General features: G+C 38.7%; 1 long non-coding RNA gene and 1 pseudogene across 1 annotated transcript; one reads left to right on the top strand and one right to left on the bottom strand.

Annotated features, from left to right (window-relative positions):
• Window positions 1–3,455: 3,455 nt before the first annotated feature.
• On the top strand, window positions 3,456–4,386 carry LOC113342220. Its single transcript, XR_003356518.1, has 4 exons — window positions 3,456–3,481; window positions 3,980–4,040; window positions 4,201–4,237; window positions 4,360–4,386. It is a non-coding gene; the product is annotated as an uncharacterized LOC113342220 (long non-coding RNA).
• Window positions 4,387–20,569: 16,183 nt separating this feature from the next.
• Window positions 20,570–60,810, bottom strand: LOC113342180 (annotated as a pseudogene).
• Between the last annotated feature and the right edge of the window lie 11,279 nt (window positions 60,811–72,089).

Genomic DNA, 72,089 nt, shown 5'->3' with positions numbered 1-72,089 from the left:
GAAGTCAGAAGTAGCGTTTAAACATTTAATAGTGTTGGTGGTAACATTCTAGTTACATACACAACTGGGAGAAATAGGCAGGTAGCATATTAGATGTGGGAAAGGCTTCTTTGGTTTACCCTGTGTTATATCTCTTTCTATTCGTTTAGTCTGCTCTGTTTGGGAGCTATTTGTAGTTCTGATTGTTTTTTATCTTCTTGGGTGTTGTCTCGTTCTTTGTTTACGGAATAAATTTGACCTATTGCACAAATGAAAAACAAACAAATACATACGGATAAATTCGTACACCGTGGCATTAATTTAGTATATTGTTCCTTACTTTAGATCTTCGGTAACGGTATCTTCTGTCTTCGTTTTATAGATTCTAATTTCCGTATTCTGGTGTTAATCGTATTTCTATCTTCGGTGTGTTTATTTCAGGAGTTTGAAGAAGCTGCTGCTGCTGCAAGGTAACATCCTTTCCGTTCTTGGATATGAACCTTCTAAGAAATTTTTGACATTCAGCGATAAACAAAAGAAAGTAAATGTTTGTCTTAGTTTGAGGTTTCTTTGTCACCTTTCCCAACCAATCTTGAACTTATACAATCTAACTATGTTTTTCCTTAGGGGTTTGATCCACAATTGAATGTTACGGCTATCAATTGAACCATTGTGCCTTTCAGGAGTATGTTCAATTTATAAAAGATCTTGCATACCTGTAATGACTTGATACTTGAGGTTAGTTTGATACATTGAATTTCTGTAACGCCGAATAACATTGATTTCTTGACTAGTACACGAGCAGTATTTAGTGTATGCAATCCACATAGTTTTGTTATGTTGAATCAACTGAGGAAATTACAGAAGGAAAACTTGCAGACCAGTATTTACTTTATGCTGATGATGGTTTAATAACCGCAGTGTTGTTCCAAGTGACTTTATAGAGCAACAAAACAGAATGTGTTCATTGTTCAAGATTCTAACTAGCTGCCATTTGCAGGAAGTTAATAGGAAAGATCAAGCTACTAGTAATGATGATTGGGAGTCCATGCCAATTGGCGTATTTTGGATAAAGTTTTATGTTGACATCTCGTAGGTTTTACGGGTAACTGGTCAAATTTGTCGCAGTTGGAGATGAGATGCTCCGATAAAGAAGATGAAATTTGTACTGGAAATGAAAGGCACATAGTTTTTTGAAATAAATTTTATTAACAAATTTGCAGATGCCAAAGAAAAGATTGTACCTTTATCAATATATTGTTAAGCTACTTATTGTTGGTTAAATTGGTTGTTCATTTTCTATTATTTAGAGCCGATTTGCGTTGCTTTTAGAGCCGATTTCCGTTGCTTTATCCATCCTTGGTTATTAACTACAATTATCCTTAGTTCGTTGTAGGTCAGAAAAAAAAAACATCTTCGGCCGCTCGCTAATGTAAGAATCGTTTTGAAGTCATAGTTGAAATTACAATCTTCAGACGAGTGTTCCATCTTTAATGTCATAATGTCGTTATTTTTCTCGCAAATTCATCCTTTATTATTTACCGATATAATCATCAGTTCGTTGTAAGTAAAAATTGCTATCTTTATACGAGTGTTCACTTTAATGTCAGTCTTTGTTCGTTATAAATTCATTTTCAGATACTCGATTTTTGTTCGTCAGATTTCACAAGTACAAAATCTTAACTTCCAATTAGAATTTAAAATCGACTCCCTGATCACATTCTTCGGAATTTAATTTCACAAGTACAAAATCTAAACTTCCAAATAGAATTTAAATCGACTCGCTGATCACATTCTTCGGAATTTCTACCAAGTCAAATGTCGATAATTATATGATCAACAAAAATTTTGGTTTGGATGGGAAAAACATTTACTAAGTTGAGGAAGAGGATTTTCCGGGACTATCTTCAGTTCATCCTGGTTAAAAAAACATCTTATACCGAGTGTCCAATTTTTAATGTTAGAATCTAGTTTATTATGAATTATTTTTTGGAAAATCGTCCTTTAGATTATTTTCGAGCAATCGACTCCCTGATCATATTCTTCGGAATTTCTACCAAGTCAAATGTCGATAATTATATCAGCAACAACAATTTTGGTTTAGAAGGAAAAAAAACATTTACTAAGTTGAGGAAGAGGATTTTTCGGGACTATATTCAGTTCATCGTGGGTTAAAAAACATCTTATACCGAGTGTCCAATTCATTTCGGACGTTAGTTCGATATAGGTCAAGAATATTGTTCATATTATCATTTCATAACCTCTTCTACTAAGTCGAAATCTTCATCTGGCTCTAAACCTACAAATATTTCTCAGATTACCCTTAATGACCTCTTCCACTAAGTCTAGAATCTTCACTGGAGCTATAAACTGACAAGTGTTTTTCATATTATCCTTAATGACCTCATCTACTAAATCAAAATCTTCATCGGAATCCTAAATATACGGATGTTGTTCATATTATCCTTAATGATTTCTTCTACTAAATCGGAATCTTCACTGAAGCTCTAAATCTACTAATGTATGTTATATTATCCTAAATAATCTCTTCTTCCACTAACTCAGAATCTTCATCGGAATCATAGACCTACCAACATTGTTCATATTATCCTCAATGTCATCTCCTCTATGTCGGAATATATACTTGAGCACTAAACCTACCAATGTTTGTCAGATTTTTTTATTGACCTCTTCCACCTATAAGTCTGAATCTTTAACGAAACCCTTAATCTATCGTCATTAAGTTTTGAAATTTTGTTTAATCGAAAGAGAATAACAGTTCTTTATTTCATTTATGATTCTTCTGATTCATTCTTATATATTTTTCGGATTTATATATAGGTAGAAGGTCGATATCAATATCCCCGTTGACATGGTTATAATGACATAATCTTGACATGGTGGCACCTTTTTCTTTAAAACATCTAAACGACGACTAATTTGAAGCTAAGATTTTGGTGACATGTTCCTCGTATGAAACTCTACATTCCTACCAAAAATGAGAGTATTCCGAAATACGAAACTTTGGATTTTGGTCTTACGAAGGTTCAAAAGAAACACACTTGTGTTCTAAAGAAACACACTTATCTCAATCCGTATGAGGATCCATAACCAATTGTCCACCATTCAAATATCTCCGCAATCCGTATGAGGATCACTGTCATCAATCTCCACCGTCCAAATTTTTTTATACAAAAACCTAAACTATTTCTCTTCTCACTTTCCTATTTCTCTTTTTTTTACTTTCTCTTTCTTCTGTTCTCCTCTCTAACTCCGCCTCAACCAAAATCCTTTCTCGTAACAGATTCTCCAAATCAAGTTTTAACACAAATCCTTGAATCCTTGTTAATCCATGAATCAAAAACCAATCAGTAATAGAAAAAAAGCCTCGAATTGAAACATTCATAACCCTAAAAATTTGATATTCTCCCTGAAATTAAAAAAAAAAAAATCCTTGTTCTGTGATAACAATTTTTCTTCAATCTACTGTCCAACGATTGAGGTCTAATCCCGATCTTAATTTGTTTTTGTTTTTGTTTTTGTTTTTGTTTTTGTTTTTGATGATATTGTTTGATTTTGATCTGAAATGGTTTCTTCTTTACTCTTTCTTAGGCAAAAGAAGAATTAATGAACAAGAAGAAGTCTTTTCATGAACCCCTAACGCTGTCTATCTTCTTTGTTGCAATAGATGTTCAATTTATTTATTTTTACTCGATCTGAAACTAGGGTTTTTCAATTTGGGGATTTTCTGACTCCGTTAGTGAAGATGATATATATAATTTATTTTAAACATGTCTCTATTTATAAATATGGTTGGTTGTTTTGAACAAAGGAAGAGTTTGTTATTATTGGGTTGGTTTATTTGTGTTCGAATTTTTTCTGGTTTTGACATGGGTTTTCAGTATTGAAATCATTAAGGTATTTAGACTGCTCAGTTTAGTGGGATGAAGAAGTTTGTTGTTTATTGTTCATCTGATTTGTTGTTGTTTTTATGTTGCAGATGAATAGAAGTGAAAACCCTAACAATGAAGTTTGGCAGGGTAGAAATGGTGCTCGACAAGGTGGTTTTTTTTTAGTTACTAGGAATATTTTTTGATGACAGATTCATTAAATTAATGATAGAATTACACAAGTAGTACACTTTCAATGTATGTATGATTTGTATAAAGTGATATGTTCTTCTATGACCGAAGTCTGTTCTAATTCGTTTGTTGGCAGCAGATGAAGCGACGTGTTGAGTATGCATGGAAGCATATTAGTGAGTTTGTGTTGCAATGTTGGTGTATATTCTTATACTTCTTAATATTTTCTTTAAGAAACTTGACATTTGTGTAATGAATGTCATCTCTGTTGATCTACTTTTGTGTAAATGACTAACAGGTTAGTAAACTGTTGCCTATCTACAATGCTGCCAAGGAAAAAAGAAAGACTAAGAAGAGCTGCAGGTAATATCACAATCAACAAAATGAAACATCATTGGCTTCCTAGACTTGATAATGTTTTGCCTATTTTAATGATTTGGTCTCGTTTTATATAGAAGAATGGAGAAGACTTTATTTTGTTTGTGTTTGGATGGGAAACCTGGAATAAAGATGTGGAAGTCCCAATTATAGGTCGGTATATCAACCATTATTAGTGCATTCGATAAAATTGAACGTATTTCTTTTGTTGATTTATGAACAATTGATCGATTTAATAGTAAAATGGTAAATTCTGCTGAACCTATTGTTCTACTGTGGAAAGTCTTGGAGCAAGTTGATGAAGAGCTAATGAAAAGAGATGTAAGGGCAGCATTAAGTCTCGTGAAGGAGTTAGTGGGAAAACCGGTGGTCTTTGTTGCTTTGGCACAACAAGGAAGGTAACTATTTTGATTTGTTCTTGTTTTCCATCAGTTGGTGCATTCTATCAATTCTTGGAACCATAGATGATTGTTCTTGAGTTGGTTCCTTATTAGCCCTTCTATTGTATGAATGATGGAGGATGGATCAATTTTGTTGTTGATGTTCTTATGTAGTTGCATGCTTTTGATGTTAGTCTTATTTGTGTAAGTCTGTAAGATGTACCATTGAATTCTGATTTCCAATGGGCACTTGTTTGATTTTTACCATTGGATAGTAAGATGTAGCATTTGGAATGGTTGTCTTATTTTTCTTTAATTGCGCTGCAGATACTCCCAAACCTATACACTTTGGATGAATTGAAGCTGAATGACATTGATCCTTCAGCAATTCTTTCACCTGTGGATGTGACTTTGAGTTCATTTTGAAAGGTAACTTCAACTTGCTGTTTTAAAATCAAAGATCCCACTAGTAGAATACAACATTCACAAAACACGCCATGTGATATGCATCATATCAATTGGACCCTTCTCTGGAAGCAGGCACCAATATATTTCATTAGCACTATATTATATAGTCGCAAATCTTTCTTTCAACAATTCGGAATGACAAATTGTCTCTCTATTTAACTGACCAGAAAAATAAATTCATGTTGCAAATTTTGATAGTTATTTGTTGTCAATCAAATCTTAATTTGTACATTTTCTGTCATACTTTGCAGGTTGATTCTCGAAAGCTTACATCGAAGGTCAGATTCCAATAAGCTTTTTGAGTGGGTTACCCTGTACCGGTCCAGTTTTCTTTGGTTGCTGCTGAAGCTGGGGAAATAGTTATGATCATGGTCAGTTCTTATTAAAAGTAGGCTCTTTGTTGTATTTTCCCAAGTGTTTCAGCTTTCTTATTTGAAAGATTGCAATGTAAATTGATACTTTTGGGCTCATATACTGAATATGAACATGAATTTGTAGTTTCACCAACATTCTTGTTCTAAATTTGCACTTGAGAAGAATTTGATTCTGGCATGATATGAACTGCAGCGATATTTTCAGGTCAGCGGAACCTTAAATTTTCAGGTAGGCTTTCAGATGAATCAATTTTTGTAGATAAAGCCATTAATTGGTGTTGGAAAATATCTATTTAAACTCATAAAAGTTGTGTTTGTTGAGATTTGTATGTGTTTTAATAATCAATGTCACATGGATTTGCTGTTGTTTCTTGTTTATTTTTCAGATTATTGATGAAACACATACCGATGGAATACCTAACCAATGCTGACTGGTGATTCCTTGTATTACTATCAAGTGCAGGACATTACTTTTTTCCATCTTCCTGGATATTGTAATTGCATTTGCCTATGGAACTCTATTCAAGTGTATTCCCATGAAACATATGGTTGTAGGTCTGCATATAATGCTCTCTTTCCTGTTTTAAAGTTGATTATATGTTTTGTTTATTCACTAACTAAGTATTTGTTTGATTTTTACAGGAAAATATGGAGTGGCTTTAGAAGTTTTAGAACTTAAATTGGTAAATACCCTGCCATTGAAAAATGCCTTGACTCACTAGATTAATTATCGATTGTTTATACTTATGCATAATGTATATACAAGCTAAAAAGGAAGATTTGGTAGCCGAGGCTGCTCGAGGGCTTGCTTGGGATGGATGGAAATGTAGAAAAGATGGAAAAGTAAACCCTTTAGCAGTTGAGAAATATGTGAGTATGCTTGACAACTTTGAATGAAACTCGTAGTTTACCTGTTTTATTTTGAAATTAACACTTGTTGTACAATGTATGTTAAAGGAGCAAATAAAAGTCGCTAGATCTAAGAGAAAGGGTTTAATCAATGCATGATTGGTATCTGCTTAAAATTTTGAGAATGATGAAATTGCTGGAGTCTTTGGCCCTGACAAATGCAGAACTAGTTTATTGGGTTATTCCCCACTCATATCGAAAAAGCAAGCCTTATATGCAAGTATTGCAACCGCAGTCATGGCAGCAAGCATGAACTCAGTGAATAGTGCACCTAGGAATGACAATATGGACGAGACTGTCCTGCAAAAGCTTACTGCACTACTTACCAATGTGAGCTTTCAGTTACAGGCTCTGTTTTCATTGATATATTAATGCACATAATATAGCTCATTTATACCTCAAATTTAATCTAAGACATTTATACCTTATGTGCATTAGTAATGCATCTATAGCTGCTTAATTGCTTCATCTGTTTGTCTTATCTCCTACACCAAAATTAGCTCAGTTTAACTTGTTTTCAGTAGTATTCTTATTGTTCCTCTTCTTTTGTCTGTGTGCAGATAATTTTTGAAGGGGTTAATTCCACGATGTGGATAACAGCAGCAATACAAACAACCTACCACAAGCAATTTAGTCACGGATGTTGAAAGTCCTAATTGCAGCAAAAACTCAGGTCTTGTTGGTGTTCGAGAGAATATATTGCAAATGAATGGGCATGTGACTCACATGGAGTTTATGGAGTTTGAGCAGGAATGAGAAGTTCTTGACTAGCTACTTTTTGTGCAGTGGAAATATATACTGCTTTTAATTCAAGGATCAGACACTTTTTTGTGCTGTGAAAACTTCTTGAGTTACTACTTTCTCATGTGAAGTCTGTAATTTGTGGAATTTTGCACAACTATATTTATGTAAAGATTGTGCTCCTTGAATATATAATGATTCTGATTTCACAATATATTATATATTTCCTGTGTTCAATCCTGCATGAACTGTAGATTAAATAGTAATTTTATGGTTGCCGGTAACTATCACACACGGTGACCATAAAATGTCATTTCCGGTTTCCGGTAACTGTCAATTCCGGCGAACAGAAACCGTCTGTTCCGGCGACCAGAAACCGTCAGATGCCGATCGGAAAAGCAGATACGGCGACCGGGAAAGGGACACATGTCATTTGCTTAGTGGTCACTTTAATAGTAATAGAAAGAGTTAGCAATGTTTATAACATAATATTTACATTACAAAGTAAATATGAAGTGTAAAATGCCAATAGTTAGGATAAATATTGTTATGAAATTGAAGTGTTAGCCTATTTAATTTCCCCTAATGGACTAAAAGGGTTAGGTAAATTACTAACACGTTATATAACTGCATTCCAGTAACTATTTTTCTTAGTTAGGGAAGTTAACTTGTATTTTTTAGTACGCTTATTTTGTATAAGGAAAACCTAGATATGGTGTAGTGCCTATTAATCGGCCGGGTACCCAACGGTGTCGGGTAATTAATGGGTATTTACTAAATATTTTGAAATCAAGTTCTCACAAATTTAAATCAGCTTTATCAGACTAGGTTAACATTCTCCAACACCCAAATTAATTGTATGGAGCTCAGTGGCTTTATAAGCTTTGGAATCTTATATCATCAATTGAGGATTTAATGAATAATAACAATAGCACGGTAATACAACGGTTAGTGGTATTAATAATAAAATCCACAGTTTTGAATTTTTGAAACACTTCAATTAATTATTTAATAGTAACCAATGCAGTGCGGTTTATAATTGTTAGAACTGTGGTATATTCGGTCCACAGTAGGCACCAACATCTTATTGTTCTTGAATAAAACTAAAAGATTGAAAAAATAAGTGTTGGAATGGCAAATAAAAATGATATATTGGCAGCACTGGGAAATTTGCGAGGTAAGGAAGCATTTTTTGTGAACGCATGTCTACTGTTAGTGAATTGTACAAAATTTAACCGGGTACTCAATACCCGCGGGTACCCGTCAGGTATACCCGATTAGGACCCGATATTAATCGGTTCATAAACGGGTCTACCCGCCAGGTACTAAATCTACTAAGGGGTCCAATATTACTACCGGGAACCGGACCCATTATATGCGGGTCTGGTTCGGTTCCGGGTAATTCGGTACCCGTTGACAACCCTACTTGGGTACTCCTAGGTGATCTGAATTTTAGATTACATGATTCTGAAACCACTAGACGCCATGTAGATACATACCATGTATTCGTCAGAGATTGCATACATCGAATGGGTTTATTAGATCTTGGTGCCTCGGGTATTCCATTTACTTGGTCAAATCACCGTCAAGGGGTTGCACAAACTCACGTTCGGCTTGGCAGAGCCCTATGTAGTGCACGACGGCTAGCCTTATTTAGTTCAACTCAAGTGAAAAATTTGTTAGCTCATACTTCTGACCACTCTCCTATTTTACTTCTTACAAATGTTGTTGAGCTTATAATCTCCCCTAATTATAAATTTTATAAGTGATGGTTAGTTCACCCAATATGCAAAGTTGTTATTGAATCTTAATGGCAGCAAGAATACAATGGCTCGCCTCCATATCAGCTGGTTCAGAAACTCAAGAACACCAAAAATAACCTGATATACTGGAAGAAGCATAACTTTGGTCATATAGAAACCAATATTCAAAGGGTCAAGCAACAAATTCAGGCCTACGAACAACAAAACAGCTCAACAAGCAGTTCAATACTCACACGACTACATCAACAACTTCAGCATTGGCTTCATATAAAGCGAGAATTTTGGCTGCAGAAATCAGGGAAATATCATCTTCAGTATGCAGACATGAATACATGTTATTCTCATTCATATGCCAATTACCGTAAACGGAGAAATCATATCGATACCTTACAAGACAATCTAGGACTATGGCACAATGATAAAGATAGTATTGCTCGGCTGATTCGATCTTACTTCAGCTCAATTAATTGTACAACGCATCCTCCACGCAACCAACAATTACTAAATCTTATCACCCCTTGTGTAACAGATCAAGAAAACAAGCAGCTATTTTCCATTCCATCAATGGAGGAAGTGAATGAAGTATTACTCATGATGAAACCATGGACTTCTCCTGGTAGTGGCGGATTTCAAGCTGGTTTTCATCAAGAAACATGGTCAACATTGGGAGAAAGTATAGTTTTGATGGTGCAACACTTCTTCAAGTCGAAGCACATTCTTACAGAGATTAACGAGACATACCAAGTTTTGATTCCCAAAATATCTACCCCAACACAACCTGCAGATTTACGACCAATCAGCTTATGCAACATATCATATAAAATTATATCCAAGCTACTGGAAAATCGTCTCAAACCTTTGCTAGACAATATCATCTCACCCTCTTAAGCCGCGTATGTTCCAGGCAGGCATATTCAAGATAATCTCATAATCTCTCATGAGTTAGTTCACTCTATGAAGAAAACAAAAGACTGGAGAGGATGGGTTGGGATCAAACTAGACATCTCTGAAGCATTTGATCGAGTTGAATGGAGTTTGATGAAGCATATCTTATCGCAACTTGGACTCCATGAAGACTGGATTCAGCTAATTGATCAATGCATATCTATACCTAAAATCTCTATCTTATTAAATGGATTAATGGGTGAGGCTTTTACACCAACCAGAGGACTTCGACAAGGCAATCCTCTCTCGCTTTATTTATTCATTTTGTGTATTGAAGCTTTCTCCTATATTCTATATAATGCAGAATCAAAGGGAAAGATTCATGGTATTAAAGCAAACAGATCCAGTCCAAGAATTAACCACCTCTATTTTGCGGATGACATACTTCTCTTTCTTAAAAGCTAAGCCAGCTGAACTCAGGTATCTTCAGTCTTTATCAGAACAATTTAACACCGCTTCTGGGCAAGTAGTGAACTAACAATAATCTACAATCTTCTTTAACAAAAAACTTCCAAGGCCAATGTGCAATCAATATGCTGAGATACTTCAGATGAAAACTATAGGCTTAGGGGAAAAATATTTGGTCCTGCCTTTACTCATGTCTCGCTCTAGAACACAAAATTGTTCATTTCTTCTTAATAAAATGCAAGTTAAGTTACAAGGTTGGGAAGGGAAAATGCTTTCTCAAGCAGCTAGAAGTACGCAACTGCAGAGTGTGCTATGGACCATGCCTCTTTATCCAATGCACTATCTAAAGCTTCCCCAACAAACTATCAGTGCTTTGGATAAAGTTCAACGAAATTACTGGTGGAATCATAATGCTTATACACAAACCAGGCATTCCAAGAATTGGCCAAGTTTACATCTTCCGAAAAGATATGGAGGTTCGGGTTTAAAAAAATTATCAGTCTACAATTCTGCACTATTAACTAAAATGGCATGGAAATTATTACATAATCAAGATTCTCTTTATGCTAAAATACTGCGGAGTAAATATTTTATGTATGAAGACCTGTTAACATATACTCTCAATCCAGGAACGTCGTGGGTCTGGAAAAGCATCTGTCACGGATTGCAACAAGTAAGACGACTTTCTATCTGGAAAGTGGGTGATGGTAAAAGCATAAATATATGGATACATATATGGATTCCCAACTCAGATAGGCCAATCTTACAACCAGATGAGCTGAATCTCAGTGATTATCAATTTTTGGCTGAACTTATAGATGAAGATAATCAATCTTGGAAAATGGATATTCTTCAGCAATTGTTTACTCCGAATCAGGTACAACAAATTCTTACCATCCCTTTGGATATGACGAGGAAATACAAGCTAGTTTGGCCTCTCACCTCCATTGGACACTTTACTACAAAGTCATCTTACAGTTTTCTGGCTACGGAGTCCCATCCTAATCAACTGCAACGAATGAAAATTTCATCCACAGTGTGGTTGCAACTCTGTAAATTAAAGATTCCGTATAAACTGATACATTTCCTTTGGAAGATTCTCCATGAAATTCTACCAGTCCGAACAAGAACTTTCAGGCTTCGCTCTCAGCAAGATCAAATTTGTTCATTGTGCAAGCAGGCTCCAGAGATGACAACTCACATACTTATGCAGTGTTCGGTAGCTCATCTGTCTGGACTAAATTTGCTCCTCACCTGACTAACAGAATTAGTGGGTACAACACAGTTAGAGACTAGATTATCAAATGGGCAGATAAAGCAAATTGCATCCAGTGTCAGAATCATAACACCATACATTATATTTCATACATCATGTGGGCTTTATGTAAACATAGATGTGATAATATCTTCCAGCATAATAAACCAAATCCGCTTTGCATCATTAAGAATATAGAGCAATATAGTCATTGGCAACATCTTCATTTAGATAGTCCTTTTACTCGTACTGTTTTGCAGAGAAGGACAACTACCTTACCTCATTGGAAACCACCACCAGAGGGTTACTTTAAAATTAATATTGATGTTTATATGTTGCCTAATCATACTATTGATGGAATTGCCATTCTAATTCGAGATCATGCAGGGAGATTCGTGGCAGCCATGGGACTCCTACTACATGCCAGAAACATAACTCAAGATGAAGCGTGGGGAATTTTACATGCTATGCAATGGAAAATCAACTTCAATACGAGAGAGTTTTATTTGAGAATGATAACCGTCAGGTAGTGAATCTCCTTCAGAAGCAACAAATTTCTACTCCACAACAAGATGATTGTATAATTAATCTATGTGTCAATTTGTCGAGTCAAAATCCTTAATGGTCTTGTTCATATGTACCTAGAGCTTGTAATAGAGTTTCAGATAAAATGGCTAAGCATGTAAGGAAAAATAACTTAGCCAGAGTTTGGTGGGTAGTTCTTCCTTTGGAGTTCCGAGCAGCTTTAGCTGCTAACTATGTATGCACCAGCGTACAGTAATCAATAAAACTTGTATTTTGTCAAAAATAATAATAATAGAGACAGATATCCTTTCACGGCACCTACTTTTATTTTTAAATTACAGACAGAGAGGGATTTTGTTACCTGTATGTTTAAATACCTAATAAAATGAACCATCATCATAGAAATCTAAAGGTCTATACTTTTGGTGGTAGACGGACAAGGTTTGCTATTTGCTAAGCAGACGGATAGAGGCAACTCGATGGAATTGGTTGGTAAAGAATCATTAGAAAATGAATTAATAGTCCCTTAAGCTGTTAACCTAACCAAACCAGCTGCGGTGGAAATTTAATAATCCATACTCATAAACTGAGCATATACTGAGTGATGCTAGAAACAAAATGCATGTATGATTCTCTCTATGAAATTAAATTTTTTTCCAGGAGAGATCTAATAATTCTTAATAACTTGTTGATTTTAAGTATGAACTTGATAAGTGCATAATTCATATGATTTTGGTGTCCATTCCATACTTGTTTTATTATTCTTGCATGTATTCGTATTATTACTCCTGTTTTCTCTTATTTGCCTCTATTAGGTGAATCATTCAAAAAAGAGTTACAAAGTGCTGAAAAGAGATAGGAAGATAAGTGTTCCAAGTATCCAAGTGCCCAAGTCCAATAGATGTGGAAGAAGTGCGACGAAAAGGAGCAAAACGCTCAAAATCAAGAGACGGGCCAAAGACCGAGATTAACTCATTCAAATTAAGGATTTCTTATCACCATCTTGAAGATAATTTAAAGATAAAAAGGATTCAAAAATAATGAGTTCATTCCGAGTTCGGACGAAGAAGTTGTGACCAAAACAAGCTTTTATCGAATACCGAAGACAGTAAAGTATGCAAACGGGTACGCATACTTTAATTCCGAAAATTTCTGTTGGAATTTGAGTTACGCATACTTAACAAGTATAAAAACGGGTATGCATACTTGTGAAGGCCTAAGGTCACGGTTAGGGTCTTTATTTCATAGTTTCGGATCGGGTTCTTGAACCGAATTAAATACTTGATGGGCAAGTAATGTAAACCTATAAAAATAGGTGTTAGGCCTTCCAAAGAAGGTAATATCATCTCATATCACAAGTTCTATATCAAAACCTAGGGTTTACCCCTTTAGGGGGAAACCACCATTATTCATCTTCTTTGCAATATGAGTAGCTAAATCCTTTGTTGATTAAGGATGAATTCAATGTTCTAAGCGTGAAGCTTTATTAATAATACAAGTATATTTGAGGTTTTTATCATCATTGTTTGTCTTTACCATATCTAGGGTTTATGAATGATTCTTAGATTGATTTGGGATACATACTAGATTAGTCTATTGATCGTTCTATTGCTAGTAAAAGTTATGAGATAAGTAATCGTCGAATAACTCTCTACACAATTAGAAATCGCGAGACCTTACAGAGGGATTCTGTGGAGCAATCGTGTGTGAAGACAACACCCGCAAGTAAACCTTGATATAAGAGTTTAACTACTGGGATCAACCTAAATTCACAAAGCTTAAATCATTCGATTGGATTGCACCTTGAGTGATCTACTACTTGGTGGTTCGTCGGATAGAATCTGGTAGTCGAGAACTTCCGTATCCAGTGATAAAAGGAGTTTTGGGGATAACACTGAACTAGATGTTATTCTACGATTGGTGATGAATGGTTCTTACGAATGATAGATAAGTATACTAATCCAACCATCGCTTGGTAACGGCGAAGGATTCCTTGATCATCTCTTTTATTCGTTATTGTCTTTATATTTATCTTACAACCAAACCTCCCCCTTTGTTATTTACTTTATCTTGCTGATCAAATAACCTATCAATTACACAGCTCTCTATGGGAACGATCTCTTACTGCCGGTATATTACTAGTTAATTAGTGAGAAATATCTTTATTAATTTGTTGCATTAACGACACGCATTAGAACTTCACATCCCAAAGTTCCAATACATCAGAGAAATTTTTGAAGATCACAAGCACAAGATAAGGATGAACTAATTTAGAGCTTGAAAAAGCGATACATCCAAGATCAAAAGCAAGGTATTTTGTAGATTTTCTCTTCGCCTACTCTTTCTCCCTTTCTAATTTTCGGTTTCTAGCGTTTTTGCAGAGCATAATTTATTTATTTTTGCTCAATGTAAATTAACCGTTGGGTTATAAAAAATTATGCATGATAAAAATGTTTAAGGTTTTTTGTTGTGCAATTTAGATGAACTTTAGGGATTCTTAGATAATTTTTTTCTTCCAAATTCCGAAGTTTGGTGTATGTTGTAACTGAAATTCATATTGATTAGATCTAATCACCTAACTAAGTACCCGTTTTAATATATACGACTGTCTAATCACTTACCCATTTTAATTTATACGCCCATGAATACATTAGTAGTTCAAAATTATTCAGATAATGGAATCGACCAATTAACCATCCATATCCATTCAAAATATAAAAAACATTCCAGGCTTAATTTTCTACAAAACCCCCGTATTCACATGTAATTACAACATTATGTCAAATAGATTTATACTGAACGGTTGTTAAAAAAATCTCAGTTGCTTGATTCGGGATGTAACTTCTGCCAAATCAAAGAAAAACGTTTTTTAATCAAAACATAGTATTTTCCTGTAGAAAAATGTGTTTCACTTGATTGCTCATCCATTGTTTGATGAAATTCTTTAAAGAAGGGAGTTGAGATTGGTTGCAGTTTAATAATTCGATACAGAGTTTGATTACCAGGTTTTGTTCATATGCGGAAATTGAGTAATGGTAATTGAATGTCTACTTTATATTACAGGCCAATAGTTTGATATTAGAAGTTGAAATGTGATTGTAGTGAGAAGCTGAAGTAAGATTGTCGCAATTCATGGATATTGTTAAGGTGTTATCTAAATTGGTGTGAATTTAGGATTTGTAGATGATTTTATGACATAATGTGTTGAATGGGGTACAAGTGCATATTGTCTTCTCTTTTCCTCATCTTCTGTTTCCCCTCACTTACCTATTTTAATTTATACGCTTGCGGACCAGAAAACACAACTTATTTTATACAACGATCTAGTGCCATACCTAATTTATTTTATAGGGTCATGTTAGGGTGATAAACTTAAGTACAGCTATATATGTTTTAGATGAGTACAATTATGTTATTCATGAAGTGGTTATTGAAATCTCAGAATTTCTTTGTGTTTCAGAATGGATACATCCTGGACGAGTACTGATTGTACGAAAAAGCCTTATACAGACAGAGTCGTGGCATTTATACGGTATATTGTCCACCATCCGAAGAAAGAGGACGATGAATTCTTATGTTGTATCCATTTATGCATTCTTTAAATCACCGTGCATGGTCAGTTGGTAAAGTAGATGAACATTTATTCTTATATGGAATCGACCAAACCTATCCTACATTGCTATGATGAAGGTTCAACTTGTTAGAGCACTGCTCGGTCGAACTCGCAAGCGTTGCTATCTCAAGCTTGTTTATCAAGTTTAGTTGACAAAACTATAAGTCTTGATTTCTAGTCTACTTATATCTAAGTCTCAGACTAGGATAATAAGTGTAGTTGAGCTCTGGACTCCACGGCGTTCATCATGCAAAGACGAAGAACTACTCAAGGAACTAGTGGAACTTCATCGACAAAAAGGTATGTGGAGACTTGAACTTATCTATCACTCAAAAGTCAATCTATTCTATCTCCTATCTTGAGATAAAAGTCGTATTGCTATATAGACTTCGATTATACATATTTAGTATTTTGAGCCGAGTTTATCTCGCTTATCTATTTCTCGAAATATGTGTTGGTAAGCTTTCGCTTCGGCGAAGTTCATCTTTACTCGTGACGAAAGTCATGTTTATCATTTCAATAACTTGAAAATCGCTTTGATGAAATATAGTTTTTGAATAACAACTATATAACATCCTCTAAGAATGTTTCAATGATTGAAATGAGAGTTTAGAATATATAACCATGAATGGATATAAACATTGTATGTGAACTCATACTTGTGTAAGTTCAAAATACTTGAACCAAAGTATGTGTACCTTACTGGTTTAGGATGTCCGAAGCTAAGTCAGCGTTCCTGTACGCGTACTGTCGGAAGTTCACATCCCGTGAATTTCTGCTGGAGTTTGTGAACCAAAAACAAGCTCAATCCGGGTACTTAAGTATGCGTACTGGTATGCGTACTTAATTAAGTGGGTTATTTTCTAAAAACGGTTTATTCCTGAACTAACACATTTATAAATCAAGGAATGCAATCTTTGCAAACCGTGGCTATAATGTTCATGAATCGATCCGAGTGAATCAAAATCGTTTTTGCTTTGATTGTGTCTTGTATACTTCTATGATATCTAAGCAATTGAACAACTCTCTAACTAGTTCTTTTGAGTTATTTGAACTAGTTATGGTGAAGATGAATAAGGTTGATATGAAAGTACTCATATGGCTAACCAATGGTTAACTATTGTTGAACCAACTAAGTGAATACGTTTAAGTACGGTTACTCAAACCTAAATGAAGTTACATTTCATTTGTGTATAACAAGATAAGTTCGATCCAACGGTTGAAATATATTTAATCAGGTTTTCATCTAACGGTGAATACTGGATGCTTTGTTACCAAGGTAACTTAGATTGCAAACCTTGGTTTGGAGACTATATAAAGGAGAACTCTAGCAACTGGGAAACCTAATCCCCACATCTCCTGTGTGATACTAGTTGTATAATCTAGAGTAGATTCTCCTTTAACCTTAGGTTTTTCACGAAACCCTGTAGGTTAACTACTTGAAGACTTCATTGGGATTGTGAAGCCATACCCAACTATTTTCTCTGTAGTTGCGTGATCTGATCTTGCTGTTTCTATCGTATTTGAGTACAATCGTAAGATTGGCTTGAGATTAATTTCTCCGATAGGCAAGATAGAAAAGTAGTCACAAACACCTTCGTCTCATCGTTTGTGATTCCACAATATCTTGTTTCGCTAGTCGATTAAGATTATTGTGAGGTGATTGATATTTCTAGGCTATTCTTCGGGAATATAAGTCTGGTAGATCAATTGGTTCCTGTTCACATTGATTTATCAAAAGACGGAACAAAACTCGTAGGTATTTATGTGGGAGACAGATTTATCTATTCCTGTAGACTTTTCTGTGTGATACAGATTTGTTTATTAAAGTCTTCGACTTTGGGTCGTAGCAACTCTTAGTTGTGGGTGAGATCAGCTAAGGGAATCAAGTGTATAATATCATACTGGGATCAGAGACGTAAGGAGCGCAACTGTACCTTGGATAAGTGTGAGATTTATTTAGGTTCAACTACAATACAGACCGAAGTTATTCTGTAGTAGGCTAGTGTCGGTAGCGTCTTAATACAGTGTGTGTTCAATCAGGACTAGGTCCCGGGGTTTTTCTGCATTTGCGGTTTCCTCGTTAACAAAATTTCTAGTGTCTGTGTTATTTCTTTTCCGCACTATATTTTGTTATATAATTGAAATATCACAGGTTGTGCGTTGAATCGATCAATTGGTAAATCCAACCTTTGGTTGTTGATTGAAATTGATTGATCCTTGAACATTGGTCTTTGGTATCGTTCAAGTTATTTCTCTTGTATTCAATCAGGCTCGCAGATTTCTATTTGTTTGAGTGAAGATTGAATCGAGAAATTGAGATATAACTCTTTGATATACTTTTTGTTAAGATTGAGTCTAACTGTCTAGTTGATTCTCTTAAAAGTATATTGGAGTTAGTCCATACAGATTGCTAAGCGAAATATTGGGTGAGGTTGTTGTACCCCCACTTTTTCACAACTTCATCCCCTTTGGTATGCAAACAAATAAAGCTTTCTTTCTGCTTACTGTAACTCAAATTTTTTGTTTAGAATGAATTATCAATCTGTGATATTTGCTTACAAAATAACACAAATGTCAACTCCTACATATTAAGACGTATGACTGACTTTTTTGGCCTAAGAATGCTATATAATCTTCATATTATTGATATGTATACTTATTCTTTCTGTTTATTTTTTGTCATTAAGTCTAATGCATCTATGTAGTAAATTGTATTGTTCTTGATGAACTAGTTTGTGTGTTGAGTTACTGCCTCTTTCAACATTTTGAGTGGTTGATGATACATAATGTTAGGTATTATGTATGTGCCTTTTGACATACTGGATGATTAAGCTATAAAAAAAATATTTTGCTGAGGTGTTTGTTTTGGGATCGAAAATCATAAAAATCATTGCAAATAGGTTTTCAGAGTGTAGTGTATTTTTAAGTTGGCAAATCAATGTGTGAGATTTGCAGGTTTTGTGTGGTTATTTCCGTTGTCGACTGCTCCACCGTAAAGATTAAGCCATGTAGTTGGGTTGGTTGTGTTGATTTCGGTAAATCAATTATCTGTTCTCCATGGTTTTTTTTGTTATTTAAAAATATTGTCACGTATGAGAAGAAATTTCTGGGTTTCATTTTATGTTTCTCGTGGTTTCCCGTGGAATGTGATATTTCTGAAAATAATGTCTTGTTCTATATCGTTCTGCTTTCTTATTTCGACTTCCGATGGATTTTTTTACGCGGGTTTTTTGTGAGGCTTTTTTGTGCTGCCTTTCGATAGATTTTCATTATCTGGATACTATATCAAACGCACATAATGCATTTGTACGTTGTTTTCGTCCATACAAGATTGCGGTATAAAAGATTTAAATTAGGGTTCCTCCATCACTTGCTAACGATACTCAACTTTGGAGTCCTATGAATTTCGGTGATTCGCTCTATAGGAAAAAAAATACGTAGGGGAAGTATGCTTTTCTATCGGAAAGAACGAAATTCATTAATCTGTCACATATGTAATACCCTCGTAAGATTCAGGTCTCCAAACTGTCCATATTCCAAACCGAATTAAGAGTAATTGTGGTTAGCTTATTAACTTTGGTTGAGGGGTAAAATTATAAGTAAAAAGCGAAACTTAAGAAACATAAAAGGACAACCGATTTTGTCCGTCAACCATAATTGACTGAAACATGGTCCTTCTGTAAAGTTTGACCAAATCCTTGGATTTCCATGAGGATTCCTCTAATAAAATGGGATGTACATTATCTAACACACATTATAAGTTAATAACAGCAATAGCAATCACAAATCAACCTACAATTGAAACACTACATAAGTTATTTCAATTATCCATAAATCATGTTTGTTTGTCTTTTCTTCCATTGAACATCATACAAAACCCAAGGAACTGCTATTAAATTCAAAACCCCAATGACATTATCCAGAATCAAGAAGAAGTAATATGGAGTAACAACCAACAAAGGAAAAATAATACTCCCTCCGTCCCAAATTAATTGAGCTATTTGCAGTTTGTACAATTATTAAGGCAAGGAGAAAAAGTTTGCACAATTATTAAGGTAAAGAGAAAAGGGAGTATGTTTAAGTATTTTTTACAATTATACCCTTATGGATAATAATTAGTAAAACTTGATTTATCTCTTAAACTATACCACGATTTTTCGTAAACTTTATACCATTGAAAAGCATTTTAAAACACCTACGTAATGAATATAAACATAACTATCAAATTATACATATTTCTTATAATAACAATAATCAATTAAAATGGTAGTTTTTGAAATATCCCCTTGATTAGTGAGATAACTCATTTATATTTGTGGGACAAAATTTAAAACTAATTAGCTTAATTAATTTGGGACGGAGGGAGTAAAACACTAGTCATTAACCAAACAAGCTATAATTAAAATCACTGATGGTAGTATAATTTCTGTAATGTCAGAAGAATAAAACACGACAGAAAACAGAAGAAGAGAACTGCACACCTCAATAGGGAAATTTATGGAAACAAGCAGGAGCACTGCAACCACCAAACTCTACTAAAATGTCACTGTTATTTACTAAAAGAGACAAAAAAAAAAAAGAGGACGCCAAGATAGAATATTATCTTTACTAAGGTTCGGATTCAGTCTGACAGAAACTGTATTTCTTTTTCGTCCCATATGTGGTGGGATGCCTTCACTTGCGCCTTGCGGAATGATAACCCAATCAAAATATAGCTAACTGTAAGACTTCAAAATGACCCCTTTCTTACTTCCTTTGGCTATACGAGATCCACACTTTGACACCTAAGATTCCGTAACGAGTAGAAACCTCTGATAAAGCATAATCGATTTTCTGGTTAAATACATTACAAGATGTCTTTCCGTACTTCCCACACTCACTTCTAGCTATTTCTGCACCTCTTAATCGACCCGAAACACAAACACGAATCCCATCTACCCCTTTTGGCATGACTAAGGGAATTTCCTTCACTATTTGACCAAAGATGGAGCGAAATGTTCTTTTTCTGTTCATCATTTGAAAAGATATGTCTTGGGAAATCAGAGAAGCACTTTGATAAACGAATTTGATCTTTACCGACTCAATCAAGGTATGAGCCCTAATTCTATCAGACACAAAAGATCGCATCTTCTCCACTTCATTCAAATTAGAGTTGAACCCGTGAGGAATTCTTCTGTTTCTCAGGACGATCTCTGCCATCATCTCTATTCCCTTGAGCAATTCTCCCACCTCACCCTGTTCTACAAATTTGTCTACCAATTCCACCTCTTTACCCAAGAGTGTTGATGGTGATTTTTAGATTAGGGTTAAAATCGTAAAACCTTGCATCAGACGTCACTCTGCAAGGAAACGGTGTCGTGAGTGCTAACCTCTCCACCGGCGTATTTATTGAGCCGCTCAATATATTTACATGAAATTTATCCAGACTGGCGAATGTAGCAACCATCCCAAATACTCTGTAAATTTCGGCACCTCGCCGATGCAAGACTCGCTGGGTACCCTCCTGTGCTGTGTTTCCCGGTAGAACCCTTAATATCGGTATGGCATGACGGATTTATGTTCACTCGTAGCGGAGTGGCATGAACCTCCAAGTACCAAAGTTAAGGCCATCGCATGAAATGCTCAGACGGAAAGCACACTGCATTCTATAGATAAGGATTTTTGTGGCAGCATACAAAATCCAAAAGATTATTGTGATAACTCACAAAAAACTCATAAACCTGACTAATTTGCAAAATTAGGGTTTCGCGCCTCGCGCAGTACAGTAGACCCCGTTGGTCGAAAAACTATGCTTAGCCAAAATAAGGCGATTAAATCCGCCACAACGCACTGGAAGTGTGACTACGCCCTAGCTTGCTGGCCCTACTTCCCATCGACCAATCAGGTCGCTTTAAATCCGCCACACTCACACATAAGTGTAGCCACGCCCATGCCTGGCCGGCCCTCTTACATTAACCAATCAGGTTACCTTAAACTCGCCACAATGATGAAAAGAAGGAAACCGCGCTGGATGGCCGTAAAGCCAATTGGTTTTCCAAAAACTGCACACACATGCCAGATGCACATGCCAAACTCACCAAACATGGCCACTCGCCCCATGCAACGTGCTAAATAGGCTAATCAGGGTTTCGACAAGGCAAACCCTAAGCAAGATTTCCACACCTACGTGCCAAGGTTTCAATGGCTATGGCTACACAGCCGCGCCGAAGGCATGCACGATCCATGCCATCCATGCCGAATGCCGCTAACACGAGTTGAAGGCGCCACTTCTAATTGAAGGTAGCCATGATCGATGGCTATCTTTCCTCCTGAGATGCAATCTCAGCCATCCAAGTTCGCCACCAAACTAACGGACTTGTGGCAACTTATGAGCGACCATGCCGCCAAGCCCTAAATTTTGGCCACGGTGCCAAACCCTAAATTGGCCACGGAGCCAAGCCCTAACCTTGGCCGTGCCACCAAACCTTAACTTTAGTCACATAGCCAAATCTTAAACTTTGGCCATGCTACAACACCACGACCACCGGCATGCTACCGTGCCGCAACCACCGGCATGCTACCGTGCCGCAACCACTGGCATGCCACCGTGCCGCAACCAGTGGCATGCCACCGTGCCACGGCCACCGGCATGCCACCATGCTGCAACCACTGGCATGCCACCGTGCCACAACCACTGGCATGCCACCATGCCGCAACCACTGGCATTGTAGTTGCAGGAAATCCTACACTACACTCTTCATGTGATTTCATCATTAATCAACTCATTTTAGATTTATATTCTTAATTTTATTGAGTAATCTTTGGATGTTCTTACAAGAAAAGATAAAGAACTAAAGAATGATCTCTGCTCTAAACTTTCTCTCTCCTATTTACTTGTTTCTTCCTCAAAAAAGATATCTCTCTTCTTTACAACTCAAATGACTATTTATAAGGAAATACATAGTGGATGACAGCTAATATGTCCTTTATTTTCGGATATGGTCTGCGACATTCTTGCAACCTTAAATATTAATTTCGCAAACTCTCTAATTTTCGCAGGACTATCATATCTTTCTCGTGATCTTAGTTGTCGTCATTTATTTTATCATTTCTGGAATTGTTCTGCGACGCTTAAGTGTTGTGTCATTAATAATTTCGCCAAAACATTATCATTGCGATATTCTGAACCTACATCTTGCCTCTTCTCATATCTTTTCTGCGAAGTAGAGAATGATGTGAGAAATATCGCAGTTGTTCTCCTCTTCATATTCTGCATTTATTACACGTATTTTTTCTTCCATTTATTTCTCGACACGTCTTTTGTAACCGTTATTTTTTAACCACTCGTATCTTTCCGTATTAATCGTGTTTATTTTCTCGAGGAAAAATTCCCTCTATATATATTCCTTTTCATTCTCTTCTTCTTTCCTTTTATTTTCTCTGCAATTTCATCGTTTTTCTGCAAATTCCATTATTGCAACTTTTCTTCTTTCTTCTTCAACCTTTTTAAGTTCTTCTTCGTCTTCATACTATTTCTTCTGTAAATCTTCATAGTTCATAATTTTCCTCGAAACAATCTCCCTGCTATTATCTTCCATGGATTCATCAAGGTTAGTTTTCTTTTTTCTTTTTTATGAGTTTTTCTGAAGTTGATATTGTTTATTGCCTTTGCTGAAATTGATCTTGTTTATTTCCTTATTTGATGTTGTTTATGTGATTCCCATACTCTTGTTATTTCAGCAAAAGCGGCTCCAACACTAGATTTACAGTTCAGAACCCTAACATTCCCAAATCACAACATAAAGTTGTCGCACATAAAAGAAAGTCTGCGAATGAGAAGGTAGTAAGAAACACTATCTTTTTCTAATAACAATATTGTTGCCTCTGTTTCTTATCTGGATTGTAATTCGCAGGGTGATAAAGATCTTAATAAACCTCTCAAGAAATCTCGCCACCTTAAAACTGTTCCAACTTATGTTCCCTTCCACTTACTCATTTCTTCCAAATCTCCTGCGACATCTTCGCAAGATAAACCTTTATCTCCAATTCGCGAAAATGCTGCCTCTGACTTCATTTCTTCATCTGACCTTTCTATGACTGAAATTCCCCTTGTGGATCCTTCTGCGAATGAAACCTCTTCTCTTCCTATTGAGAATGTTTCTCAACCTTCTGTCTCTACCAGTTCTCTACCCAAGTCTCTTCCTCTTTCGAAAGAAACCGCGGAAGGGATATATATTGCTTTCAAAGTTTTATCTGAAATTCTGGATGATGGCAAGAAGTCTTCTACTGATCCTATCAAGTCTAATGTTTGCGAAATTCTGAGCAAGCATTTGGGTTCTGACAGAGCTGCATCGCAGACAGCTTTAGAAAAAGAATGTAATGCTCTTCGTCTTGAAAATCAGAAGCTTCAGAATGCTGGATCGTGACAATCTTCGCAAGAAGAATGATGAATTGAGAGGTATGATTTTCTTATCTATGTCTTTAATTTGCCTTTTTGATGGTTTTATCCTTCCCATGTTTAATTATCCTTGAAATCCCTCTTTCGCATGTTAAGCATTAAACCAGAAACGAATAATGGAGAGATATCAATTTGAATCTGTTGTTGAAGAAACCCGTGTTGATAAAGAATTCTTGATGGATCAATATAACCAATTAGATAACCTCTATTCATATTATCTTGATCAGATAAATAATCTTACCAATGAAAATACCCAATTAGTTCAAAGACAAGATCTATTAAGTAATGAAGTATCTCGTCTTTCTTATTCTTTAACTAAATCTAATTTAGGGATGAAAACTTTATCAGATGAGAATAAAACCTTATCTCAAGAGAAACGAACTTATTTAAACATGATGGCGATATCTTCGCAACAACTTAGTATTCTTCAAAAAGAATCTGCTGATCAAGAGCAATCTCTTCGCTCTTTGAGAAATGAACTTAAAGAAGTAACAGAGTCATCCATCGATGAAAGAGATACACTCATTCAAAGTAGAATAGATTTAAGTGTAAAGGCAAATCAGCTTAAAGAACAATATTCCAAATTAGAAGAATCTTATTCTTCTCTTGCGAAGAAAAATGCCTTTCTTATTTCTAAAGAGAAAAATCTTCAGTCTCGACTTAAAGGTTTAGTTGGAGATAAATTTGATGACGCAATGGACCGTTGGGAGAATAGTTGTATGTCCTTGATTCAACACCTTATTTCGCAAAAGGAAGGTAGTCATAATAGTTTGACTGCCTTAATTATCTTTGCTTTGTCATATCTCTCTGAACTCTTTATATTAATGAAATTCTGTATTCTATCTTTCGCAGAGTCTGAGAAGAATCTTCATTCTTCTATTTCTGTTTTGGAGGCTAAATATGCCAATATTCGCAAAGAAAATGCATTGCTTGTCTCTACTCTTACTGGTTCTCGCGATCGAGCGGAAAAAAGACTTGATTATCTTGCTTATTTTAAGGATATTCAAGATAGGAATCATCAGAGAGCACTTCTTCGCCGAGTTCATCTCCGGGCTGAAGTCCTTGTAACTGGCATTTTATTATCCAACTTTCTTCCTCCTACATCAATTGATCCTTTAGAAGTAGATGACGATGAAGTTCTTCGTCCTGCTGATAGTGATTATGATTACGAAAGCGGTGCAGAGGATAATTTCTTGGAAGATGAAGAAGAGGTTCCTTCTAAAGAAGTATCTGCTGGTGTTAATCAGAATGAGAAAGAAATTTCTCCTGAAGAAGTAATTGCTGGCGATAATCAAGATGCTAGTCATGGCGAAGATCAAAACCGAAATGAAGGAGGCTTGCGAGAATATTGGCGAAGAATTTCTGTTATCTCCTGCTACTGAAATTAATACTGAAGCTTGAGCTTCTTATCTAGCTTTGTTTCTTGAACTGTCTTATTTTTATCACTTTTGCGAGTTACATTTTTCAACCAACTTTGGAGTCAACTTTTCCTTTTAATATTTTGTTGATGAGAAAGATAATGCTTCTTGTGTATTGATTCCCATACTTGCCTCTCATCTTTCTTGCAAAAAATAATCTGTTACGAATACTTATAATAATTTGTTTTATCATATGGTCTTATTTTCCTTCCTAATTAAAGGTCTTATTATGCCACCTCTTGTCATTGCGACAAAATCGCAGGACGTCCTTGCACTTTCATGCAAAAACCCATTGATCTTGCCTTAATTTTCTTTTGTATTATGGCCTCTTCAGGAATGTTGCGACAATATGACAGGCCTAAATATTCTTGCGAAAATAAAGCCCCATGACATTGCCGTCTTGCGACGAAATCGCAGGACGTCTTCGCACTTTCATGCGAAAACCCATTGATCTCGTCTTATCTTTTCTTTTGTATTATTGCCTCTTCAGGATTGTTGCACAAATATGACAAGCCTTAATATCCTTGCGAATAAAAAGCCTCATGACATTTGCGTCTTAAGACACTTATCAGCTCCCTAATGGAGGGTGCCGCCCTTATCTCCCCCTGGTTGCCCCTTCAAGGAGGCGTACTTCTACCATACAAGGTTAGCTCCTCCCATCCAGTCTTAACAACAACCAGTTGTTTTCGCAGCCTCTTATCCCTTTTACCTATAGGGCTTATGGTTACGAGACTGCACCCTAAGTGGGGTTTTCTTCAGGCCGAGTGCAGTATAAGCCAAGACTTGTCAAGAATGGCAAGGTACGCTTCAAACGTCCCTGGCACTCTTGACTCAACCGTGTACCTCGGCGCCTTGATCAGATCTGCACTCCTTGGGAGAGTCCTTATTACCTTAGTCGCCCAACCCAAGTCATATGCTTAAGCTGAGAATCCAAGGTGCCTCTCCCGGATGGGCTTTATTGACCCCAAATCTCCATGACTCAGGTTCCGGTGGCGGTGTAGCCTTTCCCTGAGCCATGCAACAGGTACCCCCTAATATGACGTACTTTAGGTCTTACATTTGCCTCTTGCGAAATTTTATTCGCGAACTAGGGTGTACGCCATAAAGGTTCGCCCCTTTCTTTTATGTCATTGTTCTGTGATTATCTCTGCGAAAATTTCGCACATCATGATCTTGTTTTGATATGAGTAATCTTGCAATTATTCTTTCAGAATCCATAACTTCTCAAAGCTTCTTACGGATAATATTTTTTAAGTACAACCTGTTCCATGGTCTGTCTAATCTATGACCAACATCTCTTCCTTCTGGATCCATTAATCTATAAGCTCTGTTCCAACTATCTCCTTAATGATGTAAGGTCCATCCCATTTTTTCGCTAATTTTCCACCATTTTCTCGCTGATATATGGTGTTTCTCGCAGAACTAAATCTCCTGGTTGAAATTCGCGTATTTTGACACGTTTATTATATTCTCGGGCTAATCTTCGCTGATAATTCTCCATTGTTGTAAATAATTCATCAAGTTTATTTAAAATCAAGCCCGCACTAAGATTTTTCTCCCAAGCTTCTCTTTTTGTTGTCGGAATAACAACTTCTGTTGGTAACACCGCTTCAACTCCGTATGTTAAACAAAAAGGTGACATTCCAGTAGCTTCTCTTCTAGTTGTATTATAAGCCCATACTGCATTATGTACTTGTTCGCACCATGCTCTGTGATGTCCTTCCAATTTCTTCTTTAATATATCTGCAATTGTTTTGTTTGTTGCTTCTACTTCCCATTAGCTTGTGGATACAAAGGAGTAGACTTTCCACATTTTATCTTGAATGCATTAAGTAGCATTTCTATATTCTGTCCTTCAAATTGTTTCCCATTATCAGATACCAACTGTGCAGGAATTCCGAATCTGCAAATGATATTTTCGAATATGAATGTAAAGATATCTTTGTCGCGAATATGTTGTACTGCCTTCACTTCTGTCCATTTTGTGAAATAATCTGTTGCGACTATTAAGTATCTTCTTTGTCCAGATCCTGGTAAAAATGGCCCCACAATATCTAAGCCCCACTTTCCAAAAGGCCACACAGTTGAAGATGACAATGGTGCTCCAGGTGCATGTATTTTCTTTCCATGCCGCTGACAATCTTCGCAACGTCTTGATATTTGTTTTGCATCTTCATGCATGTATGGCCAGTAATAACCTTGCATTTTTGCTCTATGTGCCAAAGATCTTCCTCCACTATGATTGCCAGCATCCCCACTATGTAACATTTTTAGCACCTTTTCTCCTTCCTCTCGTGTCAAACATCTGAGTGATGGTCCATTAAAGGATTTTCGGTATAGCAACCCATCTCTTAATTCATAATTCGTTGCACGGCTTTTTAACTTGTGTGTTTCCAATCTATTTCTTGGTGTTTCTCCTTTCGCCAAATATGCATGAAGTTCCATTCTCCAGTCTGCGATATTGTTCATTTGTTCTTCTTTTTCATTTCTATTATCATCACGTCCACGTCTTCTCTTCTTTATTGATTGATGGTGACAGAAGTGTTTGTATTTTTATGCATCTCGCAGTTGGATCTGTCATCATGCTTGAGATGAAAGCAAAAGCGTCTGCGAGTCTATTATTTCTTGAAATGTGCCTCCATTTTATTTTTGGGATTTTCGCTGACAATTCTTCAACCAGCTTCTTGTATTTCTTCAAGGATGGTTCATTTGTAGTATACTCTCCTTTATTTGGCGAATAACTAGCTGCGAATCACTAGTGATCCTGGCATTTTCTAGTTTCATTTCTATTGCGAATTTTAAGGCATGTATCACAGCTTCATATTCTGTTTCATTATTAGTGGATGCAAATTCCAATCTGAATGAAAAAGCCATTTATTCCTTCTGGCGAAATTAAAACAATTCCAACTCCATTTCCTTCTCCATTTGATGATCCATCTACCAATATTTCCCATCTATTTGGTTCTGTTAATAAATCTTTTGGATCTCCATGCTCTTCTTCTACATCCATCATTTCTTCTACTGCTTCATCTTCTTCTAAAGGAAATTCTGCAAGAAAATCCGCAACAACTTGTGATTTTGGTGAAGACAAAATTTCATATTTAATATCAAAGTGGCCTACTTGTGCATTCCATCTCTCCACCCTTCCTGATCTTTTAGAATTCTTCATCACTGATTCAATTGGTACTTTTGTTAATACCTTTATCTTGTGTGCTTGAAAGTATATGCGGAGCTTAAATGATGCATAAACTAATGCTAAGATTAACTTTTCAATCTTTGAGTAATTCTTCTCGGCAGTATTAAAAGTTTTGCTAATGTAATAAATGGGTTTCTCCACTCCTGCGTCTACTCGCAATAACACAACACTTAATGCATGCGACGTTGTCGCAAGTAGATCAATAATTCTTCTCCTGTTCTGCTTTTTGTAAAATAGTTGTATTCATAAGATGTTCTTTGATTCCTTGAAAAGCCTTTTCACATTCATCACTCCATTTAAATTTTGCACCCTTCTTGAGTATATCGAAAAAATATTTGCATTTGTCTGATGATCGCGAAATGAATCTCCCCAGCGAAGCTAGAAGCCCATTCAACTTCTGTACATCTTTTATTGTTGCTGGTGTTGGCATGTCACGAACTGCTTGCACTTTTTCTGGATCAACCTGTATTCCTTCCTTTGATACAATGTAGCCTAAAAATTTTCCCGATGCAACTCCAATAGTACACTTCTCAGGATTCAATTTAATGTTATACTGCCGCATTTGTTCAAAAATCTCCCTCAATCTTGTACATGGTCTTTAGCTTCTTTACTCTTTACTAACATGTCATCCACGTATACTTCTAATGTTTGTGTATCCATTTTGCGAACACCTTCTCTACCATTCTTTGGTATGTCGCTCCCGCATTTCGCAACCAAATGGCATTTTTCGTGTAACAATATAAACCTCTAGGGGCAAAGAAAGCAGTATGTTCTTGATCTTCTTCAGCGAGAGGGATTTGGTTATACCCTTTGTATCCATCTAAAGATGATACCCTATCGTTTCCCGCTGCGGATTCCACCATTTGAGGAATATCTGGTAACGGAAAACTATCTTTGGGGCAAGCTTTGTTTAAATCAGTGAAATCTATGCAAATCCTGATTCCTTTTTTTCTTTGGGACAATGACCATATTCGCTATCCATTCTGGGTATTTAGCTTCTCTTATGATTCCCGCATCAAGCATTTTCTGTAGTTCTTCTTCTATTTGGGAATGGTAAGTTGTTGCAATTTTTTATTCTCTGTTTAAATGGTCTCACATTTTTGTTAATCTCCAACTTGTGGCATGCAATTGATGGATCTATTCCTGGTATCTCATCCATGCTTCCTGCGAAAACATCTTTATATTCTCGCAACAAGTTAACAGTTTTTTTCTTCTTCTATATCCATTTTGGTTCCAATTCTCAATATTAGAGGTTCCTCTATAGTCCCAACGTTTATTTTTTTGTTGGTTCTGCGGCAGTGTAACTGGGTTTAGGTTCTCCCATTGGTGTTGGTTCTTTTATTGTTTTAGGTCCTTCTCCTTCTTCCGAAATTTCGCTGGGTATTCCTTTGCCTTCTTTTGCCCTTATCATATATACTCTAAATTCTTCTTCTTCTTTGCTTCCTTTGCCAATTTTCTGCGAAATTGTTTTTTTTGCTTGTCCTTCATAATTTTACCAATTTGATGACATAATTTCGCATTGTCAACATCTCCTCTGATTTCACCTATTCCATTTGGAGTGGGGAATTTAATACATTGATGCAACGTTGATACCACAACTTTTATCGCATGTATCCATGATCTTCCTAATAACATATTATATGGCGATTCCATATCCACCACGCACAATGTTACATGTGTTTCGATTTCTCCAAGTGGAATTCGTACCACTATCTCTCCTTTAGGTTTTGTTGTGGTATTTCCAAAGCCGTGAACAAAATATGTTGCACTGGACATTTCTTCATCTTTAAATCCCATTCCCCGAAATGCGTGATAAAATATTATATCAACTGAACTTCCTGTATCGATTAAAGTTCTGTTCAACATCCATTCTCCTGTGGATTTTATTGTTGTCTTCTTCTCTTTCCGTGTAATAGGCACTGTGATGACCAACGGAGATGTGTGGTTCAAATTTTCTTTTTGTATTTCTTCCGCCATGAATGCAATTTTTTGCTTTTCCCAATCTTTCAAGGATGATGTTTTTTTTACCGCCATAACTTTCCTTTCTTCAAAATTTCGTTTATGTATTCTTCCTTAGATGTTTTCATGGAATTCATTAATCATCGTTTTTGTTATCATACTACACTCCAATCTTTTGCCATTTTCATTAATTCTATTCATCTTTCTTCTAACTGATTAACTAATTTATTTAATCACTTTCTTGACTTGAATACTCTCAATCAACAATCTTCAACTTTCGATCTTCAGTCCCTGTTTCTAGCGCCATTATGTAGTTGCAGGAAATCCTACACTACACTCTTCATGTGATTTCATCATTAATCAACTCATTTTAGGTTTATATTCTTAATTTTATTGAGTAATCTTTGTATGTTCTTACAAGAAAAGATAAAGAACTAAAGAATGATCTCTGCTCTAAACTTTCTCTCTCCTATTTACTTGTTTCTTCCTCAAAAAAGATATCTCTCTTCTTTACAACTCGAATGACTATTTATAAGGAAATACATAGTGGATGACAGCTAATCTGTCCTTTATTTTCGGATATGGTCTGCGACATTCTCGCAGCCTTACAAATATTAATTTCGCAAACTCTCTAATTTTCGCAGGACTATCATATCTTTCTCGTGATCTTAGTTGTCGTCATTTATTTTATCATTTCTGGAATTGTTCTGCGACGCTTAAGTGTTGTGTCATTAATAATTTTTCCAAAACATTATCATTGCGAGATTTTGATCCTACAGGCATGCCACCATGCCGCACCCACTGGCATGCCACCATGCCACGGCCACTGGCATGCCACCATGCCGCAGCCACTGGTATGCCACCATGTCGCAACCACTGGCATTCCACCATGCCACGTCCACTTGCATGCCACCATGCCATTGGCATGCCACCGTGCCGCAACCACTGGCGTGCCACCATGCCACGACCACTTGCATGCCACCATGCCACGGTCACTGACATGCCACCGTGCCGCAACCACTGGCATTCCACCATGCCGCAGCTCCTGGCATGCCACCATGCTGCAACTACTGGCATGCCACCATGCACTACTGTTGGAGCCACTTCGACTAGCCAAAACGAGCCTAGCATCACATATGCTATTTACCTACGGCAAGCCTCTCAATTCTAAACTTGCCACACGTAGAAAAGATCTATATGTTTTCCACGAAAACACTCGAGACATCAAAACATGTCACAAACTGGGGGATACTCATCAGGGTATTGGTCTGGCGGTTTACAGCAAACGGCGTGCAATACGCCCGTTACAGAAAGTGTCATAAAGCGGGGCGGTTAGTAATGGCAAGAAATAATGGTGTAAACATATCCTTCATTATGGGAACATAAATTTCAGGCGTTACCCGTTAACCCCTTCTTCCACCACTCAATCGTTTCCACTTCCCACGAGACCAGGGTACGTTTTGTTGCAACTTGTATAAATAGGTCTCACCTATTTTCCACCAAACAACAAGTTTTGGTCAGGAGAACAATACCACATGCAGAAATCATCTGATAGCTTTTAATTCAGCTAGTCAGTTCGACTTTCTGATACAAGTCACGAAGCACCCACACTTCCAGAATGAACTATTCTGGTCTCAACACTTTCTTCGCTTCCCTCCCTAAGACCAACCCTTCTCCTTCACTTTGTGACCGAAGCAAGCTTGGAACGACCATTTCTTGGTTTAGGCCAGGATTGTACAGATTGATCTCCCGAATCAAAAGTACTCCCGTGCAGTACATTGTTTAGTGTTTAGACTTGTTTCTCACCTACACACACGAAATTACCGAAATCAACAGAAACAATTTTCACCCACAAACAATTGGAGACCACATTGGGAGATTAATCTCTCGGTTACAATATCAATTTCTCAATTCCCAATTTTATTTTTCAACTCCGATCTCAAGATGGTGGAACTCAGGTCCGGATCAGCAATAAACCCTGAGAACACTGGCGCCGAAATTATTCTCGGTGTTAACGTTCCCTCCAGTGGTGCTAATACACCACCTGTCAGCACCAACAACATGGAAAATGTTCCTTCAGGCGTTACACCTTCGGTTACCAGAGCCAAAGCCTCTGCCGCGGAAAATTCTTCTTTAAGTGTTACACCCTCAATCACCAGAGCCAGAGCCGCTGCCGCCACTCCCAATGTTTCATCAAGTATGACACCTCCAACCGTCACCAGAGCCGCAGCTACTCCGCCATCATGACGAGAAACTAGAGGACCCATAGGAAGCCGATCCTATATTACCATTGCTGATTTGATGGAAAGACAGGAGGTTCTCGCTAGAGCCCAAACAGACATGGCCTTGACTCAAAAGTAGGTACTTGTTTTTCTCAAGACACTAACGGAGCGGCTACCACAAGAATCACGCCAGCCAGATCCAACGAGGAACACCTCCAATACCCATGGCGCCAGCACCTCAACAAGGCACACCTTTATAGACGAAGAGACTCACCCAGAAACTCTAGCGGAGAGAAATCAATCGTCCAATTTTGTCACACGGGAAGATTTGGAACGACTTCTCCGAAACCGAGACAAAAGCGATTCCATGGACATGCAAAAACATCAACCCCCGTATCCTTCGGAAGTCCAAAGAATTCCTCTTCTGAGGGGTACTCTTCCCCTCAAATCTCTCTATATGACGGCACCGGTAATGCGCGTGAACATGTCTCTCGATTCTTGGATTCCCTAGGGGAACACGAATACAATCACGTTCTCCGTTTGAGGGAATTTTCGAAATCACTTACTGGAAGAGCATACACATGGTACAACAGCATTACGCCAGGCAGCATCTCCAACTGGTCTGACATGGTTGCGGCTTTCTACAAGAAGTACTTCTTTGTGTCTGAGCAAATTACCTTCTCAGATCTAGGAAGGATGTTCCAACGAAACAACGAGCATCCGAATGATTTTGTCAAAAGAACGTGACCGAACAACAACTGGTGGATTCTTGCATCAACGGCATGATTCCCATTTTCCACGCCTTAATAGAGAATCTGCGATTTCAGACATTCTCTGAACTTCATGAAGCTGCAAAACGATCGGCCACAACGGCACTAGCGTTGTTGGAGAGAACCAGGCCAACCAGAAGCGAGGACGCACGCGAAACTCTAGGAAATATATGCCTCATCAATAAACAATACAACATTGGTCCCTCCTCTGTGAGCGTGGTAGACGAATGAGGAAAGCGGAAGGCTCTAGCGGCAGAACAACAATCCAAGCGTACAACACCAGCACGACAGACAACTCCGCAACGGAAGACCGCCTCTAAAGCTCCCATGCGACATCAAGAAGCTGGAGAAAATGTCTTGGATTTCCCGTTCCCAATCGAGGAAGTGCTTGAACTCTTGGAAGCATGGATCCAAGACGATGCCATCAGGCTACCTCCCACCAGGCGCCCACCAACCGAAGCGGAAATGGTAAACCCCAAATATTACAGCTACCGCATATTTGTCCACCACCCGACCAGTGAATGCAATAAGCTAAAGCATATCTTCAAAGAAAAGATAGAAGCATGGGAACTTCGACTGGACAACGAAAGAGTTCACAGAGATCCGCTTCCAGTCAGAAGTTGCATGGTCTCTGGGGACTCCGTACACGAGACTGTGCAATCCATGATGCAGCATATATGCGAAATTCTCTATCTCTCCAAGACACAGCGTTAAGATATCTTCACAGCCCTTAATCGTGTTATATCGGGCAAGCGACTCTTTCCTACTGAAGAAATCACGCCATAACCCCAAACTCCCTCGGGAAGCGGTGCTGGAAAATACAACTGGGGACTGCTAACCACGGTTTATCTAAGGAACGCCGAACTTGACAACACATTGATCGAAGCAGCCTCTGACTTCAAACTCGTTACCATCAAAACTCTGAGAGCTGCGGGAATTTCGAAGCAGGAGGCTACCCGCTCCCCAACCGTGGTCAAAATCTTGGACGGAGAGGCGATGGACGCATATGGATACATCAACCTTGAAATCAATGTGGGAGACACTGTAACACATGGCAAATTCCACATTGTCCAAGAACTCTCAAATTACGACATGATTCTGGGACGCGCATGGATACAAGGCAACAAAGCGAAGTTAAGAGTATCCCCTCTGCCGATGTCGATACCCGAAAGAATTTCCAACAAGCCGTCCAACTTTGAAGACTACACGTTGCCGTATCAACAACTTACCAATGTAACTTAATTTCCTGGAGAAAGCCCGCCGACGTTCATCCGCAGATTCCGAACCCTTTCGACACCGACTCATATCTCCTCTTGGCCAGGCATGGGACTCGGTCCGATTACCAACCCAGGCGTCATTATGAGATGTGAATGGGACGCTGGGCCTTTCAAATGCTTCGTCAAAAATTTGGAAGTTGTCACGGCCAAAGATGACGAGTTCGAAAATCAAGTGGTTGCGCAACGCTCAAACCCGTTTCAAATTGGATATGTAGTAGTCAAGACGACCTCATTTCAAGTTGGAAACATAACAGTGAAGATAGCCACTCGACCCGATCCGCCTAAAGAAAAGGAAGATTAGCCATATCTGGTGGCAGATCTTATCTTGGGTGGTTACTTCAAGCTAATCAATACCGAAAAATTGGAAGGTGCGACGATTCACTCGCGATGGCTCAAACCATTCGATACCTAAAATGCTGTGCTACCTTCACCTCCAGCGTTCCCCTTTCAGCATTTCCTTCAGCATTTTCCCTTTTCATGCAATATTTATAACTTCTCTAAAAACGATTGCACTGCTTGCATTCATGAGTAGAGTTTTCGATTTCAATTAAAGAACATCTTTCCTTAAAAAAAAAAAAAAATTTCACAAACCATCCTAAAAGAAATATACCAAGTAAACCCAAACTCTCACAGAGTCATTACCCGTCTATTGAAAACCAGAGAAACCAAACCACAAAAAAAAAATGGAAATTGAACTATTGTCCTTACTTTTGATGGACTTTACAAATATCCTTATCACACAATAATTCTATCCATGTCCTTGTACAAGCCCATCAGGGACCAAATATCAAATTATGGACTTCCAAATATACCCCTTGTATATATTTAGATAACAAAATTAAAATTCAGTTATTAACGGAAATCAAAAACTGAACGAGAGAGAAAGATCTAGCTGAACTTTGCTCGTGAAATTTTGATTTGAATTTTTACCTGTTCAATCTATGCTTCCTAGATTGAAATTCATCTTCTCCTCCACCTTCTTCATCATCCTTGCAGCAAGATTCATCAACGGAATCGTATCCAGCTGAAGATCTGATCTGCTCGTGAAAATATTGATTCGAAGTTTTCCGTTTCAATTTATCCTTCGGAGATTGAAATTCATCTTCTCCTCCATCTTCTTCATCATCCGTGCAGCTATATTCATCCACTGAATCAGATATTTTACCTCCGTTTAACTGAAATTTCCATTAACAACAGAAATTTGTACTCCGTTCAACTGGATCTCTCTTTCTGAAACAAATTGGTACTGTTGATGTTTATTTGAAGATTCATATAGTTTTTTTGATGATTGCATGTTAGTATCATTGATTTTTATTTCCACTTTTTGTTTTTGGTTATTGATGCAGAGATCGTGATTTATTTTAGAAGATTGATTTCATCTATTAGACAGGTACCTTTTAATTTTTGATCTGTTATTTACACTTATTCTTATGCTCATAAACTTTGGTTTTATGTATATTCTAAAATGTTGAAGAATTTCATTTCGTTTTGTTGTTGATCCAAAATTAATGCTGAAATGTTTATGATTCATGTTTGTTATGTATATTTTAGACACTCTACTGATTATCTCATTGATGAAAAGTAGATATTATGTTGTTGATACATAGAACACTCTATTGAAATGTTGTTGATCCAAATTTCTGAACACAAAATGTTTGTATTTCGTGTGTTTATTTTGCAGGTAATCATTATGCATTCATTCTTGTTGATAATGTAGCTTTTATTTTATGTTTCTCACATTCTACATTGAATTTAACTTTCATGAGGGGACGTAGCCCCCGAGTGAGGTGCGACGTAATACTATATGTAGCTTAGGGTAGTTTAGACTGCTTTCTTCTTGGTTTGCATTGAAATTCATGCTTTAACTACCTCTTATTTGGATCAACTGTGATTGTTTACACATATTTATTGGATCAACTGTGACTGTTGATCCAAAACTATGATTGCTTACACAGATTTATTGGATCAACTGTGATTGTTGATCCAAAAATGTGATTGTTGATTCATATTTATTGGATCAAGTGTGATTGTTGATACAAAACTGTGATTCTTGATCCATATTTATTGGATCAACTGTGACTGTTGATCCAAAACTATGATTGCTTACACAGATTTATTGGATCAACTGTGATTGTTGATCCAAAAATGTGATTGTTGATTCATATCTATTAGATCAAGTGTGATTGTTGATACAAAACTGCGATTCTTGATCCATATTTATTGGATCAACTGTGACTGTTGATCCATATTTTCTAAATACCACTATCTGTTTATTTTTTATTGCAGGCCAAAGATGGTTGTTGCAGAGTTCAAATTTTGCAATCAGACCATCTCGCATCCTGTTTCAGGATCAATTACTATCAAGGAGATGATAAGTGTGGTGAAACAAAAGTGGCCTTATGTTCCTGAAGACCTCATTCTTTTTGTTTACACTGTAGAAGGGATCTCAAATGTTATCAATCATGATTTGGATTTGAGGTTTTTCATTCACTACTGCACCTCACAAGGGATTGACTTGGTGAAGTTTGAAATCCAGTTAAGGACCTGTGTTGATTTTATTTCTTCATCTTCTGCTCCTGCTCCTGCTTCTTTGTCATCATCAAGTTGTATTTCAATCGATGAGGTAGTTGAATTGAAAGACGTCACTGATGATGCGTGTTTGATCAAAAAGGTCCCGAAGAAGTCTGATGCTTGGGTCAACATCTTAACTGGAGTAGGGCAGTTGTTTGAAGGTGGTATTAAAGAAGTTAAGGATTGTGTTACAAAGTATGAAATAAATAGTGGTCGCAAATACAAATTGAAGAAGAGTGACCTTGTACGATACACTGTGGAGTGCAAGTTCAAAAAGAAGGAAAATTGTCGCTGGAGGTTTCACGCCTCTCTCCTTGCACAATATAAAAGGTGTATTTCGATGCAAGAGATACATTGGAAAGAATTCATGTAGTTTAGCTTCTTCTGACCCATCAAAAGTTAGGATGAGAAAATCGTTTTTGAAGGATATATTGGCAGATGATTTACGAGCATCTAAGAAGAATAAAACTGCTTCTGATGTTATAGATTTACTTCGAATGGAATATGGAGTTGACCTCACGTATAGTCAGGCATACCACGGTTTACAATTCACCAAGCAATTTCTTTGGGGTGATGACATCAAGTCTTATTCAGATTTTGTTTGGTATAAAGATGCCATTGAACATTACAATCCTGGAAGCGTCGTGAATTTTGAGTATGATGGTGTGACTCGTCGGTTCAAAAGGTTTTTCGTGGCCTTTGAAGCTTCTATAACTGGTTTCAACAATTACTGACGTCCGATGCTATTTATTGATTGTACCTTTCTCACTGGGAAGTTCAAAGGTGGTCTTATGGTTGCTTGCGGCAAAACTGGTAACCAAGGTGAGATTTTTAACCTTTTACTTTTTTTCATTTTGTATCCATGAATGTTTAAACTTGTTACTGTTGATTCATTATTATGCATTTATTTTCTTGATTAATGTAGCTAGGTTTCTGACATTATATATTGAATTTAACTCTCACGAGGGGGCGTAGCCCCTGAGTGAGGTGTGACGTAATAATATATGTAACTTAGGTTAGTTTAGACTGATTTTTTTGGTTTGCATTAAAATACTTGCTTTTAACTACCTCTTATTGGATCAACTGTGACTGTTTATCCAAAACTACGATTGCTTGCACAGATTTTATTGGATCAACTGTGATTGTTGATCCAACTAAAATGGATCAACTTCCACTGTTTATCCAAGTAAAATGGTTTTGCATTGAAATTCATGACTGTTGGATCAACTGTGATTGTTTACACATATTTATCGGATCAACTGTGACTGTTGATCCAAAATTATGTTTGCTTACACAGATTTTATTGAATCAACTGTGATTGTTGATCCAACTAAAATGGATCAACTTCCACTGTTGATCCAATTGAAATGTATCAACTTTGTTTGTTGACACTAGTTACTGGTCACTTATTTTTGTTTCTGGTTACTTATTTTTGTTTTTTGGTTTTTCTAGGGATCTATCCAGTTGCATTTGGAATTGTTGAAAGTGAAAATTGTGATAGTTGGGAATGGTTCTTAACCAATTTGAAGGGTATTATTCATGAAGATTGTCCACTGACCATCATATCAGATCGTGGAATTGGCCTTTTGAATCATGTGCCTGTAGTCTTCCCAAAGGCTTTCCATTCCTACTGTTTGTACCATATGAAAGGAAATATTCCTGTTCCAAAGGGCAAGAGCAGAAAAACTGCAGTCAAGTTATTCGAAGAGTGTTACACTGCATTAACAAAGGAAATTTTTTATGCTACTGCGAAGAGTATGAGTAATCTAAAGTTGGATTCAGTGGTTGCTTGGATGATGAAGATTCCATTTAAGAATTGGGCTGCTCATGCATTTCTAGGAGAAAGGTGGGGTGAGAACACATCTAATATTGTTGAGAGTTTTAACAACGTCATTAAGCATGATAAGCCGCTTCCAGCACTTGAGCTTGTTGATGTTATTCGTGCTAAAGTGATGGAGCAGAATTACAAGAGGTTAGTGGAGTTTAATAAGCGGACTACAAGGCTCACTCCTCGTATGCAAGCAAGGTTTAACAAAAGGATAAACGACTGCCGTTCATACAAGTTTCGGAGAGCAAGTGAGAAGGTATTTGAGATCATATCTCCAACAGGGAAGCATACTGTTGACTTGGATTCTAGAACTTGCACCTGCAAATGGTGGCAAAAACATAGATTTCCTTACACTCATCTAATGAAAAAAATGTTGCAGATTGGAAATGATGAACCGTACAACTACATCATCCCTTACTATACTTCTGACTACTATAGAAGGTTGTACTCTCGACCCATTTATCCTATTCCTGACTCTGAGAAGCCACATGGAATTAATGAAAATGGGTATATTTTGCCTCCCACCGGTAGTCGAGAACAAGCTGGAAGACCTAAAGGTGTTAGGTACAGGAATTCTCGTGAAAAGGTGCGGAAGAAGAGGAAGTGTGGCCAGTGTGGGATGTTGACCTTTCACAACCGTCGAACATGTCGCAGAGCTCATTTGGATCCTCGTGCACCAACGTTTCGCAAGGAGTCTCATTCCAGGATTATCAACTTCTTGAAGAGGATGTTGTTCTAAATTTCTTGTGGTGTTTATGAACAAACTTGTTTTAGGTTTCTTACCAGTTTGGTGTTTGTTTTCCTTTTTTGGTTTGCACTTGTTATTTAATGACATACATTCTTATATGTTGTTATGAATTCTATTGTTTTGTTTCTCAAGTATATGTCAGTTGGCAGGTTCCAGGTTTATTGATTTTACAGGTTGTTGACACTATTGTGTGGAAACATTGTTCTTGGGTTCCAACCTATTTGGATCAACAATGGTTGTTTATCCAACTTATTTGGATCAACGATCCAACTTATTTGGATCAACAATGGTTTTTGACACAAAACAAACAAAAAAATTGCATGGTTATATCTGTATTTTCTAGTAAAACTCCTCAAGCTTTGCATACCTGTAACATTCATTCATAATCAGACCAACATAACTGGATCAACAGTGGTTGTTGATCCAACATAACTGGATCAACAGTGGTTGTTGACACACAAAACAAACAAAAAATTGCATGGCTCCATCTGTATTTGCTAATAAACTCCTCAAGCTATACATACCTGTAACATTCATCCATAATCAGACAACAAATACATCCATAAATGATCAGACAAAACAAATACCTGTAACAAATGATTCATTCATAATGGTTCATAATAATTCAATCAGACCTACAATAAGATTTACTTACTAAGATAAGTATTTTTAAAACTACAGTTAGATTTTGTTTACAGACCATGACAGACTATAATGCTTCATCTACTGGATCAACTACTTGTTCAACTGAGTCTTGCAATTGGATTTTTTGTTGAATAGAGTCAGTAGCTGAATCAGGAAGTTGTTCCGGTTTCTTCCATGAACCCAATTCTGACAAGATTCTTGCTGCAATCTTCACTCGCTTCTTGTTCAACTTCTCATCTAAGTTAGCAATTTCAGATAGGTGTTCACAGTTTTCACGCTTCACCAAATTCTTCATGTACATGCAAGTGTGCAATGCACAGTCGCATCCGTCTTGTGCTGGTACAGTGCAATGTGAGAAGCTTGTCTCGATATTACCACCTGTCTCCGGATCTCTGTGGCCCATTTCATTCAGCCACTGAGTCAGTGGTACTATCATCACCATATATTGTCATTTGTAATCTGTGTTTCGCCTTGCAGAGTTGTACACTATCCATTTTCCTTTTACCAAAGCCAGCACCACCCAATGGTATCCAACACCGTCCTTGTCCGTCAAGCACATTGGTATGATGAGGTATGTGTCTTCAACATTCCCTGTGTAACTGGTCCTCACCTTTTCTGGAACCCCACATCTCTCTACCTTTGCCATATTTGTAGTGGCTAATGCGATCCCCAATATCGGCTGTATCAATATTTTTAAAGAAATATATTAGTTTTGCATTTTATGGATCATCTACATTATAAACAAAAGCTACATTTGTCAACAAAAAAAAATGAAACTGTGATATCGTAACCAGAGAACAACATAAAATGAACAACATATCGTATTTGCAATTAAACTCCTCAAGCTATACATACCTGTAACATTCATTCATAATCAGACTAAATTATTTGGATCAAAAATTGTTGTTGACATACAAAACAAACCAAGATTTTTCTGTTACTTACATAATCATTTGTTGAGAGAATGACATGGTTCTTGTAATCTGGTTTATGCGGCGAATCCATCTTTGCTTTCAACAAGTTGATGTAGTAATCAACAATCTCAGCATGAATGTTTTGATTATTCAGCAGACACTGTATGAACTTCCCATTGATGACTACCTCGAAATCTTGGTTGCAGAAATAAAAACTGTAAGCTTACTCGCTGCAAAATAAACAACAAATGAATATGTTATTAAAAAGAGCTAGCATAACCCAAAAATAACTATGTGAACTGAGTTGTTTGACTTTGAATATGTTATTACATACCATTCAGTTGCATTCTCAAAGAATGGCTCGATGACTTCTCTTTCGCTGTCATTGAATTTTTTCCACAACTTTAGTTTTTTTGGCTTCATCAGTTTTGTGGGTTCCGCTGGTGTGTTGTCAATTTGACTGTCGAGAGTGTCGAGGTCAATTGTTTCAATTTTCTTCTGCTTCTTTTTTCCTTTTCCACCTTTCCTTTGTCCCCTTTTACACTTAATAGTAGTGTTCGACTTCGAAGTTTATACGGCTTTCTCTTCGGCCTTTCTCCCTTATTCACCCGTTTCACAAGAGAACTGACCTGCGGTTTTTCTGATGCTTTTGTACCATCGGATTGTTCCTCTGATTCGGTTTCCTCTTTAGTTTGCTCCTCAACTGCATCCAAATTAAACAATTTCTTCAATCCTGCGCATATTGCAGCTCCTTGTGTATTGTCATCCTCTTCACTTTGCTTTTCAACCTCTTCACTTTGCTTTTCAACCTCTTCTGCTTGTTGTGTTGCCTCACGATCTACCTCATCCATTATTGCACCGAAACTCGGTTGTGAGGGAGCTGTTTGCACATTAGCAGCAATTTCATCAGGTTTTATTATTGAAAGTGGAGGAGTGTCAAACACAATCAGATCCGCTGGTATGTCATCATTCTTCTTCTCAACAGACGAACTCTTCTCTTCCATTTGTATGTCACCTTTCTCTTCTACTATTCCAGCAGATATTGAAATGTTTTCCACCACCGAATCGAGCTCTGCAACATTTTCGACAACTGTATTGAGCTCTAAGTCATCAGCTTTCTTTACTTCTCTTCCTGCATGAAATCCTTTCTTCCAACTCTCCTTATTTTTGCTACTTGTTTGTTTTTCCGAATACGTCATTTCACTTTGAAAACCCTTCTTAAAAAACTTATCTTGAGTTCCAAAACTTTCTTGAGTTCCTAAAGTACTTTGAGTTCCCAATGTACTTTGAGTTCCATCTTCAGTTCCCAACGAATCGTTCATTTCTTGAGTGTCTTCATTGTTCACAGCCGCAGAATCATCCACTTCCATGTCTACTCTAGTTTCATTCCCATCTGTTGGTTGATCATTCGCCGCAGAGTTCATTTCATCTTGATTACCTTTTCCAGATGATTCGCCTTTTTGTTGCTGTGTGAACAAATCTTCGAATTCCAAACCTTCAAATTCTTTCCCTGTGTACACTGGTTTATTTTTATTCAGTGATTCCTGAAAAATCCTTTCTTCTTCATGCCATTTCTTTATGTTCTTGTCAATATCAGCAATTCGCTCCGGTTCTCCAGCTTGCAACTGTAGTTTTTCCTTGTTCCTCTCATACAGCTCTCTCAAGAATATCGTGTTGTGGACAAACATTTTGATTTGAGCCTTGTCCATGTAATGAATCTCATGCATGTCACAATCAAGAAGGATGTTTTCTTCCTCTAGTTCCTTTATCTTTTTCCTATCTTGTTCCATTTCTCTTGCAGGTGTCGATATGTCAATTAAATAGTTCTCCTCAGCAGACACTGGATCAACAAAGTCTTGATGAAACCGCGAAGCATGATCAGCACAAATCAAAATATTGTAGACACTAAAACTAGATCAACATTGGTTGTTGATCCCATTCATATGGATCAACTTCCATTGTTGATCCACAAAAAACTGACAGTAAAACTGGATCAACATTGGATGTTGATCCCATTCACATGGATCAACATCCATTCTTGATCCACAAAAAACTGATACTAAAACTGGATCAACATTGGATGTTGATCCCATTCACATGGATCAACTTCCATTGTTGATCCACACACAAAATGGTACATTTGTAACAGTAAAGATAAATATAGTAAAAATTGGATCAACTTCCTTTGTTGATCCACAAAAAAAATGATACATTTGTAATAGTAAAGATAAATATAGTAAAAAAAATTACCGTCTTGTGGAACCAAGTCATATCGATTTCCTTCTTGTTGACTTCCTTACTAAAATCAGCTACAAGCTGCTTGCACAATGTGTTCTGGTCCCATCGTAGGAATCTCGGAGTTGCATTTTCAAAATTCTTCCTTTTGTCGATGTAGCTTTTGGTACGTTCACAGAACCAACACTGCATAGTATAAACAACAATGTTAGTTTTTATCCAATAGTATGCATTTCACTCTCTACAACAATACACAAGTATGCATTTCACTCTCTACAACAATACACATTTTACTTTTACAGAATTAACGTTTTTTCTTACCACCAGGAGAGTTGTGCAGCCACCGATAGCTAACTGTGTATCCTTCTTGTTTGCCAGGTTCAAAATCAAACATTCCACAACATGATCCGGCCATGAAACTTTGTCCATCAGTAATATATGAGGCAACCATTTCTTTGGGAAGGCTGTCATACCAGTATTTGGGAAAAAGAAAACCGTGCATAACCACATACCGAAAAGTCTTACAAAATGCACCGGATCAGACTCATCTTCTGCTGCATTTTCAGTTTGCTTACAACCTCATTCTTCATTATTGTGTCTGGACAATCTTTTGGTTTTTCTGGTCTGAACTTTGTATTTAAGAATTCGCTGTAGTCAATTCCTTTCTTCGGGTGCAGTTGCTGCTTCAATTCTTCACTCTCTATCAGTCTTCTCATCTTGAATATCAAAGCAAAATATCTTGCTTCCATAGAGCATTCTTCGTTTTCTCCAAATTTGAACATTCTGGTTATTGGATCAAATGCACTCATCAGCAGCTGCATTGCAAGATTAATTATGTCCATCCATTTACCAATCATTCTCTTGTCTATTACATAAAATGGGCTGATTAAGTCCCAATATGGAGATTCCTTCAGTGCTTTTGCAAGTATCGGTTTCTTTTTGTTATTTGCATCTTCTACTTCAAATTTTTTGCATAGAAAATTCCCCATATCAGCCAATGGTTGGAGACCTCCTTTGATTCTTTTTTCATTTACTCTCGACTTGCCTGCATACATGAAACTCAAATCATTTTCACTTTCATTTTCATTTTTGACAATAATCTTTTGTTTTCTCACATTCTACCCATAATATATTTTCACGAGGAGGCGTAGCCCCCGAGTGAGGTGCGACGTATAAATATGTGTAATTACAGTTCATGCTTTTAACTACCTCTTATTGGATCAAATGTGATATTTTACACAGATTTATTGGATCAACTGTGGTTGTTTACACATATTTATTGGATCAACTGTGAATATTGATCCAAAACTATGATTGATTACACATATTTATTGTATCAATTGTGACTGTTGATCCAAAACTATGATTGCTTACACATATTATTTCATTAAAGAATCAATGTTTTTACCTTTGAGTTGTGCCTCTGGTTTGCTCTCCTCTTGATTCTATTCATCTGAATTTTGTTGCTCTTCATCGGATTCTGATTCCGATTCTTCTGATTCTACCTTCTTGGTTTTCAGCTTTTATTGTGGTTTTGCTCTCGGCCTTGGACCGCCTACATACATGAAGATCAATCATTGTGTTTTCAATATTTCAAACAACATAGTTAGATATATTACACACATATCATTTTGTTATATCATTTTGCTTTCGGCCTGTTGTTGTAAAAAATATTACAATCTATTTTTTACCTTTTACGACTTTCTTCAGTTTGCTCTTTTCTGCTACTTTTATGTCTTCTTCCGCCTCTTGATCATCTGAATCTTCTTGCCCTTCTTCTTCTTCTTCTTCGGATTCTGATTCCGATTCTTCTTGTCCTTTCTCAATTACCTTCTTGCTTTTCACATTTTGTTGTGTCTTTGCTTTCGCCCTTGACTTGCCTGCATACATAAAGCTCAATCATTTACATATTGTTTTCGATATTTTAAACAACATTGTTATATATAAGGTACAATCTATGTTATATCAGCACAAATATTACAATCTATGTTTTTACCTTTGACGACTTTCTTCGGTTTGCTCTTTTATGCTTCTTCTTCAGATTTATCTTCCTCTTCTTCAGAATCTTGATCATCTGATTTTTCTTGTGCTTCTTCTTCGGATTCTGATTCCGATTGTTCTGGTTCTTCCTCAGCTTTGTTCTTTTGTTTCACATTTCGTTCTTCATTTGTATTCTTGTTCTTCCTTTTTCTGGTTGGATCTTCTTCAATTTTCTTCTTGGTCTTCACATTTTGTTTTGGTTCTTTAGCTTGCCTAATCTCTTGCGTGCCCTTCTCATTTTGATTCTTCTTTAATATCCTTGGCGATATTCTATGCATTATGTTTTCTCAACCTGAGTTCAAAAATTATTATAGTTAGCATTCATATTTTCATAATAGAACAGTAGAACAAATTGCATACAATGGATCAACTACTATTGTTTATCCTATTTTTATTTGGATGAACTGCAGTTGTTTATCCCCTAAATTGGATCTACTTCTATTGTTGATCCCTTTTATTTTGGATCAACTACTGCTGTTGATACAAAAAAAATCTAAAAATCCTTCAGAAACACATAAACAGTAAAACAAATTTGTATACCATGGATTAACTTGTACTGTTGATCCAATTTTTATTTGGATGAACTGTTGTTGTTTATCCCCTATATTGGATCAACTTCCACTGTTGATCCAATTTTTTTTTGATCAACAACTATTGTTGATCCCTTAAATTGAACAAAAATAGCTAAATCAACCAAACATCCAGAACCACATTTTTCAAACACTTACCAGTTGAACAAATTAGCATCTGAGCAAAATAATACCAAAAATTTGAAGACAAATATCAACATAACTAGCAATCATTCAAAATCTTCAAATTATGCTTGTTTTAGTCACATACAAAATACTCAGATTTGACGAGAATCATTTCCTTCCAAGAACACTAACCAAAACTCAAAACTAACTAAACAAGACCAAAATCAAACCTAATTAGTAAATCGCAGTTTAATAATCTGCCAAATAGTAACATATAATCATTACATTAACAAAATCAAGACCAAAACATATATGCATCAATTAAATCTGGCATCAGAAAATTAGGGTTTTACCTGTTCAATTTTGAAATCTTCAGATCATTCAAATAGGTTTTCTGATGATGGAACGTTGATGATGAAACGTTGACGATGAAACGAAAGTGAAATCGGTTATGTTTTCTGATGAAACCTAATTTATACGGTTGATTTTCAGTTTCTTTTTCAGTTTCCTTTGTAGATCGTGGTCTGTTGATTATCAGAGAGAAAGAAACGAAGTTGATTTTCAGTTTCGACGGCTAGTCTATCGATTTCTCTGAAACGGCTAGTGAATTAATGGCAGATCGTGAGTGACTGCGGCGGAGTGAGTGAGAGAAGACGGGGAACACGAGAAAATGAAAATGAAGTTTTAATGTGTCGGATCCAGTATAACGTGGAATATATAGGTGGGGCATTTTAGTAATCTAATAAATCTGATTTTTAATTCCTGAAATTGGTAGGGATATATTTATTTTAGGGAAGGATATATTTGTTGGCTTCTAAAATTAGGGACATATAAATAATGTACCAAAAAGAAAGAGACATTTATTCAAAAAATACTGAAGAAGGGAATATGCAAGGAAAATGATCCTCAGGCAACAGAACATATATCTTCTTCGAAAATATCCGTCTCCAAATCTCACCTAACGTTCCTCTATTTTCCGGGATATGTGACAGCAATGCTACTACAAGGGAGGGCCAAGAAACAAGTCGGTCGAACCTTTAACCATTGCTGTTATTTTCCCCTGTTTTGAGTTACTATGGGTGATGTCGTCGTTCGGAGGCATTGGCTGCGAAAGCAGCAGGCCGGCTAGTACCTGTGGAAAATTTCATCCACACTATGTGTGTACAACATCTACCCGTCTACTAGATGGCCAGGAGGGTCGAGCGACTTACTTTTGCATAAAGGGTTTTGAATCTTTTCAGTATGAAGGTTTTATTAATTCATTCAGAGATGTGAAACCACAAAAGCTGAATAACGGAATGTTACTTGGCGAAACCTTAACTCCGCCATGAAAACAAGGAAGTGAAAGTAAATCTTTGAAATATCAAAAGAGGCTACACGCCGAGAAGAAATAGCAAAGGTGGAAAAATTGGTCGTCAATGGCGGACGCCTGGGCCAATAACGCCTCTATCAGAGCTTTTTCAAGCACTTTCCCCAGCACCCTCTCGGCCAGTAAACGTTTCATCCAGAAACCGCCTCAGCAATAGCAACTTGGGAACCCCATCCAGAAGCCGCCTCAGCAGCAGCAACTTCGGCATCCCATCCAGAAGCCGCTTCGGCAACAACAACTTCCACATCCTGTCCCGCATTTGTTTCAACATCAGTCCCAGCGTATGTTTTCATGGCTTCTCAGATGGCTCTGACATATGTTGCCTCCGCCTCCTCGTCCGCCTCGATGACATCCTCAACAGTCGCTTCAATGTTCCCGACAGCTTCGGCGTCCACTCCAGAAGCTGCTTCGGTCCCGTAAACCGTGTCGACATCTTCCTCATGCGCTTTTCCAGCAGTTTCTTGAGGATGTCCCGGTTTATCCGCATCAAGGTCAAGGATTACGATACCATCATGGACAGGGAAATTAAACTGTCTCTCACCTAAAAGTTTCGTGGACTCAGTCTTCCGCCGTTTCAACCGAGAGGCGAATCGTTCATCCCTGGCACTAGGTTGTAGAGAAGCTTCATTATTCCGAGATCTCCCGATGCGCCGAGATGCTTCATCACGTCTCCACTTTTCCTCCATGTCCATCGAAGCCATGAGAGTCTGAACACACATCCGCACTTTTCATAGATGGGCGAGAGACATGCCTTGTATAATCTCGTCAGCCTCACGGAACAGAGAATCAATTTTGTCTAATACTTCCTCATTAGAAGAAAGCTGGGTCTTGTCCATTTCAAAATTCCTCGCCGAAGAGTCAGAGGTACGATCGTCACTGGAAGATCCCATTATATGCTACAGTTTTTTTTTGACATATCCGCACCAACAATCTACCTGATGAAGAAGACAAAATGGGAACTAGGAGAAGAAACACAAGACAATACCTTTAAAGAGCGTGGACGCGATTTTATGATCATCTGAATGAACGAAGGATTCAAGATCACCTCTTATATTCATCGGATTGATGAAGCTTGAGAAGGAGAATCCTTTTACCAGCCGTGAATTAAGGCTTCAAATGCGTGATACCAGCTGGATTAGATATTTGCTTATACGGATAATTAGGGTTTGGCATCCAAGTCAGCAGCCGTCACTACCATTCTGTGACTTAGCCCACGCCATCCTTCTACTCCAAGTGCGCGTCTCGAGCCGAGCCAATGGCTCCATGTCAAGCCAGCGCCAACATCATTCATGCCCAAGCCAGCAACGCCAATGGCTCCACGTCTAAGCAACACCACTGATTCCATTTCCAAGCCGGCGCCAACAACCCGCGTCTCTAGCCAGCACCAACAACTTGCATCCTCCCAGCGCTAGCTTCTCTGCTCGGTAGCCGATACACCTGCATCCTTCTCAGCGCCAACTTTTCTGCTCCTGACAAGCGCCATCTGCTACCCAAGCTAGCCGCGCCATCCGCCATACCAAGATAGCTGCGCCATCCGCCATGCCAAGCTAGTCGCGCCATCCGCTACTCCAGCTAGTCAGCATCACCTCTGCGGCCAAGCCTAGCCACCAGCGCCGTGAACCATTCCTTAACCAGTAGCCAACGACGCCGCACTGGTACCAACATCCCATGGCCAAGATGAATTTATACAAAAGACGCCAGCACAAGGGTCACAGATTCCTCATGCCTTCCACCAAAAGGTTAGTTGAATATCCCTGTAAATCTCTTCACGTTTTTACTCTTTCGATTTTACTCTTGTCTGTCACCATCTCATGCTTACCCCACAACAATGCCACTGTTACGTGCTAAGCAGGGGACTTAATGTTGACGGAGGTTTTTAACTTAGGGTTAAAATCGTAAAACCTTGCATCTGACGTCACTCTGCAAGGAAACGGTGTCGTGAGTGCCAACCTCTCCACCGGCGTATTTATTGATCCGTTCAATATATTTACATGAAATTTATCCAGACTGACGAATGTAGCAACCATACCAAACACTCTGTAAATTTCGGCACCTCGCCAATGCAAGACTCGCTGGGTACCCTCATGTGCTGTGTTCCCCGGTAGAACCCTTAATGTCGGTATGGCATGACGGATTTATGTTCACTCGCAGCAGAGTGGTATGAACCTCCAAGTACCAAAGCTAAGGTCATCGCACGAAATGCTCAGACGGAAAGCACACTGCATTCTGTAGATAAGGATTTTTGTGGCAGCATACAAAATCCAGACGATTATTGTGATAACTCACAAAAAACTCATAAACCTGACTAATTTGCAAGATTAGGGTTTCGCGCCTCGCGCAGTACACTAGACCTCGTTGGTCGAAAAACTATGCTTAGCCAAAATAAGGCGATTAAATCCGCCACAACGCACTGGAAGTGTAACCACGCCCTATCTTTCCGGCCCCACTTCCCATCGACCAATCAGGTCGCTTTAAATCCGCCACACTCACACAGAACTGTAGCCGCCCATGCCTGGCCGAACCTCTTACATTAACCAATCAGGTTACCTTAAACTTGCCACAATGATGAAAAGAAGGAAACCGCGCTGGATGGCCGCAAAGCCAATTGGTTTCCCAAAAAACGAACACGCCAGGCACACATGCCAAACAAACCAAACATGGCCACTCTCCCCATGCGACGTGCTACCTAGGCTAATTAGGGTTTCAAAAGCAAGATTTCCACACCGACGTTCCAAGGTTTCAATGGCTATGACTGCACAGCCGCGCCGAAGGCATGCACGAGCCATGCCATCCATGCCGCTAGCACGAGTTGAAGGCGCCACTGCCAATTGAAGGTAGCCATGATCGACGACTATCTTTCCTCCTGAGATGCAATCTCATCCATCCAAGTTCGCCACCAAACTAACGGACTTGTGGCAACTTATGAGCGACCATGCCGCCAAGCCCTACATTTTGGCCACGGTGCCAAACCCTAAATTGGTCACGGCGCCAAGCCCTAACCTTGGTTGTGCCGCCAAACCTTAACTTTAATCACAGAGCCAAATCTTAAACTTTGGCCATGCTACAGCACCACGGACATTGGCATGCCACCGTGCCGCAGCCACTGGCATGCCACCGTGCCGCAACCACTGGCATGCCACAATGCCGCAACCATCGGCATTCCACCATGCCGCGGCCACTGGCATGCCACCGTGCCGCAACCACTGGCATGCGACCTTGGGCCACCGACATGCCACCCTGACGCAGCCACTGGCATGCCACCATGCCGCAGCTACTCGCATGCCACCATGCACTACTGTTGGCGCCACTTCGACTAGCCAAAACGATCCTAGCATCACATATGCTATTTACCTACGGCAAGCCTCTCAATTCTAAACTTGCCACACGTAGCAAAGTGTTATATGTTTTCCACGAAAACACTCGAGACATCAAAACATGTCACAAACTGGGGGATACTCATCAGGGTATTGGTCTGGCGGTTTACAGCAGGCGGCGTGCAATACACCCGTCATTGAAAGTGTGATAAAGAGGGGCGGTTAGTAATGGCAAGAAATAATGGTGTAAACGTATCCTTCATTATGGGAACATAAATTCCAGGTGTTACCCGTTACTCCCTTCTTCCACCACTCAATCGTTTCCACTTCCCACGAGACCAGGGTACGTTTTGTTGCAACTTGTATAAATAGGTCTCACCTATTTTCCACCAAACAACAAGTTTTGGTCAGGAGAACAATACCACATCCAGAAATCATCTGATAGCTTTTCATTCAGCTAGCTAGTTCGACTTTTTGATACAAGTCACGAAACACCCACACTTCCAGAATCAACTATTCTGGTCTCAACACTTTCTTCGCTTCCCTCCCTAAGACCAACCCTTCTCCTTAACTTTGTGACCGAAGGAAGCCTGGAACGACCATTTCTTGGTTTAGGCCAGGATTGTACAGATTGATCTCTCGAATCAAAAGTACTCCCGTGCAGTACATTGTTTAGGGTTTAGACTCGTTTCTCACCTACACACACGAAATTACCAAAATCAGCAGAAACAGTTTTCACCCACAAACAATTGGCGACCACAGTGGGAGATTAATCTCTTTGTTACAATACCAATTTCTCAATTCCCAAATTTATCTTTCAACTCCGATCTCAAGATGGTGGAACCCAGGTCCGGATCAGCAACAAACCCTGAGAACACTGGTGCCGAAATTATTCTAGGTGTTAACGTTCCCTCCAGTGGTGCTAATACGCCACCTGTCAACACCAGCAACATGGAAAATGTTCCTTCAGGCAATACACCTTCGTTTACTAGAGCCATAGCCTCTGCCGCGGAAAATGCTCCTTTAGGTGTTACACCCCCAATCACCAGAGCCAGAGCCGTTGTTTCCGCTCCCAATGTTTCATCAAGTATGACACCTATAACCGTCACCAAAGCCGCAGCTACTCCGCCACTAGGACGAGAAACTGGAGGACCCAGAGGAAGCCGATCCTATATTACCATTGCTGATTTGATGGAAAGACAGAAGGTTCTCGCTAGATCCCAAACGGACATGGCCTCGACTCAAAAGGAGGTACTTGTTTTTCTCAAGACACTAATGGAGCGGCTACCACAAGAATCATGCCATCCAGAGCCAACGAGGAACACCTCCAATAACCCTGGCGTCAGCACCTCAAAAAGGCGCACCTTTGTAGACGAAGAGACTCGCCCAGAAACTCCAACGGAGACAAATCAACCGTCCAATTTTGTCACACGGGAAGATTTGGAACGACTTCTCCGAAACCGAGACAAAAGCGATTCCATGGACATGCATCAGCATCAACCCCTGTATCCTCCGGAAGTCCAAAGAATTCCTCTTCTGAGGGGGTACTCTTCCCCTCAATTCTCTCTATATGATGGCACCGGTAATGCGCGTGAACATGTTTCTCGATTCTTGGAGTCCTGGGGGAATACGAATACAATCACCTTCTCAGTTTGAGTGGATTTTTGAAATCACTTACTGGAAGAGCATACACATGGTATAACAGCATTATGCCAGGCAGTATCTCCAACTGGTCTGACATGGTTGCGGCTTTCTACAAGAAGTATTTCTTTGTGTCTGAGCAAATTACCTTCTCAGATCTAGGAAGGATGTTCCAACGAAACAACGAGCATCCGAATGATTTTGTCAAAAGGTTCAGAATTCAAGCACTGGATTGTCATGACCCAAACGTGACCGAACAACAACTGGTGGATTCTTGCATCAACGACATGATTCCCATCTACCGCGTCTTACTAGAGAATATGCGATTCCATACATTCTCTGAACTTCATGAAGCTGCAAAACGATCGGCCACTACGACACCAGCGTTGTTGGAGAGAATCAGGCCAACCAGAAGCGAGGACGCACGCGAAACTCGAGGAAATAGACGCCTCATCAATAAGCAATACAACACGGGTTCCTCCTCTGTGAGCGTGGTAGAAGAAGGAGGAAAGAGGAAGGCTCCAGCGGCAGAACAGCAATCCAAGCGTGCAGCACCAGCACGACAGACAACTCCGCAATGGAAGAACGCCTCTAAAGCTCCCATGCGACATCAAGAAGCTGGAGAAAATGTCTTGGATTTCCCGTTCCCAATCGAGGAAGTGCTTGAACTCTTGGAAGCATGGATCCAAGACGATGCCATCAGGATACCTCCCACCAGGCGCCCACCAACCGAAGCGGAAATGGCAAACCCCAAATATTGCCGCTACCACAGATTTTTCCACCACCTGACTAGTGACTGCAATAATCTAAAGCATATCTTCAAAGAAAAGATAGAAGCAGGGGAGATTCGACTGGACAACGAAAGAGTTCACAAAGATCCGCTTCCATTCAGGAGTTGCATGGTCTCTGGGGACTCTGTACACGAGACTGCACAATCCATGATACGGCATATGTGCGAAATTCTCTATCTCCCCAAGACACAACGTCAAGATTTCTTCACAGCCCTTAATCGTGTTGTATCAGGCAAGCGACTCTTTCCTATTGAAGAAATCACTCCAGAACCCCAAACTCCCTCGGGAAGCGGTGCTGGAAAATACAACTGGGGACTGCTAACCACGGTTTATCTAAGGAACGCCGAACTTGAAAACACATTGATCGACGCAGCCTCTGACTTCAACATCGTTACCATCAAAACTCTGAGAGCTGCGGGAATTTCGAAGCAGGAGGCTACCCGCTCCCCAACCGTGGTCAAAATCTTGGACGGAGAGACGATGGACGCATATGGATACATCAACCTTGAAATCAAGGTGGAAGACACTCTAACACATGGCAAATTCCACATTGTCAAAGAACTCTCAAATTACGACATGATTATGGGACACGCATGGGTACACGGCAACAAAGCGAAGTTAAAAGTATCCCATCTACCGATGTCGATACCCAAAAGAATTTCCAACAAGCTGTCCAACTTTGAAGACTACATGTTGCCGTATCAACAACTTACCAATGTAACTCAATTGCCTGGATAAAGCCCGTCGACGTTCATCCTCAGATTCCGAACACAAGTAAGTCTGTTTGAACAACCCTTTCTGCACCCAGTCATCTCTTCTCTCGCCCAGGCATGGGGACTCGGTCCGATTACCAACCCAGGCGTCATTAGGAGATGTGAATGGGACGTTGGGCCTTTCAAATGCTTCGTCAAAAATTTGGAAGCTGTCACGGCCAAAGATGACGAGTTCAAAAATCAAGTAGTTGCGCAACGCTCAAACTCGTTTCAAATTGGAGATGTAGTAGTCAAGACGACCTCGTTTCAAGTTGGAAACATAAAAATGAAGATAGCCATTCGACCCGATCCGCCTAAAGAAAAGGAAGATGTGACATATCTGGTGGCAGATGTTATCTTGGGTGGTTACTGCAAGCTAATCAATATCGACAAATTGGAAGGTGCGACGATTCACTCGCGATGGCTCAAACCATTCGATACCTAAAATGTTGTGCTACCTTCACCTCCAGCGTTCCCCTTTCAGCATTTCCTTCAGCATTTTCCCTTTTCATGCAATATTTGTAACTTCTCTAAAAATGATTGCACTGCTTGCATTCATGAGTAGAGTTTTCGATTTCAATTAAAGAACATCTTTTCTTAAAAAAAAAAATAAAATTCCCAAACCATCCTAAAGGAAAAATACCAAGTAAACCCAAACTCTCACAGAGTTATTACCCGTCCATTGAAAACCAGAGAAACCAAACTACAAAAAAAAGAGACATTTATTCAAAAAATACTGAAGAAGGGAATATGCAAGGAAAATGATCATCAGGCAGCAGAACATATATCTTCTTCAAAAATATCTGACTCCAAATCTCACCTAATGTTCCTCTGGTTTCCGGGATATGTGACAGCAATGCTACTACAAGGGAGGGCCAAGAAATAACCTTTAACCATTATTGTTATTTTCCCTTGTTTTGAGTTACTACGGGTGATGTCGTCGTTCGAAGGCATTGGCTGCGAAAGCAGCAGGCCGTCTAGTACCTGTGGCAAATTCCATCCACACTATTTGTGTACGGCGTCTACCCGTCTACTGGATGGCCAGGAGGGTCGAGCGACTTATTTTCACATAAAGGGTTTTGGATCTTTTCAGTACGAAGGTTTTATTAATTCATTCAGAGATGTGAAACCATAAAAGCTGAATAACGGAGTGTTACTTGGCGAAACCCTAACTCCACCATGAAAACAAGGAACTGAAAGTAAATATTTGAAATATAAAAAGCGGCTACACGCCGAGAAGAAATAGCAAAGGTGGAAAAATTGGTCGTCAATGGCGGACGCCTAGGCCAATAACGCCTCTATCAGAGCTTTTTCAAGCACTTTCCCCAGCACCATCTCTGGCAGCAAACGTTCCATCCAGAAACCGACTCAGCAGCAGCAACTTCGGCACCCCATCCAGAAGCCGCCTCAGCAGCAGCAACTTAGGCATCCCATCCAAAAGCCGCTTCGGCAGCAGCTTCCACATCCTGTCCCGCATTTGTTTTAACAACAGTCCCAGCGTATGTTTCCATGGCTTCTCCGATGGCTCCGACATATGTTGCCTCCGCCTCCTCGTCCTCCTCGACGACATCCTCAAAAGTCGCTTCAAGTTTCCCGACAGCAGCTTCGGCGTCCACTCCAGAAGCTGCTTCGGTCTCGTAAACCGTGTCGACATCTTCCTCAGGCACTTTTCCAGCAGTTTCTTGAGGAAGTCCCGGTTCATCCGCATCAAGGTCAAGGATTACGATACCTTTAAGGACAGGGTAATTAAACTGGATCTCGCCTAAAAGTTTTGTGGACTCCGTCTTCCGCCGTTTCAACAGAGAGGCAAATCGTTCATCCCTAGCACTGGGTTGTAGAGAAGATTCGTTATTCTGAGATCTCCCAACGCGCCGAGATGCTTCATCACGTCTCCACTTTTCCTTCATTTCCATCGAATCCATGAGAGTCTGAACACACATCCGCACTTTGCATAGATGGGCGAGAGACATTCCTTACATAATCTCGTCAGCCTCACGGAACAGAGTATCAATTCTGTCTAATACCTCCTCATGAGAAGAAAGCTGGGTCTTTTCCATTTCAAAATTCCTCGCCGAAGAGTCAGAGGTATGATCTGGAAGATCCCATTATATGCTACAATTTTTCTTTTTTTTTTTTTATTTATTTTTTTACATATCCGCACCAGCAATCTACATGATGAAGAAGACAAAATGGGAACTAGGAGAAGAAACACAAGACAGTACCTGTAAAGAGGGTGGACACGATTTTATGATGATCTGAATGAACGAGGATTCAAGATCACCTCTTATATTCAGCGGATTGATGAAGCTTGAGAAGGAGAATCCTTTTACCAGCCGTGAATTAAGGCTTCAAACGCGTGATACCAGCTGGATTAGATATTTGCTTATACGGATAATTAGGGTTTGGCATCCAAGTCAGCAGCCGTCACTACCATTTTGTGACTTAGCCCGCGCCATCCTTCTACTCCAAGCGCGCGTCTCGAGCCGAGCCAATGGCTCCATGTCAAGCCAGCGCCAACAACATTCACGCCCAAGCCAAGCCAGCAACGCCAACGGCTCCACGTCCAAGCAACGCCACTGATTCCATGTCCAAGCCGGCGCCAACAGCCCGTGTCTCTAGCCAGCACCAACAACTTGCATCCTCCTAGCGCTAGCTTCTCTGCTCGGTAGCCGATACACCTACATCCTTCTCAGCGCCAACTTTTCTGCTCTTGACAAGCGCCATCCGCTACCCAAGCTACCCGCGCCATCCGCCATACCAAGATAGCCGCGCCATCTTCTATGCCAAGCTAGCCGCGCCATCCTCTACTCCAGCTAGCCAGCATCACCTCTGCGGCCAAGCCTAGTCAAAGATGTCGCACTAGTGCCAACATCCCATGGCCAAGACGAATTTATACAAAAGCCGCCAACACAAGGGTCACAGATTCCTCATGCCTTCCATCAAAAGGTTAATTGAATTTCCCTGGCAATCTCTTCACGTTTTTACTCTTTCGATTTTACTCTTGTCTGTCACCATCTCATGCTTACCCCACAACAATGCCACTGTTATGTGCTAAGCAAGGGTCTTAATGTTGATGGTGGTTTTTAGCTAAAGGTTAAAATCGTAAAACCTTGCATCTGACGTCACTCTGCAAGGAAACGGTGTCGTGAGTGCTAACCTCTCCACCGGCGTATTTTTTGAGCCGTTCAATATATTTACATGAAATTTATCCAGACTGGCGAATGTAGCAACCATCCCAAACACTCTGTAAATTTCGGCACCTCGCCAATGCAAGACTCGATGGGTACCCTCCTGTGTTGTGTTCCCCGACAGAACCCTTAATATCGGTATGGCATGACGGATTTATGTTCACTCCCAGCGGAGTGGCATGAACCTCCAAGTACCAAAGTTAAGGCCATCGCACGAAATGATCAGACGGAAAACACACTGCATTATGTAGATAAGGATTTTTGTGGAAGCATACAAAATCCATCCGATTATTGTGATAACTCACAAAAAACTCATAAACCTGACTAATTTGCAAGATTAGGGTTTCGCGCCTCGCGCAGTACATTAGACCTCGTTGGTCGAAAAACTATGCTTAGCCAAAATAAGGCGATTAAATCCGCCACAACGCACTGGAAGTGTGGCCACGCCCTAGCTTGCCGGCCCCACTTCCCATCGACCAATCAGGTCGCTTTAAATCTGCCACACTCACACAGAAGTGTAGCCACGCCCATGCCTGGCCGACCCTCTTACATTAACCAATCAGGTTACCTTAAACTCGTCACAATGATGAAAAGAAGTAAACCGCGCTAGATGGCCGCAAAGCCAATTGGTTTCCCAAAAAACGCACACGCCAGGCACACATGCCAGATGCACATGTCAAATGCGCCAAACATGGCCACTCGCCCCATGCGACGTGCTACATAGGCTAATCAGGGTTTCGACAATCCAAACCCTAAGCAAGATTCCACACCGACGTGCCAAGGTTTCAATGGCTATGGCTACACAGCCGCGCCGAAGGCATGCACGAGCCATGCCAGCCATGCCGCATGCCGCTAGCACGAGTTGAAGGCGTCACTGCCAATTGAAGGTAGCCATGATCGACGGCTATCTTTCCTCCTGAGATGCAATCTCAGTCATCCAAGTTCGCCACCAAACTAACGGACTTGTGACAACTTTTGAGCGACCATGCCGCCAAGCCCTAAATTTTGGCCGCGGTACCAAACCCTAAATTGGCCACGGCGCCAAGCCCTAGCCTTGGCCGTGCCGCCAAACCTTAAGTTCAGTCACAGAGCCTCTTAAACTTTGGCCATGCTACAAAACCACGGCCACCGACATGCCACCGTGCCGCAGCCACCGGCATGCCACCGTGCCACGGCCACTGACATGCCACCGTTCCACAGCCACTGGCATGCCACCATGCACTACTGTTGGCGCCACTTCGACTAGCCAAAACGAGCCTAGCATCACGTATGCTATTTACCTACGGCAAGCCTCTCAATTCTAAACTTGCCACACGTAGCAAAGTGTTATATGTTTTCCACGAAAACACTCGAGACATGAAAACATGTGACAAACTGGGGGATACTCATCAGGGTATTGGTCTGGCGGTTTACAGCAGGCGGCGTGCAATACGCCCGTTACAGAAAGTGTCATAAAGCGGGGCGGTTAGTAATGGCAAGAAATAATGGTGTAAACGTATCCTTCATTATGGGAACATAAATTCCAGGCGTTACCCGTTACTCCCTTCTTCCACCACTCAATCGTTTCCACTTCCCACGAGACCAGGGTACGTTTTGTTGCAACTTGTATAAATAGGTCACACATATTTTCCACCAAACAACAAGTTTTGGTCAGGAGAACAACACCACATCCAGAAATCATCTGATAGCTTTTCATTCAACTAGCCAGTTCGACTTTATGATACAAGTCACGAAACACCCACACTTCCAGAATCAATTATTCTGGTCTCAACACTTTCTTCGCTTTCCTCCCTAAGACCAACCCTTCGCCTTAATTTTGTGACCGAAGCAAGCCTGGAACGGCCATTTCTTGGTTTAGGCCAGGATTGTACAGATTGATCTCTCGAATCAAAAGTACTCCCGTGCAGTACATTGTTTAGGGTTTAGACTCGTTTCTCACCTACACACACGAAATTACCGAAATTAGCAGAAACAGTTTTCACCCACAAACAAAAAGGTTCCAACATTTGGTTCATAATTGACATAGGAGTTGTTCACGAGAATCCTCAATCAAATGCTTCTTATACACCCCGTCCCTTAGAAAGAAAAAGGTAGCACCAAAAAATAGGAAGAGTGAGATACTGTTTTTTCTTGTTCCCGCGAGACGGAGATCATTAGCCTGGCGAATGAAGTGGGTCAACTTTTCTTCGGTCATCGACTTGCTGTTCGAGTTGTCTACCAAAAAAGTGATTCGAGAACGTATTCTTTGATCTAAGCTCCCTCCTTCTGATCCCTCAAGTATAGATGGTTCAGCTGTGCTTCGTGTCATGAAATGATTGAGAGCTACGACGGGATCGAAAATGCAGTCTCTTTTTTGCATTCAGTAAGTCATGCATCACCAAATAATTCAAGGAAGGCGTACAGCAGGGACCCTCTGAAGTAGATCACTGTAGGAGCTGGACTTATCTGGGGAAAAAAACTTGAAGCACTTTGTTTTCTTGAAGGAGTCATCCCTCAGGAAGGCCATGTCATTCCCGGCATGTGGTCTTAGGGCCCCACTGACTCGAAGTTCTCTCGAAGGGTTTGATTGGTCATGGTATCCATTGCCCAGCTTCTTTTTCTGGTTGTTGCTGCCGACTGACTTGATTCTTTTCCCTGCATCCCTTACTTCGTGTCCTCCTGCATCGCTGTACCAGATTGAATTGACCTTCCCAAATGCCCACCACTGACCCTTCGAGGTGGATTTGCGATCTAGAGTCTTTGGACGATGTGGAAGAAAGTTATGAACGATTGTTACTTTGGGAAAATGTTGAATAATACACTTTCCGAGGCGAAAGCCAAAGGTCTTTTTCGTAGGTGGACGTATCGAACCAAAATAGAATCTCAGATTGACATCTTGATACACTAATTTCCCGTAGTAATAATCACTGAACCAACTTGAATCTGACTTACGATTTACATCAAGTCTTACTGCAATAGGATTCCCTTTACGTCCCATATGTGCTTAGACTGTTCTTTCGTCTATTGATTTTCTAGTTGTAGTTGCAGGAAATCCTACAATACACCCCTCATTTAATTTCATTGTTGATCAGCTCATTTTTAGATTTTCACTCTTAATTTTATTGATTAATTTCTAAATGTTCTTACAAGGAAAATAAAAAAATTAAGAATGATCTCTGCTCTGAACTTTCTCTCTCTTATTTACTTGTTTCTTATCTCAAAAAAGATCCTCTCTTCCTTTACAACTCGAATGACTATTTATAAGGAAATACTTAGTGGATGACAGCTAATCTGTCCTTTATTTTCGGGTATGGTTTGCGACATTCTCGCAACCTTACAAATGTTAATTTCGCAATCTCTCTAATTTTCGCAAGACTATCACATCTTTCTCATGATCCTTGCTGACGTCGTTTCTGAAATTGTTCTGCGACGCTAATGTGCAATACCATTGATAATCTCGCTGAGACATAATTGTTGCGAGATTCTGATCCTACATCTTGCCTCTTCTCATATCTTTCTCTGCAAAGTAGAGAATGATGTGAGAAATGCCGCAGCTGCTTATCTTTTCATATTCCACATTTATTACACGTACTCTCTCTTCCATTTATTTCTTGACACGCCTTCTGTAACCGCTACTTTTCAACTGCTCACGTCTCTTCGTCTTAATGGTGTCTATTTCTTCGAGTAAAAAATTTTCTTTATATACTCTTATCTCCCTCTTTTTCCACTTTTCTTTTTACTTTCTCTTCTATTTTTATTCAGCTCTGTTATATCTCTGCAAATTCTGCTGCTGTAATTTTTTCTTCCTTCAATCCTTTTACTTTCCATACATTCCCATACTATATATATTCAAACATGGCTCCAAGTGGTCATAGATATGAGAAGAATTTACAAGATGTCCAAAAAGATCTTGCTGATAAAGGTTTTACACTCTTCACCATTCCTGGTGAGAATGCCAAATCAATTCTTTCTGTCAAGCTTTTCTCTAATCAAAATTGTGATGATCAATCAATCATAATTTCACTAGGTCAGATTCTCGCAGGTCTCCCTATTCCTCTTTATAACCCATAACTCCCTCTATTTTATGAAATTCTCGCTCATCCGGGATTTTCGCGAGCCATCTTCCAACTAAGTGGGGACTGCATCCGTCTGATGCTAGAGTTCGCTAATCGTGGTGCTGGTAGAGGATCTCTTTACTCCAAAGAACTTAGGGATCCAAAATTCGCAAATCTAGAGATAGTTGTTGAGAAGTATACAGTGGCAAATTTCTTTGAAAACTACGAACTTATCTCCATGAAGAAAGAGAATACTCGCTGGGGTATTCGATTAAGAAGGAAAGATAACATTGATGAAGCCAAAATTCTTATGCAAGATATTGACTGGCATTCTGGTAAAAACACAACTCCTCGTCAATCCAAAGACGATAAATGGTGTGTTTTTCCTTTAATGTTAAAGGGACCCTACATTGCTGGATCCAACGTTCTTCCTGCGAATCTCGCTGCATATCAACCTTGGGTTTTCTCTTGGCCCGAAAAAGAGAAAGAGGTATGTTTTTCCCCTTTAACTCATTTTATATTTCTTTATTGATTTTTACTATTCTGTTCGCTAACTCTTGCGACATTCCGCAGATCCAAAAACTAAAGGATAGTTATAACAGGACTGGGAAATCTAGTACTCTGTTAGCTCTTCGCTCATACACAGATGAGGTAAGAAATTTTCTCTCATGACTTTAAATAGTAGTGTCATTCCCATGCTTCCATTTCTTACTTCTATCTGTGTGTGAAGATTATTGCTGAAGTAGAAGAATCTGTTGATGCTGCGAAGGTTGGTGATAAAGGTAAAAGTGCTCTTCGCAGGGAAAAATCAACTGGTCCTCCTCCAAAGAAAAGAAAAGTTCGTTATTCTTCTCCTTCAAATGTTCTTCCCAATGAAAATTCTGAAAGTGACAAGGATGATGAGGATAATGATGATCTTGCTGCAACTGAAGATTCTCCACCTGAATCTTCTGTGGCTAAGCTTTCTGGCCTCTTTTCTGATTCTCTACAAGGAATGGGAGATATCCAATTCTCAAATACCTGCAAAGCTCTCGCTACCCTTTGTGATGCCCCTTTACTATATGGTGATAGCTCTCTTCGCGGAGTTTCTAGATCAGTGACTCCCAACTTCTTGCATTCTCTCAATAGTTTGGTATACTTTTATATTTTTACTTCTTCATTGTTATAACTCAAAATATCTTTCTATATTAATATTTTTTATTTCCTTTCGCAGGCTGGAAAAGCTTCATTTGCGGTTGCCTCGGATCTAGAGAGAAGACGCGAAAATCTTGAAAGAAGAATCTTCAATTTCGCAAAAGGAATGAAGAATTGGAAGCTGAAGTTAAAGGTCTTCGCGAGAAGAATAGATAATTAGAAATTGATTCTTCCTCTTATAAGAACAAAATTTCTAGTCTTCAACAAGCTAATAATCAGCTTTACGGTATATTACTTTTCTCTTTTCTCTTTATTCATTCATCTTGTTGTTTTATCTTATTTAAATGATCCTTTTTGCAGACATTTATGGTCTTTCTGATGAAGCTACCCTTCTTCGTTCATTTCCTAATGCCTTGGATAATGATACCCTTCTTGAACGTCTTAACAATTCCTTAAATAGCTTTTCAAATGATAGGATTTCATCTCTTTCTCTAAATGAACTTAGATCAAAATTTCGCCTCTTAGAAATTGATCATAGATCCAGTTTAGGCTTAGCCAAAAGATTTAAGCGTCTCCTTATTGATTCCAAAGACAAAACCAATGAGTTGAGAACCAAGATTAGCGGTCTCATAGATGATAAGGATCGTATCTCTGATCAAGGTGCCAAGGCTTTGGCGAAATTCCAAGAAGCTCTCCTTGAAGTTCAACTTGAGCAAGATGAAGCTAACCGCAAGAATATTGAACTCTGCGAAAGGGAAAATCAAATTCGTTCTCGTCTTCTCATAAGTATTGAGGATGAATTTGTCTGGGCTGCGAAAATTTTAGATGACGCTAGAAAAGATTTAGGCGTAAATGTTAGTCTCCAAGTTGAACATAAAACCTTGATTAGAGACATGATTTCTGATAGAGAAGGTTGCTAATTGCTCTTCTTTACTAATCTTTTGCTTCTTATGGATTTTCATCAAGTTAATAATTGGTTGTCTTTTGTTCGCAGATTCTGAAAATAAATATCGTGAAAAGATTGAAGAACTTGAAGCTGAAAAGGAGGAACTCGCAAAGAATCTTTCTTCTCGCAACGACAAGTATTCTAGATTGAAGAATCAAATCAAAATCACCGTTGAGAATTTTAAAAATGACGCTATACATTTTCGCAATCAAACCATCCAGATGGTTTGTGATGATCATAATATCCCACATTCTGATTACCCTTGTCTTTTAGAAGAAATCCCACAGAATACTCCCAGTTTGATTATCTATGATAGTGAAGCTGACGATGAAGAATCTGATAGTGGTGGAAGTTCTAGCAGATGAAGAAGGAAACAAGTGTGATGAAGATAATGAAGGACTAACCAAGAAATAATCTTTACTTCTTTCTTTGATTCTTTGTAATACTTGTATATTTATTTCTTTTTTCTGTTTATTTGTATTTCTTTCATTTTGACATGCGTAAATTAAAACAATTCTTCTTTGCAATACAATTAATCAATATAATCATTAATTCTTGAATTTTTGAGTAAATCTCTCATATGGAGACAAATAACATTTTCTAATTTCATACATTCCCATACTTGCCTCTGTTATTTGAATCCAAATGAGAGGTTTCATAAAAAAATTCTTATTGTATAATTTCGCAACCTTTTGCGAAGTGAATTTTGTTTCTTTTCAAAATATCATTCATGTGGTCTTATTTTGCCTTCCTAATTAAAGGTATTATTATGCCACCTCTTGTCATTGCGACAAAATCGCAGGACGTCCTTGCACTTTCATGCAAAAACCCATTGATCTTGCCTTAACTTTTTCTTTGTATTATGGCCTCTTCAGGAATGTTGCCACAATATGACAGGCCTAAATATTCTTGCGAAAATAAATCGCCATGACATTGCCGTCTTGCGACGAAATCGCGGGACGTCTTCGCACTTTCATGCGAAAACCCATTGATCTCGTCTTATCCTTTTCTTTTGTATTATTGCCTCTTCAGGATTGTTGCACAAATATGACAAGCCTTAATATCCTTGCGAATAAAAAGCCTCATGACATTTGCGTCTTAAGACACTTATCATCTCCCTAATGGAGGGTGCCTCCATTATCTCCCCCCTGGTTGCCCCTTCAAGGAGGCGTACTTCTATCATACAAGGTTAACTCCTCCCATCCAGTCTTAACAACAACCAGTTGTTTTCGCAGCCTCTTATCCCTTTTACCTATAGGGCTTATGGTTACGAGACTGCACCCTAAGTGGGATTTTCTTCGGGCCGAGTGCAGTATAAGCCAAAACTTGTCAAGAATGGCAAAGACGCTTCAAACGCCCCCGACACTCTTGACTCAACCGTGTACCTGATAGATATATTTTTGTGTTTAATTTGATCTCAATACTATATATTGTTGGCACTCGAGTTTGTACTAATTTTGGTGTTTTATGTGTTTGTAGGCACCTTTGGAAAATAAACATTTTTTGGAAAATTCGGCTCGAAAAGTTGGTAAAAGCCCCGAAGGACACATGTTATTCGGACTCTCACCGTTGGATAAGGGGCACCTCAATTACTAAGGGGCACCCCAGGTCACCCCAAAAGGCATCTGCTATTCGCACCCCAGTACAGGATTAGGGGGAGGTCATCTTCTCCATTTGAATTTTGTTTTTGGCGGGAAAATGGAGAACACTTCTGCAGATTTTTGATCGAATTGTTGAACGTGTTCTAGGGAGATTCAATGGATGATTTTTGGTAGATAGTTGTGATATGGCCTATTAAACACACTGTGGGCGTTTGGTTTGACCATAATTGGCTAGAATCAGCTAAACAATTCACGGGTTGAAAACAGGGCAGTTCGTGTATATCACGGGTTTCACGTGATTTGGAGAAGATTCAACGTGTTTTGTGCGTGCATGGAAGACCCTCACAGCCTGTTGGAGCGTGAAGGAGTTAAATATGGTAATTTGGAGGCTTGAAAAGCGTGAGAAGATGAAACGGGAAAGAAAATATTCCCAAAAATATTTTCTTTACTTCCGAGTTAAAGAGAATTATATGGAGTGAATGAGCGAGATTCGATGGGTCTGTTGGCTATAAATAGGTTGCTGGGGTTGAGTAGAAAGGGTGATGGAGAGTTAGGGTTCGAACAGAGGTTGAGGATTGGGAGTTGCAGAGCTTGTCTCTGCTGCTGCCATTGAAGAAGAAGAAGAACACGAAACAGCAGTTAAAAGCATTCGCAGAAAAACCGTGACCTATACTTTCAAACTCAATAACTTTGTAACAGTTTTTCAACAATTATTTTGAGTTCGCAACAGTTCTGTAAGGTTCTCTGTAACAGTGGTTTTTGTAACAATTATAACTGTTGCAAATACACTGTTTTATACCTTTTCTCCTTGTAAACACCTTTTTGAGCAATAAAATATTATTTTGAGAGTGTTTTCACCATGTGGAGCTAGACCCCATCACTGGGACAACGGAGGAAGCAACTTTTCATGATTGTGGTAAATGAATTAATTCTTTTATTGACTTTTTGCATAGATTTAATTGTTTTATGATTTCAATTAATTATTTGTTATTTTGTTAGATGCCGCATGCTTAGTTTTAATTACTTTAGATGCGTCATGCTTTTAACTTACAAATAATATTTTACGAAATCTATTTTTGGCAAAGAACTAGAGTCACAACTTCTTTTTTTTGAGCTATATTGCTTAGAGTTAATAACTGAACCACAACAATATGAAAAGCAGTGGAATCCCGAGTCCCGGTATCTCTTCATCCTGTGACAAGTTTTGTATATATATTTTTCCTTATTTTCTTTATTAAATCTTAAAACAAATTCTCAACAAATCTGAGTGAACGAATCATCTTACTACAACATCATTGAAAAATACCAACAATTTTTGGCGCCGCCGACGCGGATTTGTTTATAAATTTGTTTTTAGGTTTCTTTTTTTATTTGTTCCTTTTTACGCCTTTTGGTATTTTTCTTGTTTGCTTTCAGATTTGGAACTGAGCTAAAGAAAAGGGGAGAAAGTGCTGAAAAGTGAAGCCAAAGAAGAAAAGAAAGGAGGAATCCAAAAGGAGTGAAGAAAAAAAAATTTGTATATTAGATTTTCTATTTTTTTTTTAGAAACTGTAATTAAGTTTGTTTTTTTTTTTGTAAAGTTTTTTTTTTTGGACATTGGACTTTTTTATTTATTTGCTTTTTAAAAACCCTACGGAAGGGTACTTTTAAATAAACTGTTTGCAGAGAAGGACGGCGATTACGATATCGCCTCGGCCCCTCGGGTTCGTACATGACATAGGTGTCGTGGCCCGAGTCGACTTCAACGGTTCAACCCCCGTCTGGAACGGGAGGTAAGAATTCTAAACACCCGCGAATCCCCTGTCAGCGAGTTTACTGGATGATTTTGTATGCATATATGTTGAGGACCTGAAATCGGATTTAATTTTCTAGTAAAGGGAAAGGCCTGGCCATATCAAGATAAGGACTCGGATTTCATCATCTTTTCCTTCTTGCCCGCCTTAGGAACACGTAATCTACGCGAACCTAAGCCTAAAATTTTGACTAGAACGAGACCGATAGGGTAACGAGCTTAATAGGAAAGTCATTCGAAAAATATTGGTTACTCTTTTAAGCATACTTCGAAGTTCATGATGGTTTCTGTGAGTTGAATGCGTGACTGCGCCGCCTTGTAATGCGGTGAGGCCTTGGGTATCAAAGCTCCACGCAGCTTCCCTCGCCTCTATTCAACTTACTTTGACTCAGATTGATTCCAGAGGGGTTTGCTCAAATTGTAACGAATTCCCTTTCGAAGGATTAGAAGCTGGTCTAGAAACAATCTAAGTGGAGCCATCATGCTTTTTGTTTGCTAGATAAAATAGGCTTGTTGTGGTCGATTCAGCCTTCTTTGTGTTTGTTTAGAATTCCCTTGCAGTTAGGATGTCGAACTGGTATTATAATAGCCAATACAATGAGTATCCGACTGAGCAGCGTGGACATTATCCTTTTTATGACCATAGTGTGAATAGTGATTGGGAACGCGAAACCTTTGAAGGTTATGGTCCATATCATTTTGAGCTCAATTACAATCCACATACCCACAGGTCATACGAGCAAAACAATCCTTCTATTTCTCTAGAAGAGTCTCTCAAGAGTTTCAATGAGTCAGCACGGAAGTTATTTATGAAAGATACTTATAATATTCTTCTCCCAGAAGAGTCCGTAGAGCGGTCAACTAAGATATCTCTAAAAGAGACCCTCAAGCAATTTACTGAGAATACAAATAGGATTGTGGAAAAACTTGCTCAGGATAGTCTTAATTTCCAGTGTAGTTTTCCCAATACCACCCTCGAAAATAAGGATAGTTTTTATTCACATAATCGAGATGATGAGGTTAGAATTGGTAACACTACTTGTTTTGATAAGGTTCGATTATTTTCATGTTATTATAGTGATGATTATGATGAGGATAGTATTGATGAAGAACATGAAATATGTAGGCATAGTGATCAGGAATTTGTTACTCCGGTTGAGCTTTATAATGATAGTGTTGTTTCTAGTACAAATCCAAATAATTTTAATAATTATTCACCTATTCAAAAGGATGAGGATTTGACTAGAGATACCACCGTTTTAGGCGATGTAGTTCATGATCCTTTAGCCTGCAGTATGTTGGATAATCCATTATTTGATGTGCCTATCAGTGAATCGGAGGAGGTAACTATGATTAAAATCTTAGTTGATGAGCCTTTATATGAAACTTTCTCTGATAATCCTTTATATGATTGTGATGATGGTTTAGAGGAAAGAGTCTACCCTGAGAATACTGTTTTAGAATCTAGCGATTTAGAAACACTAGTCTTAGAAGATGATAAACTCGTAGAAATGAGTGAGGATGAACCCAACTTAGAAGAATCTATTGACCATTTCCAGGAATCCGATGACCTAGAAATTAGGAAAGTTGTGACTAGTCTTTCTAGAGACACAGAAAACTCTAAGTTTGGGGGTGATTATCATTCTCTGTGTGCTTTAACTCTTAAGTACCCTCTTGTAGGAATTGACATTTGTGCCTCAACCATCTTACAAGATTATATTAATACACATTTTCCCGAACCTAATGATGTCCAGAAAGAAGCTCAGTTGTTAGAAACCCATCCTATGGTTGATGTGGTTAACCCAGGTTATGATACCAAGATTGACTTTGTTTTCCCACCAAAAACTTTTCTTCCAATTGTGGGAACTTTTGATTTTAAGATGTGTCGGTTATTAAGTTTTGAGACTAAACCTAATCACTTTAGGATATTAGAGTCGACACATTTTCTTAAGGAAGACCACCTCTTTCATTGTGGTCAGCTGTGTGAGTCATATCTAATTGACTTAGAGGATCCCCAATTATTCAGGTTGTTGTTATGTGCTTCTAAGATCTTAGTTGAGTTTTTCCAGACTCTAATACTTGAACCGGATCTTAGCTTTGAGGAAATCCAACCAATGAAAACCTGTTATCTAGACCCAGTTATAGAACCTGAACCTGAGCCACAACTAGATGTAGTTGTCTTAAACAAGGGTATGTTCGGTATCTTTTTGGTCTGTTGCAGTTTCCTCTTCTTGTGGGTAATACTTTTTGATCCAGATGACCCACAGTTATTCCGGCTACTTCTATATGATTCTATGAGGTGACTAATTCTTCCAATGTCTGGCTGAAGACTTTAAACTTAGCACTTCTTGGGAGGTAACCCAATATTCTTGCGACACGGTAATATGTTTCCTTATCTCTTTTGCTGCAAGTGGTAACAGTTTCTCCTTGTTCATGTTTTTAATTTTATCTTTAGAACATCGAGGACAATGTTAGATTTAAGTTTGGGGGTGGGGAAGAAATTTTTAGCTGCACTTTTGAAACTTCTAGCGTCACATGGTATCCGGTTAGCTAAGTTTACATACTTTTTCTCACCGAAAAGATAGAAATTGGAATGCTAGGGATAACAACCTTTTGAGACATTAGAGAAAAGACATTGAGATCCTTGAAATTCAGGAGAGAACTTGTTCCTTTTAGAGGGTAACCGTGATGGACCTAATCATACATGATGGAAAGGCAAATAGGTCAGGAAATGCGAGAAAGACAAATCAACCTCACAATGTAGTCTTAGTTACTGGATTGCGACTCCCTCTCAGTAGAAACTTATCATCATCAACAAGCGGAACGACATCAAAATCTATGAAGAAAGTTGAAGACGTTTTAGGTTTAGAAGCAACAATAGAAAAGAATAATTCAAAAATCAAAGTTGAAGTTATAAGAGCAAATGATATCAGTTGTTAGAATCCATAATACCAAGACATCACAAGTTGCGAAGATCCAAGTTTTGAAAGTCCTTCTCTCATGGTCATGTAAATTGTTGTCTTGTAATTTTTGTTTCAAAAAAAAAAAAAAAAAGAATGAAAAAAATGAAAAATGAAAAATAAAAAATAAAAAAAATCATCGTTACGTTTTGTCCAATAAGGCCAAAGGGAAGTAGAAATTTATAAGTCAAGGAAGAAATCGAAGAGAAGAGTTAATTGTCAAGGTTCTATGAGGTTCGATAGTTTATCATCAACAGTTGAAGACCGAAGAAGACGTTGTTTCTACTGAGCACTATAAGAGAGTCGAAGAAAGATACATTTGGTTGCTTTGTTAGTCCGCTTTCAATCTGGCACAAGATCTTTCTAGCACTGGTTTCACTCATCACACGTAATTATTCCAACTGTGTAGCAGATGTCCCTCTCATATTTATCTCTCTCCTAATCTTATCCAACTGTAAAGCAGCGGACGCATCTTACAATGTTTATCTAGTTGTGTAGCGGATATCTCTTTATCTAGCAGTGTTGCGGATGTGTCTCCCCTTTTCTTCAGTCAGCTTTAGAGCTGACACCTTTAATTTCTCTGGCATTCTAGTTACTTGGAGATAGGTTGAGAATATGTATGTCCTCATATCTCTTTGGATACTTGTGACCAATTAGGAGTAAAGGTTTTGTGGGTACACCTCTGGTAAACCATCCAGAGACAACACTCCGCCGCTAGGGCCACCTAGCGGTTTAACGGCCTGCTGCACGTGCTAAGTGTAGTCTTTTTATCTTTTCAAAAATAAATTTTGCTCGAGAACTAGCAAATAATAAGTTTGGGGGTATTTGACAGACACATTTTTGTGTTTAATTTGATCTCAATACTATATATTGTTGGCACTATTGTACTAATTTTGGTGTTTTATGTGTTTGTAGGCACCTTTGGAAAATAAACATTTTTTGGAAAATTCGGCTCGAAAAGTTGGTAAAAGCCCCGGAGGACACGTGTTATTCGGACTCTTACCGTTGGATAAGGGGCACCTCAATTACTAAGGGGCACCCCAGGTCACCCCAAAAGGCATCTGCTATTCGCACCCCAGTACAGGATTAGGTGGAGGTCATCTTCTCCATTTGAATTTTGTTTTTGGCGGGAAAATGGAGAACACTTCTGCAGATTTTTGATCGAATTGTTGAACGTGTTCTAGGGAGATTCAATGGATGATTTTTGGTAGATAGTTGTGATATGGCCTATTAAACACACTGTGGGCGTTTGGTTTGACCATAATTGGCTAGAATCAGCTAAACAATTCACGGGTTGAAAACAGGGCAGTTCGTGTATATCACGGGTTTCACGTGATTTGGAGAAGATTCAACGTGTTTTGTGCGTGCATGGAAGACCCTCACAGCCTGTTGGAGCGTGAAGGAGTTAAATATGGTAATTTGGAGGCTTGAAAACGCGTGAGAAGATGAAACGGGAGTTAAAGAGAATTATATGGAGTGAATGAGCGAGATTCGATGGGTCTGTTGGATATAAATAGGTTGGTGGGGTTGAGTAGAAAGGGTGATGGAGAGTTAGGGGTTCGAACAGAGGTTGAGGATTGGGAGTTGCAGAGCTTGTCTCTGCTGCTGCCATTGAAGAAGAAGAAGAACACGAAACAACAGTTAAAAGCAGTCGCAGAAAAACCGTGACCTATACTTTCAAACTCAATAACTTTGTAACAATTTTTCAAACAATTATTTTGAGTTCGCAACAGTTCTGTTAGGTTCTCTGTAACAGTGGGTTTTGTAACAATTATAACTGTTGCAAATA

Source organism: Papaver somniferum, unplaced genomic scaffold (assembly GCF_003573695.1).
Source record: "Papaver somniferum cultivar HN1 unplaced genomic scaffold, ASM357369v1 unplaced-scaffold_35, whole genome shotgun sequence".
In the NCBI taxonomy this organism is placed as follows: Eukaryota; Viridiplantae; Streptophyta; class Magnoliopsida; order Ranunculales; family Papaveraceae; genus Papaver; species Papaver somniferum.
This window is presented reverse-complemented; position numbering and strand designations above follow the sequence as displayed.